Consider the following 64,474-nt stretch of genomic DNA (forward strand, 5'->3'; position numbering starts at 1 on the left):
ATGTCTGTTGGTTCATTTGAGGTCACGACTTTGAGCTTGTAAGGACAGTGATATAATTGGCAAATCTGGTGAGAATGGGAGAGTAACAACTAGATAAAATTGGAAGGATCAAGTTATTTGAGACCAAACAAGAGAATTGTTGGAAAAAATGAAAGCAAAAGTGAATTGCCTTCCACCATGAATGTGGTTTATTTCCAAATCCAATAATTTGCTTTATGTAATTTTTATCATATATAATTAAGCTGGCTGAGTAGCAGACCGGTTTGATGGTTTCTTCATGTTAGTCCAATCCCCTAGATGTGATGCTTTGCTTCTCAAGTAAACAAGTATCACACACACATCATGCTGGACTGTATGGTTTGGGTGGGAACGCCTGTTTTCTATGTATATGCTGATGCAGTTGAGCCTTTATAATATGCTATGATACAGTCTCTTACCAACCATTCAGCCCATATCTCTTAGAGCAATTTGAGAAAAGTATGTAGTCTGATCATGGTGCACTGATCTTCACAGCTGCTTCTTTTCTGCTTTTCTTGAAGCTTTGAAGTACTCCATGCACGTTGGGCTATGCTTGCATCTCTTGGAGTTTTGATTCCAGAGCTGCTAGACCATTTTGGTCTTGTCCACTTTGTAGAGCCTGTTTGGTGGAAAGTTGGCTATGCAAAGCTCAAGGCAAGTTGCTACTGTTCTAATCCTTTAAATGACTATTAACCATGTTAGTGAATAAGTTTAATATAAAAAATGACTGTTGAGGTCGAGCTCATGATAAAGCAAATGGAAACGTCCTTTTTGCATCATTTTGAATAATCGAGAGCAACTTAAGCTTTAAATGTGGTGCATTTTCTTTTTTAATGGATAATACAGCATACAGGGTCAATGAGGTGTCAATCGCGCACTATATATGTATGCTATTGTGTATACATAGATACTCATTTCTGCATGAGTACCTTCTCTTCTCGCTCTGTATTTCAGTGTAATCTGTATTGTCCAATCATTTGAAGTAAGTGTAGTTTATGTAGGCTGGTTAGGTTCACTTCCAAGTGAATATTTTTCTTATCAAGCCAATACATAAGCATGTTTTAAATGTATTTTGCAATCTATTGTTCAATAGTTGATTTTATCTCGTCCATCTTATCATGTTTTTGAAACGTAAGATTGACGCAATGAGTAGCAGATGAGTCCCAAGAATGATCTGTACTATGAAGCCAACAATCTGTCCATAGCTGTATAGTTTGCTGCATTGTCTGTGGTGAAGTCTACAATGTTCTCAGGTTCAATTTCTTTCAACAACGATATCAGATTACAGATATATGAAATAGAACATTAGTAGTCTTTTGGAGTATTTGGCAAATTAACAGACTTCAAGAACATAATACCTTTTAAGACAGTGTATAAGAAATTTATCAATGTTCTTGTCATTGTATCAATCCATCCTTCTATTATGATACTGCATCCTGCATTCATCCAACTTAATCTCAATTCATCATAATTTCTTACCTCTTTAACATGTAGCAACAATTTTGCCTCTCAGTTGATAATAACAAGACATTGTGTATCCAAGGTCTGTATAAATAATTGCATTTGCCATAACTTGAAAGTGAAATGAGTTGGCCATATTAAATGCACATGCGAATATGTGCATCATAGAACCATCACCCAACTGCATTATTTGCCTATTTTATCATATCATTGAGAGTCATAGCTATTTGAATGTCCGTTTAAGAACTAAAATAGTATAAAAAGCAAAAAGTCTTTTGATTTAGGCAGAAGCATTCAACCTGCTACTAGGTGCTTTACCACAAAACTTACCACCTGATCAATCTCTTCTCTTTCTATTGGAACTACCTCCTGCATGCATCACTCTGTTTCCTTTTGCCCTTGAACTACCCACTATCTGATTTTCACTAACATCAATGGGATAAAAGAGAGGAAGCTCCATGCCATCCTCAATGATCTCATCGTCCACTTCCCAAGGCTCAACATGGCTCATTTTTACTGCCAGCATGTCTTTTTCTAATGTTTTTTGCTTTTAGAGCATTAATCATGTCCATGCATTGCTTTGGCACAAATGATGGCAATTCTTTATCCAGGCATGAAGTCACATTGTCATGCATGTTGGTTAAATGGTGTTTTAGGTGAGAGGTTCATACTGAGAAGTCCTTTTACAATACCTATAAATAATTTTCAAGCAATCGTTTTCCTTCACCTGTGTGCACCGTTATCATGTGAATTTTTCAAGCCATATCTTCAAAAGTAGCGGTCGATTTTTATACATTTCAAACAGTAAAAATTGGAATCTCATTTTCTTCTATTGCAAATCAATCTCCCATGTGCAATTTTAGCTCCGAGTCAATACTTTCTTCCTCAAAATGGCAAAATCTTGCTAACACAACTTTTTTAAGAAAATCTAGGAGTTAGGTTTGAGAGTTTTTTTAATGTCCAATACTGAAATTTAGGGCTTCAGGCGTCTATTTCTTTCCTCTGCCTCTCCTGTACTGTACAGTAGGAGGTGTACAACACCGTGTCATATGATAGGGCCCTGTATCTATGATATCAATGTGACGTGCGGTGCACCCTTGTAGCTGGTGACAAGGGTATAATTGATCCTCCAAAAGTTATGATGTGTATCTTATGTGCAACACACTATTAGGTATATATGAGGTCCTTTCCTGACTTAACAAAAGAAGGGGCTTGAAATGAAAAGTTCCTTTTCATAATAAATCCATGTGACGGCCCATAAAATTTGAGTACATCCTGATAGGTTAGTAGCATCCAATTTGTAGCACAAATTCTACCTCCAAGCCTATCTCACTAGGAGATATATATGGGAGTGGCAGAAAAGTTGTGATGTATGGTGCCTGCTGAATTTAGCCTCCTATTAATCGTACCGAGCTTCAATCTCAAGTGTTGAGATGTAGGTATTTGCTGTATGCAGCACAGATTATTTGATTGACCTTTTGTCCTTGCTGATTGTTTCCTTCTAACTAGGCTATTTTTGTACCTATGAATATTTGTGTAGTAGTTGATCTGTTAAGTTCTTCCTTCTATGAGAGGTTCGTTATTGGGATATTGGATGCCAATTTCCAACTACTTGGAGCCAGGGAATCAGCTGGCAACACACACACAGAGAGAGAGAGAGGTCTTTGTTCCTCAATTGTTTTCTCAATCACTCTTTTGACTTTTCTCATGTTAGGCTAAAATATATATTCCTTCAAACAAATATATTTAAAGCTTACCTTTAAAGATTTTGTAGTCTTCTACACTTTTATTTTAGTAAATAAGTGATTAATGCCTCAATGGAATAATTTTCTTTCCCTTTTTTTCTTTTTTGCAGGGGGACACTCTAGACTACCTTGGGATTCCTGGCCTGCATATAGCTGGAGGTCAAGGAATCATCATTATTGCCATATGTCAAGCTCTTCTTATGGTGATTGACCTATTCTTGCAATTTTCCAGGACTGATTCAGCATTTCTATTTGTGGATCCGTAACCGCTGATGTGTTTCTCAGGTTGGGCCTGAGTATGCAAGGTATTGTGGCATAGAAGCTCTGGAACCTCTAGGCATCTATCTACCAGGGGATATCAATTATCCAGGTGGGGTTCTTTTTGATCCGCTGGGCCTCTCTGAGAATCCTACGAATTTCGAGGAATTAAAGGTGAAGGAGATTAAAAATGGACGCCTAGCAATGGTTGCATGGCTCGGATTTTTTCTTCAAGCAGCCGTTACAGGTAAAGGGCCAGTTGAAAACCTTCTGGACCACCTCTCTGATCCTCTTCACAACAACTTGTTTTCCTTAATCAACCGTTAGAAGCGAAAACGAAAAATTTGTTCATGTACATTGGAACTCTACCTATACATGTTTTTCTCTGTATACTACAATGATTAACCATACCATCAGTCATAGTAGAAACTATCTTCTCTGTTGTGCTTGTTTGTCTTAGAGACAATTGCTACCTTGTCTAGATTGTAGCATGAATGACACTAATTTCACACATGATGTAAATTGTATATTGAATCTGAATATAAAGGAAGGATCATCTACTGTCAGTACATTCTTGTTGTGTCATTCTTTGAAAGCTTCAATTCCAATCCGCCCCCTCAAGCTCAAGCCTTGTGGAAGACTTTGCTGCTTTCTTTTGCAACGCCAGAAGCAGCATTCCCCCTCTATGAACCCCCCGTTTGTTTGTCAAGATTAAGAAATGACGTTGCTGCATACTTTTGTTAATCGTTAAGTCAGGTCGAATGAGATCCCTGGTGTTCCTTTCGTTTCTAAATGGTAGTAACTGGCTTTCAGCTGGAACGAACAATATTTGAAGGCACAAGCTTGTAAATTGTTGAAAATTACAGCCGCTGGTGTCATGTAGCAGTTGTCGACAAACGCCTGAATGTTGAGATTCGGAAAGGCCCTTCGTGCCAACTTTTATTAGTTGTTAACTGTTGAACACGTAGGTAGGCTACATGACATGTCCGTTCTCATGCTTGTCATTGGTGAGCAGTTGTTAACAAAAGTCTAACCCATGTTAAAAGAAATTAAAAAAAGTGAATCATGTGAGAAATTTTCATTTGAAAATTTCGGTTCTTGTTGCATGGAGCAGAAGGGGAGATGAACAACGCAGCTGTTTATCATCCTTAGAGCAGGTGGCGGGACAAAAAAGTGGTTAAAGTAACTAACCAAATAGGTGGCGGTTTGTGGGAGGCGAAGTCAACCCTTTTTTTTCTATGCTCTCAAGGTTCAGGCCTCTTGCAGCCATTACCCATTCCGGACTGGATTTTGGGAATATATTTCAATGAATTTTATAGAAGGCTTACCTACGTCCCGTGAAAAATCAGCCATACTAATAGTGGTGGATCGTTTGTCTAAAGATGCTCAATTCGTAGCTCTAGCTCATCTATTTACCGCCAAGATGGTTGCTAAAGCATTTCATGATTGCATGGGAAAGCTTCACGGAAAGCCTCGGTCGATAGTCAGTGATAGAGACTCCCTATTTCTCAACTCATTTTGGAAAGAATGCTTCCAAATACAGGACACCAAACTTCAAATGTCCGCAGCTTACCATCCTCAGTTAGATGGTCAGACGAGATAGTAAACAAGAGTCTTGAAATTTACCTCCGTTGCTTCACGGGACAGCACTTGAAATTGTGTGCATAATATGCATACAACACGGGCTGACACTCCTCAAGGGGGATCACACCCTTCGAAGTTGTGTATGGGACCTCCCCACCTGACCTAAGGAGGCATCAGCCAGGCACAGCTAGCTAGAGAAGAACAAGTGGATGTACAGCTCATATGCAAGGACACAGTCCTCAAGCATTTAAAACAGCATCTCGCAGCAGCCAGAAATAAGATGGTAATCCAATACAATAGGAAGCACAGGGATTTACAGCTGCAAATAGGGGACTGAGTCTTCCTTTGACGTCCTCCCCATGGACTAGGTCCACCACTTAAAAAGAGAACTGCTAAACTAGCACCAAGGTTCGTTGGCCCTTATTAAATCAAGAGGAGAGTAGGGACAGTGGCTTATGAATTAAACCTACTGGAAGGGAGTTTGATTCACCCTATGTTCCACGTTTCCAAGTTAAAGTGTTGCTTCAGTCCTCCCACAATAAAAGAGAGAAATGCAGGCAGCCCCCATATTAGTTGTGCCAGCAGAGCTGTATCCTTATCAAAGGCTGGGCACGCCAGGGAAAAAATCCTCATGCCGAATGGCTCATCGAATCGAATACTTATGAAGATCTACCACCCACTTGGGAGGCCGCAGAGGAGATACAAACTCGATTCCCTGATTTCACACCTTGGACAAGATGTAATTGTAAGGGAGGACTGTTGTTATGTGTGGAGTTATTGAGTCCATAGAGTCAGGTCAGCAGAGGCAAGATCTGCCCTGCGTGAAGTCAGTTGGGAACTGGGTCGGGTGGATGGTAGGTCTCAATAAACCCACCCCATGTTATCAGATTGCAGTATATAAGGTCGTTAAGGGAGTTAACCCTAATTAGCAATATAATTACCAACCTTAAGGTGTGAAGGCTGGGCTTTCGCAAGAGTAGTGTGCGTGAGTAATTGCCCTCTATTAGCAGAACAGTAACTAACCACATGGGTGGCAATTTGTGAGAGGCCAAGTCAACCCCTTTTTTCTATGCTTCCAAGGTTTAGAACTGATTCGAGACCTAAGTGGTTCTAGGTTGCACCCTTCAACTCGAAACGTTATGCATGTTACTATTTTGTAGTTGAAAAAGTAGCATCAATGGGAATCAACATTCATACCAACCAGTTAACTAGTGAGAAAGGATCAAAGTACATTGGTTTTTCACAATGAAATGAGTATGACTATAATTGGAAAACATCGTGGAAATATTAATGACTTTCTGGTCTCAAAATCGTCCACGTCTGCAGGGAGGGAGCAACCAATAGTCATGATCACATCACACCGCACTGGTTGCTGACAATTATGATTTTTACCATATGAATGAAATCACTGATGGTGTGATTCTAAAAGACACTTTCTATCATAAGCGCTCCAAACCGTTCTTTGAAACAGTAACCAGCTTCTTGTATAAATCTAGTGTGGCAAAGTTGGGCGGATGTGCAACAAATGAAGCAACCAAATTTGGCTCCACAATTTGCACATGGTCATATGTGAGCTCTGAATTTTGGTCGGCGCATCTCAAAAGTTCAACTCATGTACTGAACTCAGTCTGGCCCGAAGCTCTTGCCAGCAGTCCAAGCCCGGCCCGTTTAGGTATCAGACTGGGCTCGACCATAAACTTCATACACATCGGGTGCCCGGTTCGATGTCTACTCTTATTTGAAAACTTTGACATTTCATTTTTTAATATCCCAAAAATATTTGATGATATATCAAGAGTTTTTAAGAAAGTCATCAGCGACACACAGAGTTTTTAAGGGAACCATTGGCGGACACACAAAGAGTTTTTAAGGAAGCCATCGGCGATGCACCAAAAGTTTGTATGTCAGTATATATATACATATATATATATATATATATAATAAAGAGAGAAAGAAAAAGAAAAAGATAATAAAAAAATGTGGGGAGATGAATTTTAAATATATATATTGCACCAAGTGGGCCCTCAACACTACTCGGGCCAGCAGCCCCATCTGATACCTGTCTGTTGTTACTTGAGGCGATCAAAACTTGCATCTCTTCCAACTTTCTGCATCTAACAACAAGTGTATCTCCCACATCCAATCTTTGAAACGGCATATGAACGAAATCTGGATCCTTCAAGCTAATGCAATTGAAAAATATTTATAGCCTTAAGTTTTATGATTGGCATCAACGTCTAGATGTTGATTATGGTTTTAACGCCTTTGGTGTTCTACGTGAAAGAAGAACATTACGTACGTTAGCCCAGACTTCTAGGAATATTTTGAAAGAAGAACATTACATACGTGAAAGTAATTAAATATATGTAATGTTCTGTGATGGGCAGGACATGTTGTATGTTCTATTTCGATGGACAAACCTCTTAACTTTCATGTAGAACACCAAAGGAGTTAAAACCGTAATGGTATGTTATGCCAATCATAAAACCTAAGGCTATAAATATTTTTCAATTGCATTAGCTTGAGGAATCCAGATTTTGTTCATATGCCATTGCAAAGATTGGATGTGGGCGATAGGCTTGTTGCTAGACGGAGAAAGTTGGAAAAGATGCACGTTTTGTTCGCCTCAGGTAAGGGTGGACAACATGATTGGTATCGGATGGGTAATTAGATACTTGGCCTATGATGGGTCAGGCTTGGGTTGAATATTTGACTTTCGGGTTGACCTGATAAAAAAAATTGTCAGGTTGGGCTGGCCCGAATAGAGTGTTGGGGGCCTGATCGCTGCAATATATATATATTTTTGAGATATTAAATAATAAAATGTCAAAGGTTTGAAATAAAGGTAGACATCAAACCAGACACCCGATGGGTATGAAGTTTATGGACGAGCCCGGTTTGATAACTAAATGGTTCGGGTCGCTAGCTATGTCACAATGGTACGAGTACCAGGTACTGGTATCGTAAATCTTGGTACGGGTACAACAACTATTATATATTATTAATATAATTAATTCAAAAATTTGAAAAAACCAAATGAAACCATAGATAATGGTCTCACCAGTCATAACAAAAAAACATAAAATGTCATAGATAATCTCATAAAACATACAATATTCTTTCCATGAATCCATAGATCAAAAAAACATAGAATGTTCCTTTCATCAATCCATGAAAAAGATGATGAGCAGGAAATTTTGCCAGAATGTGCCATCGATGTTGGGAAACTAGAATGAAGAACAAATCTCGCAACATTGAAGCATATCGGAAGTCGGGAACCCTAAAAATCAAAAGGGAAAAACACAAAAACTAACAAACGAAAAACCTGCCATCGCCCACTCACCATCCGTCACCGTTTTCCGTCCGTCGCCGGTTGCCGGCTGCCGTTCGTCACCGGTCTGCAGCTGCCCAAACGCCCACCGAAGACCTTCTGTTGAAAGTCGAGAGGGAGGAGGAGAGGGGCGTCGAAGGGTTTTTGGTTGTTTAAACGTTGTTTGGATCCAGTTCTGACCTGGATCCGGATTTGACGTACCGCCCCATACCGCCATGCCCGTTTTGCCATACCAGCATACCGGTACAGGTACACGATTCATTTTGGCATACCGCTGTGACATAGACTGCTGGCAAGAGCTTCGGGCCAGACTGAGCTCGGGTTTGTTAAGTCTTGGGCTGCTTTGGCCTGGCCTGGCCCGACTCAATGCCCAGCCTTAACCACACGAGAGTCATATAAAAGAGGAGGCAAGGCCAGTGTCAACTAACGGCTGTGCAAGGCAAGGTTGTAGAGGGAGAGGACCAGATTAGGCATGGAAAACAAAGAAGAGAGATCGGAGGAGAGAAAAGAGGTTGCCTTACTCTTTGCCGGAAAATTAAGGCGTATATATGTTAACGAGGGGGACATTGGGTGGATATACGTTAGCAGGGCATTGTAGTCATTCAATCTTTTTTAACTTGTGTTAAGTAGTCAGTATAAGCATCCACCACGTATGAGTGGATGTTACTTAGGCTTCTAATTGAGAACTCTTAAAAGTTAAGCATGTTCGTGTAATATTATAAAAAGAATGGGCATGGATTTGTAAAGTTTTATTTTCTGAATCTCTCTTCAGACGCTGACGTGTTCAATTTCAATTTGGCGGATGGAATTCAGCATCCAAGCATTTTTTGGGTCCTACGGCCGAGATGACGATGTGGCGGCCACGCCTTTCCCGCCTCCTCCCTCCTCGTTCCCTTCACAATCCAAGGTAGCCCGGAAAAGCCAGAAAACTCAGACGACAGGTTTCGTCAGCTTCTTCATTCCTGAATCCTGCTCGAATCCCTTTGTTTCAGGCACAGAACTCCTCCCGTGGTTGAAGTTCGTAGCATGGATCCTCGATTCGGTCCGAGGAGGCACGCCGATTTCCGGATTTGCAGCGTCTCTGGGTGAGATTTCTTTCCTTTCATTTCGCGAATCATTTTTCATGTTATATTAGGATATTTCGGACTTTGGGCTCACGGAGTATCAAGAATGCCGTTAATCTAGTGTCATATTGGTCTCTTTATCATATTTGATATTTTTCTTTTTCTGTTTGGGTATCTACAGTTTCAAAACGGAGGTGCTTGAGTTGCGGGCAAGGAATCCTTCTGTTTGTGTGTTGGTGATCCCGGGAAATCCAGGTTTCTGTCTTTTAGGATATTCAGCTGAGTGAATTTTGGAGTCAACTCTCTCTCTCTCTCTCTCTCTCTCTCTCTCTCTCTCTCTCTCTTTCTTTAATTTTTAGCCGAATAATGATCGGGATGTGATAATTATGAGGAAATTGATGGTTTTCAGAATGAGGTGGCTTTGATCTCTTTAATTTGATTTTCTTCGGTCGGTTACACTTCCGGACAATTTATAAACTTTGGCGGACTTGTTTGTTCAGGTGTTGTTTCCTTCTACAGGGATTTCGTTGAAGCAATCTACGAAATGCTTGATGAAAATGCTTCAGTCATAGGCGAGTCTCTAGCACATTTTCCTTTCTCATTTCTTCTTTTTCTTTTTCTGTTTCTCCTCCTCGTCCTGATTTATGTTTCTTTTCTCTATGTTAATTTGTGGTTTCTTTTCTGTGACTCTGCAAGCTACGAGCAGCGGTTGGACATATTGGCCATACTCAAAAGGTAGCGTGCAGTGGGTGTCAGCGTTCTTTTCTTGAGAAGAATCGATATGCATATGAAATGAAATGCTAATTCTTTCGGTCAGTTAAATTTACTTAAACAGAATAGCTTTTCGGTAAGCAGCTGGTTTTCGTACCATAAGGCATTAACTTGATGCTCTCAATGTGGTTCTGAGTAACGCGGTTTGGACAGAGCCGACGATTTCACTCAGCCGACTCATGAGTTAGACGACCACACCTAGTTGAGACGAGTTAAGAACATTAAATATCGTCTGTCATGATGTCTTCTGTCCTTATGTGTGGAGATAGGCGACAGGCAGCTCAACATTTATGGCTCACGGTTACATGACTAGCTAGATGCAATCTACTTGGTTGATGGGAATTTTTCCGTGATGCCTCGCTATCTGATATTGGCAAGTGGACGCCTTTTTTTTTTTTCTTTCTTTCTTTCTCTCTTCTTGGTCAAGTTTTCCAACAAAAGAGGTTGCTTCCAGTTTTATGCGCATCGCTTAGTCACTGAATCTTCTGAATCTGGACGTTCTTTTTACAGGTACTGTGGAGTTCCTTTAGTTTCAATCAATAACCAGTAAATGGTTTCTGGCCACCACCCATTTTCCACATTGTATTTGAATCTCTTCTTTTTTTCTTTATACTAAGTTGTCTCAATTATACTTTCCTATTCCTACGAGCCATCTAATACCTGAATTGTTTTATTATGCCTATTAATCAATCTTGCATAATATGGTGCATTTATCTTTCACGCTTTCTGCTGATAAAAGTACCTTAAGTGATCTATTCCCGATTGCAGAACTGGGAAAGAGGAAGGTTGTTTACGCTCCAGGATCAAATCAAACATAAGGTGTCCAGCTATTGACCAGTTTTGCTTATTTGGGTAGTCAAACGTGGCAGTTTCTGAGCAAGTATAATTACTGTCATATCCATTGTGTGGCAACGTCAAATTCTTTAGCTGATTGATTAGGAATAGATTGTGTGACACAGGATCTATTTATCTGAAGAACTTATCAGCTTGGGTGCATTGCAACTCATTTAATATTCTATATGCTATACAAGGGTTTCTGTTACTTTTTTTTTTCCTAGTTTCCATGGGATCATATTACTTCTCTGGTGAAGTTCTTCTTTTATTTTCTTATTCATCCTCTTCTCTTTGCCAGATAGACTTTGTAAATCAAGAGCTTCAAAGTACCAGAACTCCGATAGTGTTGGTACGTTTATGTTTGAAGTCTAAGAATGATTGCTCTTGTTGTCTAAATGCTTGATTTTTTTTTTTTTTGGTCTCGATAATTTTCTTAAATTTAACTATCTTGTTTACTGAGTGCCTTTTGGCTCTCTCTGATGATGGTGTTACTCTTCGAGCTGCTTGGTTTGTTCTTTGACTTGTATTAATGGATGATACTTTTTGGTTTTTGCTTTTGTTGAAGACCTATAGATTACATTTTGGTGCAGATAGCAAACTGATATTTTCTTAAGAAAAGTTGAACACGTGTTTTATCAAGGGTCAATAGTGTAAGAATCTTTGCTTATTCACGTCTCTCCGTCTAAAATCAGGTAGAATGAGAAGAAGAAATAGAAGAGAAGACAAATGAAGGAAGAGAGTCACACGCGTTAACAGCCGTGTGATCCTTAATCTATATTAAAGAATTAACCTAATCAGGTTATAACAAAATGTACACAAATTATATAACATTTACAGAAGTGCCACCGCCTAGTATGTTTAGGCGTGTGGATTAGAAAACAAGTGGATCGGGTCTGAATAGACCCGAGCCAACATACGCACAAAACTTAACAGCCCCCCTCAAGTTGTGCATGAGATTTGACCATGCATAACTTGTTCTTCAATTCCCAAAAGTGCTGCCCTGTGAGTCCTTTAGTAAAGATATCAGCTATCTGTTCACTGGTGGATATATAAGTAGGCAAAATCTCGGCTTCTTCAACCTTCTGACGGATGAAGTGTTGATCAATCTCTATGTGTTTGGTACGATGATGCAGAATGAGATTGAAGGCAATTTTTATTGCACTTTGATTGTCACATAGTAATGATGACTGGGCAATAGGAAGATTAAGCTCTCCAAGCAAATGTCGTAACCATGATGCTTCAGCTGTCCCTGCAGCCATTGCTCTGTACTCTGCCTCAGTGCTGGATCGTGTAACAGCACGCTGCTTTTTACTGCTCCAACAAATGAGATTAGAATCAAGAAAGACAGAAACCTGAAACTGATCGTCGATCATCGGGATCGCCTGCCCAGTCTGCATCAGTATATGTATATATGCTATGTCCAAGAGAAACATTTGAGCATTTTGTGTAGACTAGTCCATCTCCAAGAGAAGCTTTGAGATACCGCAATATCCGCTTAGCGGCATCCATATGTCATTCTGTGGGGGCATGCATGAACTGAAAAATCTGATTTACAGCATATACTATGTCTGGGCGAGTAAAAGTGAGGTATTGTAACATACCAACAATACTGCGATAGAATGTAGGATCGGAGTATGCTGCAGTTCCATCAGATGAAGTCAACTTAGTGTTTAGAACACTAGGAGTAGTTATGGGTTTGCAATTAGTCATGCCTGCCTTGTCCAAAACATCAAGGGTATACTTGTGCTGCGTAAGAGTCAATCTATCATTTGTCCTGTCAAGCTCAACACCAAAAAAATATCGTAATTCGCCGAGATCCTTCATCTTGAATTCTTGCTTCAACATATCTTTAACATAGGATATATGTGATGCCGAGTTCCTAGTGATAACAATATCATCAACATATATAAGCAACCAAGTGGTAGCTTCTCCGGAATGATAGATAAACAAAGAGTGATCGAGAGAGCTTCGGAGAAAACCAACTTGTTGTATATGATGAGAAAAACGATCGAACCATGATCTAGAAGCTTGCTTCAACCCATATAGAGATTTTTGTAATTTACAAACTCATTGTTGAGGATCATGAGTAGTATAGCCAGGAGGTTGCTCCATGTAAACCTCTTCCTTAAGAATCCCATGAAGGAATGCATTTTTAACATCTAACTGATAAAGAGGCCATCCATATGAGACTGCAAGAGAAATAACCACGCGTATTGTTCCCATCTTGATGACTGGACTGAATGTTTCATCATAATCTTCCCCATATTGCTGAGTGAACCCGCGTGCCACAAGACGCGCTTTATGTCGATCAATGCTACCATCTGGCTTATATTTCAGCTTGTAAACCCACTTGGAACCCACAACATTCTTATCATTTGGACGAGGAACAATCTGCCAAGTTTGACATTCATGCAAGGCTGTCATTTCCTCATTCATAGCTTCAACCCAACATTTTTCCTTACTCGCATGGTGATAAGATTTTGGTTCCACCTTTTTGTTGACTTCTGTCATAAACAACTGAAAATCCAAAGAAAAAGTATTATAGCTCACCCATCTATCAATAGGATGTCTCACGCGTTGTGACTGGCGTGGAACTGCGGGTGGATCTGTCGTAGGAACTGATCGCCTAGAATACACCAGGCCTGAGAACCGATTATATGTAGGTGGATCATTGGGCTGAGGAAATGGAGGCACGCTGTCCAAGGAGCTACTTATAGGTGTTTCGGGTTCATTAACAACTTGCTCCTTGTGTTCATTCAACTTTTCCGCCCCTTGTCTTAAGATTTCAGCATGTAACCAAGTATCATAAAACTCATTTTTGTCCTTGAGTGTCAGAGAAGTTGCCTTGGAGTCTTGTAACCTGCTTTCATAAAAAATAACATGCCGTGAAATATGTACACGCCCAGTTTTAGGGTTGTAACATCTATAACCCTTGTAATTTTCTGCATACCCTATAAATCTGCACAAAACAGCACGATCTTGAAATTTGTTTCCTAAGGAAACATCAACATGCACATAGCACACACATCCAAAAACACGTAAATCTTCATAACACGGCTGTTCTTGATGTAATAGAAAAAATGGAGATTTTCCATCAAGCAAAGCCAATGGCAGTCGATTTATAGCATGAACAGCTGTATGAAAAGCCTCGGTCCACAATGTCATAGGTAAGTCTGTGTCATGCATCATGCTAAGGGCGCTTTCAACAATATGCCTATGTTTCCTTTCAGCAATTCCGTTTTGCTGAGGTGTATGGGGGCATGAAGTTTGTCTAGTGATCCCATTATCTAGTAGATACTCAGTAAATTCACTAGAAATAAATTCACCACCACCATCACATTGAAAATGCACAATATTGCTGGAATATTTATTTTGAACCAAAGCATGAAATTGAGTGAACAGGCGGAAGACTTCTGATTTGTGTTTCATGAAATGAATCCAAGTATATCGGGAATATGAATCAATAAAAATAACATAATATCTACTCCCAGAAGAAGAAGGAATTGGAGCAGGCCCCCAAACATCGGAATGTATAGTGTCAAAAGCCTTTGAAGCTCTTTTATTTATTAATTGAAAAGGAAGGGCATGGCTCTTACAGATATGACAACTCGAGCACATGCTGGACTCACTGACTGAACTCAGACTGGACTTATCTAAGAGCCCGTCTGCAACAAGACTTCGAACAAAAGACTGACTACAATGAGCTAACCGACCATGCCAAATGGATGGCTTATTATATTCTGCGACATTGATTTCACTATGAATTGAAAAGGATTGATCTGAAGGGTGAGATTTTGACAACTTTGGAGCTTCTTCAAGAACATACATGTCGCCTTTGCGAGTGCCCTCAGCGAACGTCCTCTTGGTTCGAGCATCCTTGACATAAACAGAAGACGGTGTGAATTCAACAGAGGAGTGAGTATCATCAATCAGTTTGGACACTGAGATAATATTTTTCTTGACACTTGGAACAACAAGGACATTCTTTAATGGAATGGAAGAGGAACCCATAGATATTTGTGCATTTCCAATGTGCGATATTGTGTGATGGGAACCATCTCCCGTGACAACTGAGCCTTGATCTAAATAAGGGAAAACACTAGATAAAGTACTTGTGTCACCAGTAACATGGGCTGCTGCTCCAGAGTCCACATACCACTCTCCTTGCTCATTTTGCTTCAAGTGGAGCTTAGATAAGGCTGTCATAAGAAGTTGTTGCACCTCCGATGAAACATTTGATGTTGGATTTGAGCTAGATGAGGATGAAACTGACCCTACTGCTGCCTTGTTTTCACGCCTGACTTGATTATTTTTATTCTGAGGATTGTGCCAACATTCTGATTTCACATGTCCCCTCTTATTACAATAGAAGCAAGTCGGAACCCTTCTAGATGTGGCGGCAGTAGTATTCATGCCTGGTGGTGTCGGGAGAATCCCTCTTCCCATTCCTGCCTGAGGAGTCCAATGGCGAGTACGATTCCCTTGCAATGCATGTGTTCCTGTAATCAATACATTGTGGCTGTTGGGAGAAATCAAATTCTGTCGCTGCACACGACTAGCTTCGTGTTGAAATAACTTGGCTTTCATATCTTCAAAAGATGGAAGGACAGGTAAAACCTCCAAGGCTGTGCAAAAAATATCAAACTCTGTTCCCAGGCCACTCAAGGCTTGTTGCACTTTGTCTTTATCGCTGACAGGATGTCCAATGGCAGCAAATTGATCACTTACGTTTTTGATTTCATTCAGATATTCCAAAACTGTACGCGTCCCACGCTTGATATCTTGAAATTGTCTTCTTAATTGCAGAAACCGTGCTTCCGATACTTGAGAGTACGTTGTGGCAAGGGTAGACCACAATTCTAAAGTTGTTAAATCATTATCAATGCCTCTTAATACCTCCTCTGACAAGGTAGAAGTAATATATGCGACAAGTGACTGGTCGTGGGCCAGCCAAACATCATATTCAGGATTACTTGCCGTAAGAGTATCATATTCAATGCTAGTTTCACTTCCAGCCGAAGCCCCAGTAGCTTGATCTCCCACTACGGTCTTCTTCACTTCACGGTAAATATATTTTGGAGGTGAGTAGTGCCATCGATATGCCCATAGAGTCTATGACTTTTAATAAATGGAACAATTTGGCGTTTCCAAGTCAAATAGTTACTATGATTCAGTTTTTGGGAGATAAGTTGGGAGAGAAAGCTGGAGGATAGAAGAGAGGGCGTCGGCTGATCCATGACTGAAGAAAGATGATTAGGGCAGACAACCTGAGGCAGAAAACTGGGCAAATTGGGGCAGCAACAGAATTAGGGCAAAAACGAACCGAAATTAGGGCAAATTGATTAGGGCAAATCAATTTAGGGCAAACGATGAGAGTAAATCACACAAGATTCAAGGCAGAAACCGAAATGAGGGATATCCACGCCAGAAATGAGTACTTAGGGCAGATTAGGGATAATCACGTCAAACTGAAACCACTCACCGGAGGACGAGGTAACCTGGCTCTGATACCATGTAAGAATCTTTGCTTATTCACGTCTCTTCGTCTGAAATCAGGTAGAATGAGAAGAAGAAATAGAAGAGAAGACAAATGAAGGAAGAGAGTCACACGCATTAACAACCGTGTGATCCTTAATCTATATTAAAGAATTAACCTAATCAGGTTATAACAAAATGTACACAAATTATATAACATTTACAGAAGTGCCACCGCCTAGTATGTTTAGGCGTGTGGATTAGAAAACAAGTGGATCGGGTCTGAATAGACCCGAGCCTCCATACGCACAAAACTTAACAAATAGTGTGCAGCCTAACCTAAATATAGAGTGGTTCATTCCCCTTCTCCCTAGACCCTCACTTCACAATGCATCAAGGAAAACAGGAAGACCTTTTGCTACAAGCATCTGATGGCCTCTTTTAGTTCTTTGGATATTGTGAACAACCAGTACGAATTGCGCTCCCAAGTTTCAATCTTGTGGCTGCATCACTGGTTAGGGCCCTTAAGACATTTCCTTCTACAGGTTTGACCTAAGTCACACGGGTGCGCCAAATATGGTGGTGCACCTGTGTCAACTCGGGTGCGGGTGCGACCTGACACGGTGCTGCTGACCACATCCGTTCTTATTTTCTCTTGTTTTTTTTCCTTCTCCTATCTTTCCCTCTTCTCTCTCTCCTCTTCCATGTTATTGAATAAAATTTTGAATTTTGTATGAGATTAAGGTAACCTTGATAGAAAAAAGTTTTAATATAGACAAATAAAATTACTTACATATATATACATATATATATATATATGTCCTCACCACACCCGCATCTAATTTTTTTTGGATCTTGCCGCATCCCGCACCAGCAACCACACCCCGCACCCGTGTGACATAGGGTTTGACAAGAGCATGCTACTGGCTGAATGGTATAAAAGATGTTAAGCCTAACTAGTCAAGCAAATCATGGTAACCTTTTCTATGGCTTGAAGTGTTGAATGGAACTTTTTGGATTGGGTAATTTTAGTAGCCTCCACAATTTGATGATGAGTATTTACTCCTAGTTTCAATGGTGCAAGTTGCAACTTCTTTTGGTTACCAATGTGGGAGACTAATAGTGATGTACTTAGGTGATAAGTCCACTAACCCAGTACAATTTCTGGCATCTAAATTCTTTTCTTTTACCCTTTATTTTGCAGGTTGGTCACTCTATCGGTGCATACATATCATTACAAATTTTTAAGCAAATTTCTTCTCAGGTTAGTTGGCAATGTCAGTCACTTAGGCAAATCATTACTCCATATCCTTGTCATTAAAAGTTGTTCCTGTTGTCACATGCTGTAGGTTCAATTTACTATAGGCTTATATCCATTTTTAACTCTGAACAAGAAATCATTGCAACAGTCAATAATAAGGATCATTACGAGGTAAATTTCTTTTCTTTTAATGAAAGATTCTTGTTGTTCGTGTTGTATGAATTTGCTTATTCTTTTCTCTCCTTTTCATTTCTAAATGATTTTAGAAATAGAGCTTGATAATAGTTAAAGCTAGCACCATGGGCATCATATCAAAATTTTCAACTATATCTGGGTTGTTTATGAGTAAGACCTATAGTTAGTTAGTTGGGCCTATTTTTTCCATATAATCCGGGTTTCCTGTTGAATTTTGTACATGTTATTATCTGTTTGCACCTGACTAATCAACATTCTTATAGAGTACTAAGTGTACATTGAGTTTTTCTGTTTAATATTCTGTATATGTGTTTTTGGCCTTTTGGCTTAGATACATTGGTTCCCTTATTGAATTATGTGCATGATAATCTCTATTCGCACATCTATTTATTCACGTTAGTATATTGTCAAATGCATTGCACTGTAGCTAAAGATCTAATGCAAGAAGAATTAAGATTAACTAATCTTAATCCAACTGCACTCACAACTAAACTAATACTAAACTTGAACTAACTAAAAACTCAAGCAAAGATCAAACGAACAAGAACATAAGAAAACTAACAAACACTTCATTTCTTTCAACTTTTTGATTGTCTTTACAAAATGAACCATCGTCCCTTTATATAGAGAAAGGGATGGATTGTGGACCTGGATCCATTTATAAGTACTGAAAACCTAACTAGATCCAATTACAAGATTTGGTTATGCTTTCATCTTGCATCAGACTCCCCTAGTTGGAAAAGAGTCATCCTCGACGAGTTTAAATCTTTCATTCTGCCAAAATAGTTCTTCACCTTAGAGAGTTTGGACAAGGTTTGGATCTACTGAACAAAAGGTTCCACCACTCATATGTTAAAGTGGTGGTCTGCTCACTATCTTCTGATGATGATCAAGGTGGTGGCTTCGGCGGTGGCTTTAGAGAAGGAACCTGAGCTTGGACATGATTTATGGGCATCCCCAAATCAAATCCAGTCTTAAATGATGGAACGAACTGGTTTGGATCTAGATTCAAACCTTTATACCTGTGAATTGGGCGATACGGGTCCGAACTGGATCCAAAAACCGGTTCAGGTTGAACCGGTCCCAAAAGGGACCGACCCAAACCCTCGAGCGCCTCAAGCGGTAACTCGAGGAGCTGCTCGAGTTTCCCTCTTTCCGCCTCAAACAGAGGCGGAAGGGGCAAACCAGAGGGTGGAATCAGCGCACCTCGCCCAACCATCCCGTCTGAGGGCAGAAGGCGGAAAGGTGAAGGTTTCGCTCTGATACCAATTAATGCAAGAAGCATTATGATTAACTGATCTTAATCCAACTGCACTCACAACTAAACTAAAACTAAACTTGAACTAACTAAAAGCTCAAGCAAAGATCAAACGAACAAGAACATAAGAAAACTAACAAACACTTCATTTCTTTCAACTTTTTGACTGTCTTTACAAAATGAACCATCGTCCATATAGAGAAAGGGATGGATTGTGGACCTGGATCCATTTATAAGTACTGAAAATCTAACTAGATCCAATTACAAAATTTGGTTATGCTTTCATCTTGCATCAAGATCTCAGCCAAAAGTGACGTTTGCAAAGCATTCGTCTCCATGTCATGATAAAACCTATGAATGGCCATACAAATCATGCTTTTGATGAATTGGCAGGGTTTTTTATGCTTAAAAGGTTCAGACTGCTAATTTCAAATCTTTACAAAAACAGATATAAATTCTACAAAGTGAGAAAACATGATTAATCCTAGTTTTGATATATGGATATAACATTCTTGTACTTAGTTTAACAAAAATACACTCAGTACTGTTATATTTAGAACACATTCCATTTGAATGTACATGATAATTTTCATATATATTTGAAATGCTGGGTTAGGCAGACATCCAACTAGATTGCATGCAAGCAACATAGCATAGGTATCAAATGTTTGGCCTCCTTCAACTTGATGGTTTCAAGCGAATCCACATGACCCATAATTGAAGCTTTAGTTGACAAGAAAAATTGAATCTTAGAAAACCTCACGGAAGTAAGAAGAGAAAGGTGCATTTTGTGTGAATATATGTATATCCCTTTAAAAATCCTTATTTAATCATTAAAGGTGTCCAGATTTGTCCTTATATTAATAGTTTGTAGGAGATTATTTTAAGGGAAGTGCCAAACCATCATATTTATAGCATCTAAATGTGTGAATATATACTTCATAGTAACTGAGCCCCTGAAGAGCTACATTTTTCAGATCAGCTGTCCTATCGACTTTTTTGAGCACTACTGCTGCAGTATTGGGATTAATTCCAAGCTTTGCATCCAAGGTTCTCGTCAGAATAAGTATGGGCAAGCAATGGTCTACTACAGCTGTTGAAGCTACATGCAGTCATCTACTGCAAGTAAATTTCATTCTCTGCACAACTAATAGATGGAGAGTTGGTTGGTCATTCTTCATGTTGTCAATTGACAAGTGTCTCACCTACATTCAGCCAGACTTTTCCTGTGAATGCACGTGGTCGGTCAGTTTATGGAGGCTAGACATGATTAATCTATGCTATTAATAAGGTTCATTTTGTGTGCTGGAGGCTGTGCATTCTGAGTGATTATTTCTTCAGCTTATTTATTCTCTTATGATGTCAGGACACAATTTCAATACACATTGCCGCTTATTTATATGAATGATGATATAGTAAGAAACATTGTCCCTATTTGACACCAGTGTGGCAGTGTGGTGATATAAAACAAAGTGCCTTGATAGGATGGGCACAAATGGTGCTGTGATATGTTAAGATCACAAAATTATGATGTATGCCAATTAAAATTCTTTTCATTCAGAAGGAATTGTTCATTAAACATGGGATATGTTGCTTGTCTGCTGATGGATCATTAACCTTTGTTAAGCACTTAAGTTTTTGCAATTGCACTTCTACCATTTTCCTTAGATGCTATATATGGTTCTGTAGATGAAAGCATTAATTTTATTTTCATTTCAATATTGCTATTTTTTTACTAGTCTGTAATGCATTTCTAAAACCTACTCAAGTCTTGCATTTTCTTTTGGTACCCTCTTCTCTCGCTCCCCCATACACAAAACACACAATATATCTGATTTTTGGGTTATACAGTCTGGAAGTGATTTTTTACATGCACTCTGGCATTTTTAGGTTCTTCTTTTTCCTTATACATGAATTTGGGATATCCAAGAATGTATAAGGTAAAAAATTATGATTTTTGATGATTAAATCGGATTTTATGGGGTGATAAACCTAAGACCATTTGATTTTAAAACATCTATAAAAAACTGATTGACAGGTGAATTATCATGATTTTTTACTCCTATAGCTTTGAACATTTAGAATCCATCATATTGTTGGATTCATTGAAAATATCTCCAAAACATATGGAAGGTTATGTGTGTGTGTGTGTGTTAGTTTTGCATGTGTGTGATGAGTTTCTCTTAGCCTTGCAGTTCTAGCCTATTGTATAGCTGACATGCTTAAACTTGCATCAATTTGCAGTACAATGCAGTGCGAAATATGTGCTTTATGGCAATGACGGAATTTGAAAAGGTAGTGAAGGCAATTGCAGTTCCTTTATTTTTACGTTTCTAGGAATCACAACATTTAAATTCAAAGTATCTCTTCCATTTTCGCCCCTGGTGATGCAAGCAAGTAGACCATTGGTAACTAGCTTCTGGGTTAGTTAAATCTTATTTTGTGGACACAAACTTGTTCAATTGATGAATTTTAGCATAGTGGGATAACTAAATGGTTATTTTTTATTATGGCTGTTTTTATTCCTTATGGACTTTTCTGCCTGCTAGAAGTGTCTTCAATCATTTCTGGCTTTTTTGCCGAAAGAAGTCCATTGCACGTTAACTTTCCTTTCTTGGTTTTAAGTTAACAATCCATCTATCAATTCCTGTGTTCTATTGTTGTCTTCTCCATTTTCATCCCTACCATATGGTCTATTGACATATTTCTCTTCTTCATTTTCATGCTTATCTTATGTTCTATTTAACATATTTATTTCTATCTTGTGGTCTTTAAATCCAACCCTGCCTTGTATTTAAGAATTGCAAACTAGTTTTAAGGTTCATTTTCTTAAAAATGATTTTCCTTCTAATCAAATGATATAAATACAGTTGGGACTGGGAAGAAAAGAATGAATTGCTGGTGTTGAAAAGTACTTTTCATGTGGATGAAAGGATGGGTTTTTATTAGAAGTGCAAATGGATCTGTTAATCACAATAAGGCAGGGATGAATTTACGAAATCCAAAAATTAGGGATGAATTGAGAGAAAATCCCTTTTATTTATTTCTTCTGTTGTGTCCTTTATTTTTCAAGATTTTGGGCATGTTTGAAGGTTATTTGAAGATACACTTAGTGGGAGTGTCCTGAGAACAATCTGTTATGACTATGGTCTGAATCTAACAATTTGTTGCAGTCTGTTCCCAATTGAAAAGAACTTCCTCCAAGCAAGTTGAGCTTTCCATCTTGTTTATCCAGCAAATATTTTTCTTGCCTGCGTCGCTCCCACTGAACAAGAAGAAACTTGTACATGGACTGAATTTTGATGCCTGACAGAATCTGTCTTTTTAAGGATAGCGTTGACTGCTAACATGATCAATTAGGCATGGAATTAAAAAAGGAGGGAGTAAGTGAGATGATCTTTATATTTCTTCACTTTACTTAAATGAAGTTGCTGCACCTAGGAAGGTAAAACCCTGGCTTTTTGAGACCATTGATGACCTCCTATGTCTTTTGTTTTGCTTCCTGTTGTTGCAGCATGTGATGATGGGAATGAGTTGTATCAAGAAGCCCATGAACCAGAACTATAACTAGCTAAACAAAATTCTCTTCTTGAGTTTCTGCTTCCTAATTAAATCATGGTTACCAGTATATTTTATAAGGTTCTAATTTTATTTATAACCTGGTGGGTTTGAGAAATTATGTTATCTAGTCAACAGCTATCTGATGTCATGATGGTGGGATGCATTAATATGTATGTGTCGGTTTGATAAAATGCCTTATCTGTTAGTTTCTTTTGTCCGCAGCCCGTTTCTTGGTGCCGCTTTTTGCACTTTGTGAAGTCATAATATTATTTTCTTTTTCATCACCATCTGCGACATGGATTAGTTTTCAGAAGAAGGAGATTGGGAGTTCGTAAGAGAGAAGCAGGATCAAATTGCATTCTTATTTGGTACTGATGATCACTGGGGACCACTCTCATTGTTTGAAGAGGTATGTATTACAACGGGTATGATTTTCCAGTGTAGGCAGTTACATTGACAAGTTGGATTCGTTTAGGTAATATCTATAGGTGAACCAACCAAATTGCACGGGGATCCTCTGATCTATGTTTGGGCTTGGAAAGCTCCTTGCTGGATGAGAACTCATGTAGCTTTTACCCTTGTCATAGTAGAAGTTTTCAGTTTAGAAATTCTTTATGTTTGCTTCTTTCAATGGTTTAGTTGAATTTAGCTTTCATAAATCGTTACATAGATAATTAACCTCACCATGCAGATTCGTTCATCCTACAACTGGCAACCATTTGCCTCAATCTCCAGAAGCATTTAGAACGACTGCTTTACACACTGGGATACACTTTTTTGTTTTACTATTGGTAAATTTGGTCTTCACTTGAACAAAAATATGTGCAGACAAACCTTTCATTTCCGTGTAAACTAGAAAAAACATTTTCTAACATTTTAGTCTTCCCAGTTAGATATCGGTTCTGAGCCAAAAAAACAGTTTTCAAAGTTTCTAACAAACTCCTATCGACAGAAATTACTTGTTTAGGTTCTGCATTTTCTGGTCTCATCTTATTTTATTTCTCCTAGAGTATTGTATGGACTTTAGAAAAAAGAATTCGTTGGAATGATTAGAACCATCATTTCCTTGTTCATGTTATGGTTTTTGACTTCAAGTTCCACAAACCTCACTTGGTGCAATATTGTCTTTTCCAGAAACCAAATGCGAGTTCTCTCGTTTCTTTTTTCCCCATCAGAAATCAATCAATACGGAGTCATTTAATATTGATCTGCGGACAGTATTTTATGGTAGTCTTTTCAAAGTTCATAAGTAATCCCTATGTTGCCCTTATTTGCAGATCTCTGGACATGTTCCAAATGTTTCCTTGTCAATTGAAAGGGAGGGCCATAAGCATGCGTTTTGTTGTACAAAAGCTGGATCTGTATGGGCTGCTCAGTTCGTAGCAACCCGTGTCAAACACTAAGGAGATAGAGCTTGGCTTCAGGTAGTACGTAGTAATCTCATCCCTTGGTGCTCGATGTTCCGGCTGAGCGAGAGGCCGGCAACCCAGTGCCTGGATAAGTCATAAGAGCCCAGTGGCTGCCCCCATTCCTTCTTGCCTCCAACTTTCTGGGCTGCTTCTGTTCGATGTTAATGACGATATGTTTTACTCTACGTTCCTATTTCAAAAATATGGAGAGTATACAGATTGGTGGAAACTGTACCATATGATTCATGAGAACAGTAGAGATCTCCAATTAAATTATAATCTTCTTTTTTGGGTTGGCAAGCACGAAATGTTACTTTAGCTTTCACTGGGAAGCGATTGGGACATTTGCAAGTGAATTTTGCGTAAATGTTACAAGTTGTTAAGAGATCTTCATGATACAATAGGTTTTGTGTTTGGGATATGTCGTGTTCTAACTATCTTCGCCGATAAAAACCTTATGTGAGAAACCGTAAAAATGGAAGGCTTCGCGTATGAGAAGAAAAAGAAGAAGGCTTTGAGATAGCAAACAGTATGGATCTGGTGCAGCTAAAGATTTGAGTAAGGTGCATATGCTCTAGAAGGAGAAATTTATCAGTAAGGTGCATATGCTCTACAAGGAGAAATTTATCAGTAAGGTGCATATGCTCTACAAGGAGAAATTACCGTCATTTTTCATGAAAAAGAGAAGAAAGCCTGTGATGCTGTCGTGTGCTGCCGTATGTCATAAACACACACGCTCTCTCTCTCTCTAGTTGAATTCAAATTGAATTTTGAAAAATAAAGTAGAATCTGATTAAGTTTGAATTCGAGCAAAGATGAGCCCAACACAAAGCTGTACCATTTACATCATAAACCTATGGTCCAAATGCAGGGTCCCAATCTTCGAAAACATTTCGTGCTCACTAATCATTCGTTAGGAAGTGTACATTTCTTTTACTGTTCGGAGAAAATTTTTAATCTTCAAGCAAGCCAATTTTTTAAATATTAAACATTCACACTCATTTTTCATTTCTCACATTAAATAGTTTTTTTGGGCGGAACGTTTCCATCGTTATATCATAAATTGAATTGGAGCAGGAGATGACACCACTTTTTTCGCCGACGATCTTTATTGTCCTTCTATACGAGTTATTGTAAATGTCGTCAGGCCCTTGTGGGCAGTTGCCCATGTGGGCCTGCAGGTGGGCATAGGACCTGGTCTGGCCCTGCCCCCAGCCCGACCACCAAGCTCCAGGCTTACGTCTGGCCAATTCGACTCGAACCAATTTTTTCATATGCATTTAATCTATAAACATATATTTATAATAAAAAATATAATAAAAATAATTGTATACATATACAATTTTTCAGGTCTGACCCACAAAATTGTGGGCTAGCCCAGAGCTCTTTTTTACCTAACCCATGCTAAATACCCACAAAAAACTGTTATGTACCCGGCTCGATGTCCACTCTTAGTTTTTGAAAAAGAGGGTATCAATGTCTTTGTGTGTGGAGTTGTCCCTTACTAAATCCGGGTTTGGATCTTTTATGCCCTGAACGAGAAATTCTTGGCTCTGCCAATTAATGTCATATCTCATATATTAAGATCACCACGTATAAAGTTATATTAAAACAAAACAATAGAGGAAATTATGCATTTTAAAATGTTTGAATTCTTTTTTCTTTTTTTCTTTTTTAACATATGTTTTCTACAAGTTAAAATATAATGGGGATGCCACTTCAAAACACCTAAAGCAAACCTAGTATTACGGGGAGATGGAATGGAATTAAGCATGATTAAATTTTTTTAGTTTTTCATTATTTTTATTTAATAAAATATATTATTATTATTAAAAATATATTTATATTCAAAATTTTTATTTATATTTAAAAAATATTTTTTTATTTTAATCAAGTCGGGCCCAAACTCAGGTTTCGTGCGTCGGACCAACCTGGGCCGACTCTTATCAGGTCAGGCCGGGCTGGGTCGAGTCAGTTCGGCCGGCCCCATGCTTAGATTGAGTCAGACCCACGTACGGAGCTCATTTTGTCAAAGCTTAAAAGATATAGTCTCAGATAAACTTGGTTCACTGTGCTGTGATCAAAATTTTTTAACTACGTAATGGCAATAGTAAAAGATTCGGCTCTCGTGCGGTAAAATACTACTCTTCCTTACTCATACATGAACAAAAAAAATATGATGTAAACTGAAGGCAGTACACTGCGGACGCGTTATTCTGCGTGCGCCTCTATGATTGCCTGCAGTGAAGATCAGATATCTATGGGCCTTTTCAAATGCCCTATGGATCTACGAGATTCCACCAGCTTCTGCTGGATCAATTAAACGACCATAGATTTATATAAAACATGCAAAAATACAGAAAATGGAAAGGAAATGTTCATATTTTCTCGCTGTTCGGATGGGTTTTCATGTGCCAATAGTGATGAAATTGTTTATTTTAAAATCCTTATCAAACTTGGAAATATGCATAAACACGGATCTTTTTTGTATAGTTCGACATATTTTGTACCATATGAAATGTGTCCGCATGGTCAGATTTGTGAAGAACAGTACACGAGGACCAAGAGGACAAAGCGGAGCCCCCACGTAAAAATAAATATAAGCACCGGCTGCGGGTCATATACATGGACGGTGGATCTCATTGAGAATTTGGAACTTCAACGGTCGTCAACTCATAATTGTTAAGAAATTGGCTACGAGATAAGTTTGGCCCGACTCGCCGCAACTCACACCTGACTCATCCGGGCTTGGCTCCAACTCACCCAATTAGTTATAGTGGTTCACATTATGGTAATTTAAAAAAACGACCGAGTCAACTCGCTCACTTTGATTATCTACCGTTCCGAGTCCGAGTCACGAATTTGCCAATTATGCATCCGCTACTCCACCTAACACTCAGGTGGGTGGGAGGCATGCAGACAAAGGAGGGAGGGGATCGCTGCCTTCCCACAAACCCCAGCTTTTCTTTCCCACAGCCTCAACACCTCATCGTCTCGTCATAATGAACCCATAATATATGCACATATTATGTGTTCACTATGCATATTCACATAATCGGTCACTTTTAAAGAGAGACAAAAGGAGAAAGGCAAATTAAACTGCGAATATTGGTAAGATAGTTTATCATGAAATACTTCTTAAAGAAGGAAATAAATGAGTTTCCTTAATAGAGAACCTTTTCTGCTTTTTTCATGGTATTTCAATATCTTCAAAATAAAGTTTCGCTTTTTTTTTTTCAACTTATTCTCTGTCTTTTGATCCCATGAAAATTAATGACCCAGGTGATTCCCATTAGGTCTAGCATGTGAATGGTTGGTAGTTGAACTCTACAACTTAATATATATATATATACACACATGTATGGTTTGGTTTAGATCTGTTCTCCACTTCACAGATCACATAAGACGGATCATAACTCGTGAAAATTCAAGCCCAACTGCTATTCGCTTGAGGGGGTGTGGTGGGGGTGAAATGTGACATCATATCATATGAAATGTGACAAAAAAAAGTATATAATATGACAGAAGCACGGTCCGCATGCTTCTCCATGCACGTCTAACCTGTCATTGCGCGGTCCGCGCATGCTAATGCTGACGTATTTGCATGCATTACCGTCTTTGATGTTGAGGATTCATCGCTAATAGCTTTTTTTTTTTTTTTTTTTTTTTTTTTTTTTTTTTTTTAATGGATGACGGAAAATACAGTTTTTCTGGGACCATTGAACATGCTGAAAGCAACCAGAGTCCCTCAGGCTTTGTTCATGGAGCGGCTTCACGTTTCCTGTCTTCCTAATTTTCAAAGCCAAACCTCCACTTTTCCCTCAACCATTACGATTAAGAAACTATACTGGCAAATTTAGAATAAAAAACCAGTATTGGCCTTACTTGAGAAATGGTTTTAAAAATTGTAGGTTTTCTTTCAAAACTTAAGAGGGCATTTCGTAACAGAAACATTGTGTCTTTTGGTAAGCAATGTTCTATGAATGCGCCATGATCTATTCTAAAGAATATGTAGTTTCTATTACGAAATGCTTTTTAATTGTACAATTATGATGTTTGAGGGGTATAACATAGTTGGTTAGACCGACTGATTGGTAGAAGTACGATTGATTGTTAGTTCAATTTCGGTAGGCATTATTTTTCTATACTACAAATGATGCATGAAGAACACTCTAGTTGATGGGTATATCGCCCTGGACCACAAGGCAGGGGGAGGGACTTTAATTTTGAGATATCTCTCATGTTTTTTGTGTAAAGAAACTTAAAGTTCAAAGAGAAAAACATATTTTTTCTATATATAAACAAATTCTTTTGAAATTTAAAAAAAAAGTTGGTGCCCACACCTTTTTGTGTGTGTGTGTGTGCTTGTCAAACCTTATTTGTACATTGAAAAAAGAAAAGAAAAAGTTATTTCCCTATGTTTTTGACCATCAAAATTGCTCCACACAAGTCGGAGCATGGAAAACCATTAAGAGGTCCTTTGATAAATAGGAACACATGTACTTTTCATGAATTTAACTTAAAAATTAAAAATTAAAGCAGATTTGTTGACGTCTAATTTTAATGTTTCATGAATCTATTCTGATCTTTACAATAAATTTATACAACACTCACATAGTATTCCAACTACCAAGCTACCTTTAAAGGATCAAATTTGACATGTGGTTGAGAACAGCTTCAACCGACAATTGACGTGTCTAGCTTTTACCTCAATAGCCCTTTTAGATAGAGGGCATCTCATTTTGCCCTCACTAAACTTAGTAAGCCTCTGTTATTATGTACTATAGAGACAGAAAGTGCCCTTACATCCAAGAAATGGATTTGGGAGGCTTGAAAATTAGGAATTTTAGTTGAATATGGGAAATAGCTACATGAGAATGAACGGATTATTATGGAAAGAACTCTTGCTACAGTATGTGTGAGATATATATATATCTTGTTACCTACCTACCATTCAATAAAATATTAAGTGACTCCGATTTTTTTTTTTTTTTTTTGACTATATATGATGTGCACGGGCTACCTCTTGGTCTATGTCTCTTCTTTCAAACAAATTGCAGCCGATTTATAAAACTTGAATTGCCATTAGATATTTTATGTCCTTGATTTCATGACGCTATGTTCCCTTTCCCTTTTCTTCTCTTTTTAAAGTAAGTGAGAAGCACGCTAGACTTGACCTCTCTCTCATTGCTCCAAATTCCACCCTCAGGGGAAGCACGAAAGTATTTTCTCTACCGTCAGCCCCATGTATCTTTATTCCATCTCCCGGTTTTCATCAATATTTCGATTTTATAAATTGGAAATGACCTCATGGATGAGAGCAACTAGGGTTGAATCCTCATGACATTTTTTGCAAGCGCCGCACGTAAACATTAGTTACTTGTGCAAATTTAAAATAAAGATCAAGTACTTCATAAAAATATGGTTCATTGGTCCGTTTATATTTATATATACGATACAAAATTGTATTGAGTTCATCAACAAAGGCACTAGGGGAGTCGGCAACTTTGGCTGGTGGGCACTAATTCAATAACTTTAATATTTTAAAAGAGACCAAACGAAATTCAGGCCTATTAAAAATTATTATTAACGTGCTTTTATGCAATCTAACTTTGTACATATGATCTTAAAAGTGATTGGATGAGAAAACAAGTATTAGGTTAACCATTTTTATTTTAATTATGCTTTTTAATAATAAAAAATGAACACCACTCTTATAGCATCCAAATTTTGATAATAAAAAAAAAAATCAGATTTTCTTCCAAAATAACTTGAATTAAAACATTATTTGAATTTTTGGTTATGAACATGTTAGGTTGTTCACATTTTGTTTACAATATTTTTTAAACACAAATTTAAGAGTGAATAGTTTTAATCTCTTACTTTAGTGGTCACTCGGGTATTGACCAATTTCTTTCTCTATCTTCCTTTTATTATATATATATATATGTAAATATATATAAGATTATTATTTTTGTTAACGGGTGGAAAGCTGTAGATTGTAAAAATGGTTCAAAAATAGTAGACACAACAATCCTATAAAAATTCAAAGCGGAAAGATCAATTTATATATATATAGTAAGTACGAGTGCGATATAACGTTTGATAAGATATAATTATCAGAAGATGTGACGCATTTTCAAAGCAGATGATATTTAAGAGAGTTGTCTCTCGGTCGATAGGTACACATGGTGATGGGACAACCGCTCCTGAAAATATCATCTGACAAAAAAAGCCCGCGATAGTTTCAATCCGTGGGCGACCTCTGTTTTCGGGACTCAGAAAACAACAAATCGCTACGATAAAAAAGAGGTATATTCGCTTTAATATTCGGACCTGCTCCCCTTCCCTTTTTTCCTTTTCGCCCACCGCTCTATTGCCCGTTGGGTTGTGGGGACGAAGTTTGATGCACCAAGAATCAGGAATTGTCACCAAACTACTTCCTCCTTCAATATGCAGGCTGATGCCTGCTTTCTAAGCAACACACCTTCATCTCTTGACTCTCAGGTGAAATTGCACATACGCCTTTATATATATATATATATATTACTTGTTCAAGCCAAAATATGTGATATTGACCTTTTCAAAATGAACTTAACCATGCAATTCAATGAGCTAATTTTAAAGAGGAGGTGTTACTTACAACTTGGGGGAACTTCACAAATGCGGAGTATATATTAATCTTGTAGTATCCGCGCACATTAAATTAATGCCAAAACATTGGTGCGTATCAATTGTTTATTTCATAGTGTGTTTAGTATGAAGTAGAAAATGTGCAAAAAGCAATGCAACCGTGTTCACTACAACTATTGTATAAACCGTGTTCATTGGTAGGGTGCTAATGAATCATCTTGGTCGTTGATCTTTTTTTTTTTTAAATGCATAGTTGAAAGAAAAAAAACAAAGAACAAAATTTACCAATTAATGTTAGATGACCGGTATGCTGACGTCCCTTTCAACTTTCAAGTCTCAATCAGGCAACAAAAAGAAGAATCAACCGCATACATAGTTGATACTTATTGCATTTGCCATACAACACAAGACAAGCTTATACTGTTTATTTTTCAGTTATAAATTAATCCCAAACAAAACATCCAAAGCATTCAATAGCCCAATAAATAAGAATAAGAAAGAGCTCATGCAAACATATAAGAACCCGCTTTTCCTTTTGTCGATCCATGTGTTCTTCTGCATTGAGATTACTGGACCGCCAGGCGGCGCTACCATACCAAGATCCGAAATATATGCAGTCGACTGCACGTAACTGTCTAGGCAACCTTGCCTACTCCAAAAAAAAAAATTGTAGAATTTTATATTAGATTATAACACAGGAAAATTTGTAATTATAATTCTACATAATGTTTGGAAGATACAATATGATAAGTATGGTGAGTTTGAAAGAAACAAAAAAAATATGATAAATTTTAAAACTTAAAATAAAAAATAATAACACAAACATCAAAAAAATAATTAAATTTACAACAAATAAGAGATAAATAATAAAAAAAACTGTTTGATGTTAAAAAAACTGAAAAAATGAAAAAAGTAAAAAAAAAAAACGCATTAAAAACATGTTTTCTTCGTTTTTATGTTTTTTAAAAAAACGTTTTTCTAAGTTTTAAATAAAAAAGTAAAAAAATCACATTAGAAACATGTTTTTTTTTTTTTAATGTTTTTCTACAAAACGTGTTTTAAAATTTTAAATGGTCATTTAATTTACTTTTTTTATTTTTTCAAAAAAAACACGTTTTCTGTGATTATGTTGGTAATCGTCTGCCCCAAAGAACAAATGATTTTTGCTATATCAGCAATTCTAGAAATAACGTTCAAATTTTAGTTAAGAATAACTAGTTAAATTTTATAGATGCACTACCATTACCAAAGTTAAAATTTTTTATCAGTTAAACACAAGTTTTATTTTTTTTTGTATAAAACAAATATATATTTTTCAAATGTAGATACAAATTTTATTAGAAGAGGTAGGACCGAAGAAAGGACAAAGACAAAGAAGAGCGGTTTTATCGAATCGCCGCAACTACGAACAGATCCAAATTTAGAATTGCAACACCTGTTAAGGCATCTGCCCGATAAAGCCGAGCAGCCACCGTCCGTCACCAACGCAACGCACGCAATCCAATGTCCAAATGGTATTTTAGAACCAAATAATAAAAAAAAACCAAAAACCTTTCAAGCACATCGATTTTTTCCTTTTTCTCTCGAACCGTCGAACACTTATTAATTAATCAAAAAAAATGGTCGATGATCTTTAAAAAAAAGCTTCCATAGGGCATAACTGAAGAAGGAAAAGATTAAGCACGTAGATGGAAATATCGAGAATATGAAGGAGCTTAAATAAAAAAAGGGGCCGCCTTCAATGATTCGGAGAGGGATAAGGACGAAGCTTGGGGCGCCACGCACCCAAACCAACGCGTGGCCATCTCCGTGGGTTCGGTCGCAGTTCGTTGGGCGCCTCGCCCCATAGATCCACTTCCCCCTCTCTCTCTTCATTTCATTTTTTTAATTTTAATGGAAAACAAAATAAAATAAAATAAAAGTAGTAAAAGCCCGTTGGTTGGGTAGGTGACGACGCCGAGGGGGGGTTTTCCTTTTTATTTTATTTTTTTATTTTATGTTTTCTGTTTTGGGGTTTGCCCTCCCGTGGTTTTTTTTATGAGCGCCCCCTTTCTTATTGTTCCCCGCCTGCTCCCTTCTCTTTCATCGCAGGGGGACACTCACAGTCACAGTGTGGGTTGGGGTGCGTCGCCGAAAGGAGTGAAGAAAGGAGAGTGTTAGTGTTCCGCAAGAGAGGAGACGGATGGATTTCGGAATCCCCAGGGAGCTTTCAGATCTGCAGAAGCAGCGTCTGCTCTATCAGCCCGAGCTCCCTCCTTGCCTCCAGGTTTGCCCTCCCTCTCTCTGTGGGTTTGCGAACTTTGCGAGTTTGGTGTTAGGCTTTCTGGCGCGTCTTTGATGCTTGGTTTTTTTTTTTTTTCTGGGATCGGAGATTCGTTTCTTGATTTTTCTCTTGATTTTGGTGAGAGTATGTTCGAAAAGCGTTGCGGATTCGTCGATCAGGTTCCCGTTTCGGGATTTCTAGTGGGGTTCTGCGCGCACGTTGCTGTGGCTGAGAGTTCCTTGGATCGCAGTGAGGTTTTAAGTTTTTCTGTGAAGGCGCTCGTAAAAATGAGGTTTTTGAGATGGGATGCTCTCTGTGCTGCTGGATCTTTCCGTTTTTCTGCATTTGGAGTCTTTTGGATTGTGATTTGGGACGCTTAAAGGAAACACGAGATTCTTCTAAAGAGCAATAATTTTGTTGTGCTTTTTTTTTTGTTCGTGCTTTGATGTTAATCCATGTCATGTTTTTCGTGATTGTTTTTTCTCAGAACCAATAGTTTTTAAGCATTGTTTTCGGATATCATCGGGAAAGAAACATTGGATCTTGCTTGCTTACAAAGTGTCGTCCGGAAGGATTTTTCTCTCATCGCTAAAACGATTTTGCTGCGACTACTAATGGATTTTTCTTTTTTTTTTGGAAAAAGAATTCCAGAAACAGTTTCATAGCCTCTATGCTACTATCTTCATGCAGGGAAATACCTGTTTAGTTACTGTCTAGACCTTGCGTGTGCTTGGTTGCAGGCCTGCGTCTGTTGTGTATGGCGCCGAATAATTTCAAAATATGATGCCATCTTTGAAGGAATAAACATGGAGGCGGTTTCACATATCTCGCAAATGTCACCGATTGTATCGTCCAATATAGCTTGTGTAATGGGTCGCTTTTTTTTTTTTCGAGGTTTCAACTGCAAAAGACTTTATTAAATTCTTTGTTGATTTTAATTCTCTATTTTCTAAAAATTATTTCCGCGAAAGCATCTTTGGATTCAGATCACTTATATTCCATTTTCCCGACTATTCTTTCATCTCTTTTCCAGATTTGTGGCAGAATTCTGCCCATAATTAATTATTATTTGTTGAGCTTTTCCTTGTTAAAGGTTTGGTGTATATTTATGAACTTGTGTTAACCCATTGTCTGATAATCGTTGTCTACAGGGAACTGAAGTTAGGGTTGAGTTTGGCGATTCTACCACTGCTGGAGACACATCTGCTGCTAGTGCAGTTAGTCGCTACTTTCCTCTTACGTATGGACAGCCGTTGGTTCATTTCTTAAGGGCGACGGCGAAGGTCCCTGATGCTCATATCATTACGGAGCATCCTGCAATTAGGTAAAATCTTCTTGGAGGCGGAAATTTCCAAGGCATCCGGAATTCATAATGAGTAGCATATTATTGAATCTGCGTTTGCTTATGTTTGTGAAATAGATATATATTTTTTTAAATTTTTTATTTTTGGTCAACTTTCCTCATATTTCTTCCCCATTTACGTCGCGGAGTTGTATATACAATTTGTTTGTGTTTGACCTTCAGTTGTATAATATTTGTACGACCTGTGGACATGGTTGAGATGACATTTGGCTCCTTTCTTTATTGCAGGGTCGGGGTTGTCTTTTCTGGACGACAATCTCCAGGAGGACACAATGTAATTTGGGGTCTTTATGATGCGCTTAAGTTGCATAACCCACAAAATGTCTTGCTGGGTTTCGTGGGTAAGTTTTTTTCTTTTCTGTCTTCCCGAGCTTCTTCCACAGCACAGATATTAACGATGTTTTGAAAATATCGGGTTTTTATCTTCAAAAGGAACAAAGTACTTTATCAGGAAAATATCACTATGTTTGCAAACTTGTAAAAAAGTATCGTAATCATGTTGGATATTTGGAAAAATTCCCTTGTTTATATATATTTTCAGTGTATATTTTCCACTTTTTGTTTCTTTTTGATTTTTGACAACCATTTTGAATGTTCTTCAAAATTTTTAGTAAAGTTAGTATAAAACTACAATCATTAAGATTTTCTACTATTCTTTAGGATTTTTAGAATTTTCCTAAAATTAGTAAAGTTAGGATTTCCTAAAATTTTCCGTAGATACAACAATTTTATTAAAAAAAACCTTCCAAGAAGAACCTGTCCAAGGAACCCCGGGAACAGTTTCTGTAAGTATTGTTTTTCTAATACTGGATTCTTATACATCAACGTTTTCATAGTTTATTTTTAGTTCAGGGACCAATTTGTTTCATGCTCATACTTGGACAATGCATACTGAAGCCCTTTTCATTTTGGGCACTTTCTAACAGGTGGTACGGAAGGTTTGTTTGCTCAGAGGACTCTGGAAATCACAGAAGATGTATTGTCCAGCTACAAAAACCAAGGTCTTACTTTAGTTGCATATTTCTTGTGCACAGTATGCTTGATTTCAGGGACAATCTATTGATGCCATGTCCTTTTATGTCTTCTTCCTTTTCCTGTTTTGGGATTGTTTTGAGAAAGGGGTTCATTACAACTATTTCTTCTTCACTTGGACTTTATACCTGCTGGAGTTCTTATTTAAATAACTTTTCAAGTAATGGAAGAACTATTCCAGGGAGGCATGCATTCTCGATTTTTTCTTCTTCCCTTGGGCCTTGACCTCTGTTGTAAGTTTTGTAAAAACCCAATGGCTTGCATGGACTAGCTTGAATGCTATTGGACTGTAATTTTCATTAAAGGTATCAGAAGTATATTTCTTCATAGCCACTTGATTGAAGTTTCTGAAACAAGGATTCCGAAAACAGGGCAATTTCAAGGCATCCTAATGGTGGATCACATATCGCATTTGGGAAAGTTCTTGGCATTTATGAAACCTATTTTGCCGATCAATATGAGGAACTATTGAAGTTCATATTTTCTAAGTTGGAGAAATCCACACGTTGCTGCCATCAAGTGAGGCAGACTATTGGAAAATAGCTGAACGGGAAGGCTGCAGTTGAAGGCGGCATTTGCACACCTTTTTAGATCTCTTATTCCTTTGGTGTTCCATAGATGTCCTGCTTCTCCTTTCTGATGCAAAACCATTCAATCAAGTCCTCATTTTGCAATGTCATATGGCCGTTAGGGATGAATGGTAGCTGTTCCACTAACGTTTGCCTCTGCTGCGACCATTTTGGACGCCTAATGTAGTTTTCTATCATCTCAACTTGCTTTTTCTTGGATTAATTACCAAAAAGTATGTGCCATTCATGTGGTGTCAAAGGTATTTTCCCGCAGGGTGTAAGAGAGTAGATGATATAAAAAGTCTTAGCTATTTTTGGGTGAAAATGAAGCCAAACATAAGACTTAAAAAGTCAGGCTACTAAAGCCTAGGAACATGTGCCATGCCGTGTCTTCAGTGATGGATCTAAAATCTCCCTCAGTATTTGAATGCTTTTGCTTTGCTGTTGAATGAAACATCATAGGGTTTATCTTTGATACCTTCCTTTTTTGCATCATCTGCATGTGCAGGTGGCTTTGACATGCTAGGACGGTCTGTTGATCAAATAAGGACAACTGAGCAAGTGAATGCTGCACTGACAACATGCCAAAATTTGAAGTTGGATGGGCTTGTTATTATTGGAGGTAAAATATTCATCGGCAGATGGTCTGCAGTTTGAGGAATCAGGTGACTTTGTGGATTAATGGTTTTTTTATTTGAAGGTGTGACTTCCAACTCCGATGCTGCTACACTTGCTGAGACATTTGCTGATGCAAAATGTCCTACAAAGGTAGCTATGTGAAAGATTTTATTTTTTTCATTGTTTGGGAAACCTTGAACTGTTGTCTGTAATTTGTGGTATCTTGTGCGAGAGATTAGTCATTGGATCTGTAACTAATGGGCAACTCTGATTTCATTCTTTTGTTGTTCAGGTAGTGGGAGTTCCTGTTAGTTTGTATGGTGACTTGAAGAATCAATTTGTGGAGGCAAATGTTGGTTTTGATACAATCTGCAAGGTAAGCAGTGGGTAAATTTGTAGGCAGCTATTACTGATATTTGGTTGCTCCATGTTTTAACTTTTGTGAACAACAAAGAAAACAGGTGTTTGACTTTTTTCTTCAACTTCTGGACTGAAAAAATATGGTTTACATTATCATATGTTTTTGAAATGATCAGTTTTGTGCTTAATAGGTGAAGCCTGTTTTGGCTGGACACCTGTTAAAGACCCTGTTTGAATGCCTTGAGTCAAATTTGTTATTAAATTCCTATTGAATGAGAAAAATTCACACTGTGGTAGCTTCTTTTTGTCCTAAATTGCAAAAGCTTTTCAGTTTTTGTCTTGAGGACTTTATAATTTGGTTTCTGTTGTAATATATCTTGGTAATATATCTCTAGGTTTGGATTTACAGGCGGTAGCTTATCCAATTTTTTACTTTCTTTCCCCCATGTACAGGTTAACTCTCAGCTAATCAGTAATGTCTGTACAGATGCACTTTCTGCTGAGAAGGTAACTGTTTTCGTCCATCATTGCTGCGTGCCATGAACTTGTACACCGTGCTGCTCTTTTGTCGTTTTCTCTCATGCCTTTCCCTTCTAGGCTTATTGCTGAAGTTTTCATCATGCCTAATAGGGTATTAAAAATTTTGAGGCTAAAAAGGGTAGCCATGTACGAAGGAAATCTGTGAGATATCTGGCAACTTTATCTGGACAATATGGATAAAACTTCTGGAAATAGCATTCTGAAATTCAGTATATGTTTTTTTTTTAATATCTTTTGCAAGTTGACGAGAAAAATTTCTGAGAAGTGGATTTCATTATTAAGAGATCGATATTTTATTTGTACTCTTAGGATTTTCTTTCCCTAATTTTTATGTAGCTATATTATTCTGGAGTTCGTCAATTGTGTCTGTAGAGACTCCGAACAACATGGTTTCTAGTATCAATTTCATGAAACTGTCGCAGCACGAGTCCTGTACTAATGGCAACGTACTGAAATGTAAATTATGTCTGAAACCTTTACTGTGTTTCAGGCCATTCGGCTTGGAATGTCAAATCCACCTTAGAACGGAGGAGAGGATTAAATAATAAAAAGAAAAAAAAAACTTGGACTGCAGAATCTTTGGCGAATAGTAAATCAAATGTTTTCTCTGCTTTAACACACTGTGTTTTACTGTTCTCATTATATTCGGATCCTGAACAATGTTTTCCTCATTTTTTATTTGTTGTTAAATATATGACCATAATCTTAATTCAAATCTATGGATCAATTTATGAGTGCCTTATTTTTTCCTCTTCTCTTTCTTTTGGGTGTTGGTCAGTCTCCTAAAGTTTCCTCATGGTTGTATTTTTTACGGCAGTGGGATATCTATTATCCATATGTAACTCTGTCTCCTAATTGTTCAATTACCTAAATATTTATAACTTTGAGTCATTTATCCATATGCAACTTTGTCTCTTAATGGTCTGTCTACCTAAATATTTATGATTTTGAGTCACTAGTTCAATGGTTATGATCGAAAAGTGCATTTTTTTTTTGTACTACAGAAGGGTATTTTGTGTTCTAACATTCTTTTTCACAATCTCATCTCATGAACTCTTTTCTTTTTCAGTACTACTATTTCATCCGAGTTATGGGCAGGAGGGTATCCCATGTTGCCCTGGAGTGTGCTCTCCAATCGCATCCAAACATGGTCTGCTTTCTTTCACAAGGACTTCCGTTTTCCTACTTCAGTCTTTTCTTTCCTCTTGATCTCATAAATTGTTTGTTATTAGGTCATCCTTGGTGAAGAGGTAGCTGCAACAAAACTCACTCTTTTTGATCTGACGAAGCAAATTTGTGATGCCATTCAAGCCAGGGCTGAGAAAGGTCCATTTAACTGATTATGTTTTTTCTGAAAAGTACAGGCTTAATCTGTTATTACTATTTCTCTGACCATTTTGGTCTCAACTCTGGAGCAGATAAGTACCATGGTGTCATCCTTCTGCCAGAAGGTCTTATTGAAAGTATTCCAGAAGTGTATGCTCTCTTGCAGGTAAGCAGTCCAAAATATTCAATTTACTAGTCTTTTTGTATATCGTTGTGGTCTGTGGGCTCAACTGCAGTTTTAACATCTTTATGTTTTATTTGTGGAAAAGCATTCCTTTATCATTTACCATTTTTATTTTCTCTACCTTATCATACTTTACATCCTCTAGGAAATTCACGGTCTGCAAGGCCAAGGTGTTTCGGTGGACAATATTTCTTCACAACTTTCTCCATGGGCATCTGCTTTATTTGAATTTTTGCCGCCATTTATCAGAAGACAGGTACCTCTACTAAGCTGTTCATATTTGAGATTGTGCTTGGTTTTTACCCTTTCTGTTGTCATCTAACTGTGATCATTTTTCTAATTTTTCAGCTGCTGCTTCAACGTGAATCAGATGACTCTGCGCAGTTATCTCAGGTGAAAAGTGTGAAAAGTTGTCTACTTGTACAATAGACCTTCTTTTAGGATTGCATTCCTGATTCCTTGGTTTCAACCTGTGGTTAGATTGAAACTGAGAAACTTTTAGCCCAGCTGGTGGAAACAGAAATCAACAGGCGACTGGTATGGCTTCACCTAAGCGAGTGTTTTTTCTGTCAACTATAGAAGTACTGGAGGGTGTACTGATGCTTTTCTATTTTCAGAAAGAAGGAACTTACAAGGGGAAGAAGTTCAATGCCATATGCCATTTCTTTGGTTACCAAGCTCGTGGCGCATTGCCATCAAAATTTGACTGTGACTATGCTTATGTACGAACTATCATCCCATTGGGCAAATTGGTGTTACCCCAACTACCTCTTCTTTCTTTGGTTGTAATGCCAGGCCTTTCTGTTTCTGCAGGTCCTTGGGCATATATGCTACCACATTCTTTCAGCTCGTTTGAATGGCTACATGGCTACCATAACCAATCTAAAGAATCCTTCTAATAAGTGGAGATGTGGCGCCACTCCTATAACTGTATGTTCTTATGGTCTTCATCTAGGAAACTTGCTGTTTCGTAGGGCCATTATTCTTGAGCAGTTGTCGAACTCTTTTTTCCATTTGTTGGGTTTACCTTAGTCTTCCCCCTCTTGCCTTATGTGTGATGTCAGGCAATGTTGACTGTGAAACGTTGGTCGAGAGGTCCTGGTGTTGCATCCATTGGAAAGCCTGCAATCCATGTCACACCTGTGGATCTGAAGGGGAAAGCATATGAGTACGTCTTTAACCGCTCTTTGTTTGTATTGGTTTCAGTTCATTCTAACTGCCCTTTTGTTTGGCTGTTGAATCTGCGCATCCTTTTTGCTCTCTATGTTGCTAATTAAACGTTATTTTTATGAACCTGGAAAAAATTGCCGCCTTGTGAGCATAGCGATAGGTATGGGTATCCTTGCCTTGGCCAAGGATCTTCTAGTTGTCGTTGTCAATGCTAGAAGTAGCTGCGAATGGCTTTACTTTTCAGGGCAAATTCTAGGTTTAGATCCCGATGAGCTTAATCAGTGGCTTTGTTGACTACTGGTATTCGTTGCACTTCACTCTTAATGTTGTCAATGCCATGCGCTGGAGGTCCGCTGGTTTCGAAAGTAATTGAAAAAACGGGATTGGGTGCATCCGGCCTGCCCTCTATTGCTTATTCCTCTGTCCACAAATTCGAACATTTATTTTTCTGATTTTATCTTCTAAATGACTAGCGTCCTGTTGGTTGGGCTGATTTTTTGCTCGTCCAATTCTAGATTGGTGCTAAAAGGGTACTTGTCTTTTTCCTGTTTCTTCTTTTTGGTTCTCTCTCAGGTGGCTGAGGCAAAATGCAGCAATGTTCTTGATGGACGACATCTATAGGAACCCAGGCCCCCTCCAATATGAAGGCCCAGGAGCAGATGTCAGGACTGTGACTCTTGCTGTGGAAGATCAGGACTACATGGGTCGTATCAAGAAATTGCAGGAGTATCTAGAGAAGGTCTGCTTGCTTGCCATAATCTATTTCTCTAGTAACCTGTTGTTATGTGCCTGTAGCTTGTTCGTCGAAAATACTTCATAATATCACATGATTTTCGAGGCTGATAAAATGCTGAAAAAGACACATCTTGAAAATGTAGTTCATCCTGCTATTACAACATTCTTTTTGTCCATGTTTCAATTGTCATGCATATAAATAATAACGGCATCGTTAGCAGACTTCCCGATCTGAGTCATGAGTCGTCCGAGTCAGTTAGGATCGCCCATTTAATGGGTCAGGAGTCAGGGTCTACCGAGTCGGCTGGGACCCATCATTTTATTAATTACATGTTTTTTTTTCGTGAGTAGCTAAATATTGAAGTTTGTTATTTTTTAAATTGTAAAATCTCTCAATATTACATGCTATTCAATTTTCAGTTGATGAAAAAAAAAACAAAGTGCACTTGCCTTCGACTTAACACAGCCAAGTAACAGAGTCAACTCCAAGTCACGAGTCTCTTCTGTCTCTCTACTGATTCTATTTTGGTTTGGTGTCTTGTTCTTTTCCAGGTGAAGACAATAGTGAAGCCAGGCTGCTCACAGGATGTTCTGAAGGCTGCTCTCAGTGCCATGGCTTCCGTTACAGATATACTCTCCGTCATGTCAACCCCTACTTACAGCACACAACTGCTCTGAGGTCTTGATCCGGAACAGCGTCTTGGACAACTGAAGTCTACAGTGACTTCTTCTGCAGCGCCCTCTCTCTCTCTCTCTATCTCCCCACCCCTGAGTTGTGATGAGTAGATCTTTTGTCATAAATGGCTGCCTCTGTGGGCCACTGAATTTTGTGATGGTTCCAATGACCATGGGTCTTGTTGAACTTTCTACTTTCCGTGGTATTTGCTGTAAGCCTCTTTGTTTATCAATTTTGACTGTGTTTTATGGTTCTATAAAAGGTTAGCTGGTGTAAGCTACCGTTCTTCATTCTCGGCGTGTTTCCAACCGAAGGGCTTTGACTGGTTAGTGTCGATGCTGTTTTCTTAGCCCATCACTTTCCGATTTTTCTCCGTTTCATGTAAGCGGATCGGTTTTGGGTATTTTCTAAAAAACGCCTTTCGGTTTGCGAAAATAAAAGAAGACGGCATTATTTTCGAATTATTTTTACTCTCTCTCTCTCTCCTGAATTCAAACAGGCCGTCAAAGGGCAGGTCTATCGGTCGAGACCTTACAAAAAATTACAACGCAGTCCCGCTGAAGTGCCCCCGTCTCACAGGGAATTATCTATCAGGTGTTTTGAAGCTTGGTTACTGTATTGAATCTGATCCCACTTATTAAGAGATTGCAGAATAGTTCCAGAGGAATTGGACGACGCCCAAACGCAACACTGACCTTGACAATAGACTGATTTAGCAAACCAAACAATTGATTAACTGATGAGTGCAGATAAGGCGGTGGTTTCTTCATGATCTTTTGTCATAAATGTTGCCTCTTCTACAAACCTGATCACAAAAACCATGGGTTTCGGCATTCGATCTGTCTTGCCGGCTAAGTTTGTCCCCAACATAAGTATCAGGATTAAAGGGCCTCCAGACAGGGGTGGAGGCAAGTGTGGGCAATTGCCCACACAAGGCCACAAAAAATGGTTGTTCTATATTGAATTGCATAACCATTTTTTGAATTGACATACTAGTGCCTCGTAAAAATCTAAGATTATATAACTAGTGTCCCTTTGTTGAAATTTTCTAGCTCTGCCCCTGCTTCAGGATCTAACATGATAAAAATATTACGTAGTTCTTTTGTTTTATAATTGCCCTTTCTGGTATGTTGATTTTTAAGTTGTGAGGCAAATAATGCAGATATTCATTGATTTCATTGATCTGGTTAATTTACTCATGACATGGCCAAACATAGAGAGTTTTAAAGGTACATTTGCTTTCATTAGTTCCCTAGTGGTTAGCTTTAGAATAAGTGGACCTTTCAAACTGATTTACATATCATTCCCATGCTTGAAATTCTTCATAGAGATTTTGTAATTTGTGTGCATTGTTACAACAAGCTATTAATAATTTCTCAACTTCTTGATTTCTTAAGACAACTCTTCCTTATGCAACATAGTTTCTATTGTATGTTCTCTTTCTATATCGTTGTGTAAGCATATATATTTGTATACTATTGAACTCGGCAAGTATGATAATGCTTGTTTTAGATTTGGGCTATTGTAGCCTGCTGAAAGTGTGCACATGAGATCTGGCTGTTGCAACAATCTCTTCTTGGTAAGCATGTTTAAATTATTAATAAACAAACAGGTTATTGAGAGAGAGAGAGAGAGAGAGAGAGAGAGAGAGAATTTTTCCTTCTTTCTTTCAAAACTGGCATATGACTTTCCTCTACATTTGCTTCTGCTTCTCATATTCTCTATGCTCAATTACTAAACTATATGAACTTTTTACTGCTTGTATGGTGGTTTTTAGGTTCCCACGTTTCATTGAAACTCTTAGTGAGGTTGGTTAAACTTCTTTTTCTTTCTTTTTTTCTCTCTCTCTATTCGATCTGGTTTTGGGACCATTTTAGTAGCAAGTGAATGAATCACGAAACATGTGCTTTTACAAATTTATTTTTGATAATGTGGCATTTCCTTTGATAAAGGATTTGCCTCTCTTTTATGTTGTGGCATAGCAAGTTGAAAAGTCGTGAACATGAAAGGAACTTTTTTCTTGACAAGAATTAATAGGTTTTTATTTTTTTTAAGCAAATTGAAAGAGCAATTCAAAACGAAAAATCCTAAAAGTAGAATCATAGTGATTGTACATTTGAAGATTTCACTTTCATTGTTTATTTATAACCATGAATTATGGTTACCTTGACATGCTAGAAAGCATTTCCTGTCTAATGTTACTAGAAGAACTCAGTCAAGTACCTCTTGTTATTTTTCTTTTCTAGTGTTGCACCTAAAAAATTGTATAATTTGATTGACACTAGCTTATTGCATGTTTGTTTTGGTATGCTTAAACATGTTGGTTTAAGCAGAGTTTATTTCATTCTGGACAGTCATTTTCTTAAATGTTTATAAGGCACAGAGTTTTCATTCGACTCTTTTTAAGAAAAAATGTCAACATAATTATCTAAATTTCTTCTTTCTTCTCAAACCACAGGTATGCTAACAAAATCTATGAATTCCTACTTTTGGTTTATATATTTTTTATTTATTGCTATCAAATATCCGATGCATGCATGACATGTTCATTATTGCTAGTATATTTTTTTTCTTAAATCAAAATGAATAATCAAGATGACCTTATATTGCAATATTGTCAAGTATGTTAATATGCCAAGAAAGTATTGAAGTGTTGCTGCTTTAATCAAGTAACTCATCATGATTTAAAAAAAAATCAAAATGTATTAAGAAAGCATTAAAGTGTTGCTGTTTAATCAAATAATTTATGACGAATAAAAAAAAAGTTAAGATGCATATGGTTCGTTCTTTATATGATCTACCATAAACTTGTTTATTTGTGCCACATATATATAGAAACAACTTGTTTCCAATTTAACGGACATTAACAGAATAATATTTTATTCTAAAGAAGGGAATACTCGCACCGCTACAACTATCATTAACGTCACTACCACCCTTCATCATCTTTTTCAACAAAAAAAATGAAGGTGTACTAAGGAAACGTTGAAGGATTTTATTATTTTTCTTGCTAGGATAGTTATTTTATGGATATACACTCTTAAATAACACTAATTTAGTGTCAAGTATGTGCTTACTTGATTCAAAGCAATATCACGTGTTTTTTAATGTTTCTGACCAATTAGTTAACGTGTTTTTGTATTTTTATATGTATTTTTGAGAAGCAGGCTTAGACTTACTGCAATAGATGAATCTTGACAACTTTTTCCCTTGTAAAATTGATTTATAGTTTATGTCTATCATTGAAAATTAGATTCCCTCTTGCCAGTTCAATGTAACCTTTCTTAAATGTTTAGAGAAAATTATTAAAATCCTTTTATAAAGAAAAAAATTAAGAACTTTATTAATAACTAAGGCTATGCCATTAGCAATTATGTTAATGCAACAAAATTATGCTTTATTCACCCAAAACATAATTTATAATTAAAAAAATTGTCATTAATAGTGAACAAAATTATGTAACAACCAATCAAGTGCAGAACCAATTAATAAGTTTTATTATGTGATTTTGGCCATTGCTAAAATTTAAAATGTTTATTGCCAGAGCCATTGATAATAGGCAACACTTTTAGCAACTTAAATTAAGCGATGGATTTGATCATCACAAGAACTCTGATGTGCGCTCTCTTATTGACCATGCGTTGTCATGAAAATAACATGATTCTTTAAATGGTATTGGCGGCCATTATAAACCATTATAAACGATTAAAATATGCTATCCTAAACCAAGATAAATAGTAAAATTGACTTTAACAATAGTTTTCTTCAATAATCAATTAAATTGAAAGGTTGAGAGTAAGTGAAAATGCCGATCACATGACAATTAAGCTCTTATATAAAGAATTATTTGATTGGAAACTCCTATAATGTAAATTATTTGTAATGAGATAGTTTGCACAACATAGGCATTTCCATGACAGTCTTCTTTAGCAATTGACTCTCAAATGCAACAATAATGCTTATGGAGGGTGACATCCAAAGGTTCCCTAACAAATGTTTTAGAAGTTCTAACGCAACCATGCTGCACTCACAAATTTTCACAAAATTTGTTAAGAAAGAATCAAGGAAATGCAATAAAAAAAAAGCTGTATAGAATCAATAGAACAAATACATAAAGGAACATCTCCTATATCTATAAATCATGCCACACAAAGATGGTTCCACTTCCTAGTCGAATTAATAGGGATAAGGACAGTTAGAAGCTTTTATGTCATCCCCATTTGAGCAAATGCTAGAAACTTTAAACTAATTTTGTCTTCCCCAAACAGAGGGACAAAAGGCCTTAGCATTGGACTCTCTTACTCTTTTCTTTGACTTCATCTTCTGTCTCCAAGGGCCACGACCTTGTAGAACATCCATTCTTATAATTTTAAATTGATTCAAAAGATATGATATGAAATCCCTTCCACCTTTTCTAATCCTTCCCCTCTATTGACAGTCATAAAGGCAAGTCCCCACAGTGTTTTGTTTTTTGTTTCAAGAATCACGGACACATTAATTTCTTAGGTCATCCCAAAAGAGGCCATACATCTTTACCAATTTTATCCTTTTTGTCATGAACTCAAGTGTTCTTACATTGACATAAACACCACAAGACTGTCGATAAAATAAGAAGCCAATACTTTTTAATCTACTTGGCTTTAAATTTTTGTGCCCTAACCACTACTCCCATAACTCCATGACCCTATCTCCTAACTTCACATTCACATAAAAGAAGGTACTTGCATGATACCACATGCTTCTAGCAACATCACACAAAATGAATAAATAGTTATGTTTCTGATTCTCTCTCACAGATGACTTAATAATTAACCATACTGATTCCATATTTCTGCAACCTATCCTACATGAGTATTTGTTTTGTAGTACCTGATAGCTACACCATTTAATGCACAAAATTGCATCAACTTTTCATAATTCACCCAAGTCAATATTAACTCAGTCATTTACTTTGATATGGTTGTCAATTATCATTTTTGTTATACATTTTACCTTATGTTAAGCATATATTAAGCCTGAAGAATTCACTTGCATGGAGTTCACTACATGCAGCAACCAAGGTGAACTTATACTAATTGTAATCCACTTGCATTTTATTTAGTATATTTTTATAGAAATGTACAAAAAAATTCATATAAAATCCATCTTTTCATCTTTAAGAAGATATGTCAGCAAACCCAACCGAATTCTTTGCCTGGAACTTTATGGCATCACCATCACCTATTATTTAATTGACTAAATGGCCTAAGCTTGGGCATCAGACCCAGGTACCCGGTACTTGGCCTGCTGGGGCTCGGGCCTGAAAAAATAGGCCCGATGGGCCTGACTTGACTCGATTATTTTTATATTATTTTTATTTAATAAAAATATACATTTTATTATTAAAAAATATATTTTATATTCAAACAATTAAGTTTATATTAAAAAATATTTTTCATTTTAACCGAGCCAGGCCTAGACTCGGGGTTTGGGTATCGAGCCGAACCCGAGCCCGACTCTTATCAGGTCGGGCTGCCCCAAGGCCCAGCCTAAAATAACCCATCTCTTCCCAGAACAAATCATACTTTCCAAGCCCATGAGTTTGAAGTGAATGCCTTAAAATACTATAAACTCATAGCTGAGCATTCCTTTCTCATTAACCTGGCCCATAGAGCATCATTCAACCTAGCATAACATGATAGGAATGTCATTTGTAGCATGTTTACACTCAACATATTACACATGCCAACTCTCCCCATCATTGGATGCAAATGAATACCAACTTAATAAATGCACATTTTTAACATCACCCTCCTCTCCCTATACAAAAATTATAACATAACCTAGACAACATGCAAAACACTACATTTGGGAACTTACAGGCGGCCATCCATAAATTAAGTACTTGTTAAGTAACATCATTAATAAGGCCGATTTTTTCAGCATAAGACACCGAGGGTGATGATGAACTGCCGACGGATGGAAGCGGCCCGCCTGGCCGAGGGAAGTAGCGAGGATGGAAGGAGCCGACCCGCCTGGCTGACGTTGGAAGTGAGAACAGAGAATTCACGGGCTGCCTAGATGGTGATGTGGAGATGTAGGCCGGGGCACAGCTCTAGTGAGTGGAGCGCCCACGGAGGTTGTCCACTTGGAGGGAGCCTATCTACCGGACTCCAAGGGAAGGGGGCTAAGCTCGGAGTGAAGGACAGAGCATAGTGGAGGACTGGGTGTGGTCTAGGCTAACCCGAGGTAGGTGCGCGGGTTAGGACAGGTTTGGGTAAGCTAGGGGTTGACTAGGTTACTCCGGACGTGGCTTGGTCAAAGTCAACCGAGGCTTGGAAGTTGGGTTAAGAGCTCATGGTCATGAGGAGGAGTTAAGAGGGTGCAAGGTTACGAGGGGAGTTATGGTTGGACTCGAGACTAGGAACAAAGTCAAGGCTAGAGGATGAGGGAGTTAAGGCGGGTGGTTAATACTAAATTCGGGAATGGAAGGGGGAGTTAAGGCCTAGCTAGGGACTCGGTGAGGAGTTATGGAAGGGCTCAGAGGAGGAGGAGGAGTTAAGGCTCGGGTAAGAATACGGGATAGATTGAGGGGGATTACAAGAGAAAGGGGAGATGAAGGCGATGTGAGTAATGACTTACCTTTTAATGCGCCTTTGGAACTCGAAGGGCTTGGGCCCCACGATGACGACACATGGCAAGATGGGCGGTTGAAGATGAAGGCTTGGTGGTGCCTAGGGAGCTTGAAAGGCGTGGGCCTTAGGATGTTGACACGTGACGTGATGAAGGGTGGAGGTGATGGGCTGGAGCGTTGAACACCTTGTGAAGTAGCGGGGGGAGGTTAATGCGCTCTGAGACCCCGCAAGTGATTAATGCTTCCCCGAAAGACGAAGCGACCCTTCTCGCCAAGGCCGTTTGGGAATCCAGTGAGCGGTGGTTGGTATGGCGCCGGGAAAGTAGCAGCGGCAAGGATTCCGGCCGTGCAACTTGCGATTCCGGCCGTTCCTCCTTGGTCGCCGTTCGTGAGCGGATTTGGACGCGACTTAGCCCAATGTTACTAGCTTGACTGGGCGATTCTTGCTGGGCTGCTGAAATGATCACAGCCCCTCTCCACACTCGTGGTCACCTTTGGATGGAGTTTAGGATGATGGTGCTGCTGAGGAATTTCTGGGCGTCGGGTCGCCAAGAGGTTACCTAAACCTCACCGGCCGTCTACTGGCAAGAGTTGGGCAGCTCTCGACTCACTTCCGCGCACTTCTTAGCTTTGGTTCACCAAGAGGATACCTAATCCTCACCGGCCGTCTACCGGTAAGAGTCAGGTAGCCCTCGGGTTTACCTCCACATGAGCTAGCTAAGCCGAGCTTAGCTACGACTTTTCCGGCAATAATCTCATTGGTTCGCAAGAGAAGAGCCGCCTACTAGAGCGGAAGTCAATGGGCTTGCTTGGACCGGACGTTGGCTCACCTTTCTGATTACTTTCTTCCCGATGTGCCCGGGAAGAAGGCGATCTACTAGGGTGAACTTTCACAAGGTCTTCTACGGAGAACAATGGGTAGAACTGGGAAGAGTTCTGGTACCTACCTTCTGTTCACTGCCGGCCGGATTGTCGTTGCCTATGGAATTACCCAATCAGTTGTCTCGGTCGGTTGCGTCGCCTTCTCGAATTCTCCTCCGGCCTCTAGATTCTAGATGCCTTCTGTGGTTGAACACGAATGCACCGTGGGGAGAAGGTGAGATTTCAGGGTACTTACGCGTAAGAGCACGTCAACAATGGTGGTTTTCCGGCCGCGACCAGTCGCGTCAGCTACCTCTTCTTTTTCTTAACCAGAGCCACAGGTTGAGAGCTTCTACACGCCTACACGGTGGGGAGTCACACTACTCGGGTGGAGGGGAGAGAGACAACGCCTACTCGCAAATAAGATTTCATTCAAATGACAAAAGGATACAAAGTTACAACTTGGACGAGTATATATAACCCGCGCGTCCTGGTTCACACCAACCTAACTCGAGACGGATATACACAATGACTGAAATAAATAGAAACGACTCGAGACACTTAATTCTAGACGCGCCTAATCTTGCAATCCTAAAGACGGACTAAAACAAGACTTGACGCTAGAATTGACTCGATTCTACACTCTCCTAGACGAACTCAGGCTGGACTCGGCTCGACTGACTCTTCAAAGTATGTGGCTTGCTGTTCGGGTTGCTCTGTACTTGCCGAATGTGAATCCCAACTGACCCTGTCGTTGATGACTGTCCTACTGCCCGTTCCCACTGCATGTAGCCCTCCACGACCGCCTTACGTCATAGCTCTGTGATGGATAGAAGGTTGCATGTAGCTGCTACACTTAGGTGTCCAGCTGACCATGCGTTGCGCTTGGTGCTCTGCTTCCTTGGCCTTGACATGCCCCAACGGTCTCACTGCTGTCTCCCGACGGGTTCCTCTCTGATAGGGGTGGGTATCGGGCCGGGACGGCCCGACCCGTTTAGACCCGGCCCGTCGAGCCCAAACGTGGGCCTGGGCCCGGCCAGATACCGGGCTAGGTCCACCATACCAAGGCCCAGCCCGACCCGTTTTGCCGGGCCCTCGGGCCGGGTCGGGCCTTGGTATGATTGAAAAAAAGACGATTTTTTTCATGTTAGGGATCTGTCTCACATGTAAGAAAAAGTAGATAGTATTAAACAAGAAATCTAAAACAAGATATGGAAAAAGACCACGGTTGTTTTAGGTAAGAAACAATGCATTGGGTCTTAAAACTTTGTGCATATCTTGATGTGAACTTGAGCTCTTTTGAACCTGTTGAAGCTTTGCTCAATTCCTGAATCAGTTGCATGTTTTTCCTGGGGAGTTCAAATTATCTATAAGAACAGAAGAATATTTTCTTAAAAAAACGAAGGATAATGGTAGCTCAGATAAAGGCTTTGCATATAATTGCCATTACTTGTGTAGAGAGGAATGACAATAACGTTCAGAAAAATCTATTCCAAGCTCAACGAAAGAATAAAATTTGCAGCAGACCTTACGTAGGCTTGGAGATCTAGAAGAGGATGAGGTGGACCTTGCACGTCTAGGAGGTCCTCTCCAGTCTCTTGGCCTGCCTCCGGTTGTATTATACATGAGAAGAAAGTCAGCAACAGTATGTGAATGAATCAAAACAAACCCATCTTACTGCACCAGACGTGTACATCATTCAAACCATCATGACATTACATCGTATCAATTTTTGCACAAAATCTGTCCCTCTCTCTCTCGTGTTAAAGATCCTTTACAAATGTGAAGAACTATATAATATTTACTGAACAAACCCATGATATGATCAACTGTCATAATGACAAATACTTTTGAACATAGTTTAAGTTTGACATGAACTTCAAGATTCTGCACAAGATATTATACAAAGATGCCACACCCATATCTGAGAGCAACAAAAAAATGCAAAGAAATGATAACATCAGTAGAGAATTCATGGTTGTAGCTTGAAATGTCCATCTACAATTTAACATGAAAAAGAAATGTTAATAAAAATTAACATGTGCTTGTCAACATAGAATACAAAACATTAATTACAAAAATTACCATAATAAGTATGCACTCGATTAACATTCCTCGCCATAATGGTGCTCTGCATCATGAGAACTGTAACAAAGACACTTATTAGTTTAAGCACACTATTAAGTTAATATGTATAAACTATGAAGCATGAACAACTTACCTTTCACACAAGTTGCTTGCATCACGAATCCAACTTTGTGTGCAAATTAATGACTCTACATTTTCAGGAGTAGTTGAACATCGATAATCATTAATAATTCTTCCTGAAGTACTGAATGCAGATTCTGAAGCAACTGTAGATACATGAATAGCTAACACATCTCGAGTCATCCTTGCTAGAATTTTGTATTTGCTTTCATTTGCCTTCCACCAAGATAATATGTTGAACTCTACAGTAGGTGATATTTCTTCCATTGGATCAAGCAAATATTTGTCTAGATCTGTGTGAACCACTACAGGAGATACAAAGTTGACATATGCTTTAAACCCATATCTAGACACACTTTTATACTCTTCCATTGCAATCATGGTACTAGTGGATGCATTGGCCCTTCCCATATTACACGTGTCACTATCTTCATACATATTTCTGTACTCAGCATACAATTCATGAAGAGTACTCTCTATAATTCCATATTTCACTATTGCATCAGGTTTATTTAAATTGCCAAGCAAATACTTCAAGTATGACAACTTGAACCTAAGATCCAAAATAGCTGCAATTGCAAAGAGAATATTGTAGCCCTTAAAGTATTTGTCAAAATTTTCTTGCATTTTGCATGACAATGCCCTTATATGTTCATTTGATGCTCCATGATGCCTATACAAATGATAATAAATTGATACGATTTCTTCAAAAACTAGATTAACTGTTACTTGTTTGGTGGTAGAGAATAAATTTGTTGCATTGTAGAAGACCTTTAAGAACTGACATAAATCTGATGCATGAGACCACTCATCTTCAGAAGACAAACATGTATAACTATGATCACACGATGCCAAATGTTGAAAGACATCTTTGAATAATAATGCATCTCTCAACATTATAAATGTAGAATTCCATCGAGTAGGAACATCATAGTTTAAACATTTTTTTTCATCCAAACCCATTGTCTTTACACATTTTTTGAAACCATGTAGTCGTTTTGGTGATCCCCTTATATATTTGACACTGTCACGAACTTTTGAAATTGTATCGTTCATATCATTCATACCATCTTTAACTATCAGATTTATGATATGTGCACCACAACGAATATGAAAGTACTCCCCTCTCAATGGAAATGAAATATTATTTTTCCTTTCTACGGTTCTTCTCAACAAACTTATTCTATTATCATTTGTTGAACAATTATCAGTAGTGACAGAAAACAACTTCAAATGAATTCCCCACTTAGTAGTAATGCACTCTAATAAAATATCACATATACAAATTGCATTATGTAGTGGAGGCACATGTATAAAATTAAGTATGTGAGAGTGCAATTGCCAATCTGTATCAATATAAGAGGCTGTCAAGCATAAGTACCCTAATGTCTGTTGTGAGGACCACATATCAAACGTCAATGATATCCATTGCACTTGGTTATTTATAAGTTCTTGATATCTCTTTTTTTCAGTCAAGAACATTGACTGTACCTCTTTTGTAAGTGTTCTCCTAGAAATTGGCACAAACCTTGGATTGCAAAGCTTTAGAAGATCGTTAAGATATTCATATTCTGCAATACTGAAAGGAAGTGCATGCATTATTGTCAACTTAGCCAAACCTTTTCTTATACTGTCCATATCAAGTTTGTGTAGACTTAAATTTGAGGCTCTAGATTCACCAACTCCAAATGACAACGTTTTTTGTTTTCCATCAAATATTTGTTTTCTGACACATGTATATCTATGTCGTTTCAAGTGACTCGTACCACTGCTACTTTGTGCAGTAAATCGTTCACCACAATGTTTGCATTTCTCCCACTCTTTTCCATTAAATTGTACTAATTTGAAGTCATTTCATACTATCGAAGTTCTTTTTCTCTTGGATTGAACGTCTTTTTCAGTACATGTAAAAGATTCATCTTCCTCTACATCTGCCATCAGATGATAATCTTCATCCCTAATGTTAGATGACATGACTTACTATTTGAATGATATCTGAACAACCTAAACATAGAGTCATAGGGAAACCAATTACAAAAATTCTCATAAGAGGGATTCACTAAAACATAGAATTGCAATGGGCAAACAACAAAGCAGTAAATCGTTCAAGAAAACCAGCACAACACGAATTTTAGGTTCTTAATATCGTGTACACAATGCATCAACAGTCCATAGTCCATGTAGAATGTAAGATCTTTCAGTTAATGAGTTTCCCGTATCAGTTATAGTGAACAAAATAATTTTAAAGCCAACATTTTTCTACCATGGTCCAAACATAACATACAGGCAGAACAACACTTAAGGATCAAACCTTCATATGAACTTGAAGAACCTATGTAAAAGAATGAGACTCAAGCCTTGTGGAAAAAATTACCTCTCCCTTAAGAAATATAGAAGAACGTAACCCTTAAGAAATATAGAAGAATGTGGTGGTTTCTTGCAGAATCTCGATATCGCTTTGCAAGTCCAAAATCAATGATATAGACCTGGAAGGAAAAAACATACATAAAAATTATGCAAAAGTAAAATAATGTGAAACAGAGCTGTCACCCACCATAACAATACTTCCTTGTTCTACCTCAGTATGACGAAAATCAATGTTTAGCTAAGATGGATCCTCAATGGAGATAAGATGCGGCCATTCAAACTTCATAAAACTGCCAAACAATACAAATTTCATACACAAAAGAGTGAATAAGATATAATATTTACATGAAAAGGAGACAAAAACCATATGAACAAATAGGCAAATCAGAAATCACATGCAACGTACCCTTTGCTACTTTTCAGGAAAAAGGCTCCTCCCACGTTGCAAGAAATCCCAACACCACTTGTGTTTAGCTTACGTTCATAAAATTTAAAAAACTTGACCTGTTCTCAATCAAAACGAACATTTTTTTAGAATTGAAGCTCAATGAGACATATACATATTTAAAGATTCTCATTGAAGCTAAATGCCAAAAAGTATAGTCAATTTCTAATGGTTTATTCATACAAGAATGAGCACCAGGTTCTCCACTGTGCAACAATCAACCACAAAACCACAAAAGGATTATCTGCTTATATTCTGCACCATCCATATGAAGCTAACTATTACATCAGCACATCTCTAAGAATGTGAGACTAACAGCTGGATCCAAGCAAAAATATCAATCACCAACTTGTCTTTAAAAATGAAATCAACAAAACCCTCAAACCACATGATAATAACTTCTTTCTCCTTTAGTTACCCTTGACTAGTTTTCTATTTACTATTCCTTTCTACATTAAGGAACAAATGACAACTGAAAAAAATGAACCATATCTAACAAGATTCAGTTTATCTACAAAAGACAAGGACTGCAATGCTATAAGCAAAGACAGACTGTAGAAAGGCTTCCCTAGTGAAAAATATGCATAGAAAACAATTAAGCTACAACAAGAAGAACAGCCAAAAAATCATAGAATTGAAATAATCCTAGTCAAAGATGATGCTACAAGGAGTAAACCCATAAAAGAACTCTCACCAGAAGAATTCGCAGGTTATGTTCTACAATTCTCTGGCTATCATGGAAACCATGCCCCTTCCATTGCATCTAATAATGATAAGACAAAGGCCAAAGTTGCTAATGGAGTACTATAACTATGTAACTGAAAGCACGCGTCCAAACAAACCCCACCTATGTAACCCAAGGAACCGAGGTTCTAACTCAACAACATTATCAGAAATTTCCATTATTTTTAGAAACACCAAAAAGAAGAAAAATAAAGGAAAACCAAAAATACACGAAAATTTTGTGATACTTTGACCCAAAAAAAGAAAAGACAAAATGAAAATATCATGCCTTTCATTTATCACATTATTTTTGTTTTCTAAAGTTAAACTCAGAAATGCCTTTCATTTGTCAAGACATTTTTGAGGCATGAAATATACAATGCAGCGGCGAGATCCAACGACATCCAACTATCCAAGAGGCAAGAATCAAGATCTGGGGAAAGAAAATGTGGGTTGTGATAATTTATGTATGAATACAGTATTGCAGAACCTACGTCAAGAAAACACATTGATTTCTTTATCGGTGGCCCAGTGATGGAGCAGAGACAGTGACAGTGGCAGAGACTGGCTGGGTATCAGGTATGGACTGTGGAAACGGTGGCGGGCACACGGTCTCTCCAACTCTCACTCTCCCTGTCTCTGCGGCGCAGGCAGTGGCTCTGCGAATCTGCTAGACTCTGTCACTCTGCCCCGGGCCTCCCTCAATGGAAAATGTGAAAGTGTGAAACAAAGGGAGCCGCGCAGGAGGAACATGACCTAAGTTCCTAACGGGCCACCGGGCCAGGCCGGGCCGGGCTGTAGAAGTGATAACCAGGCCCGGCCTGTTAAGATCTCGGGCCGAGCCGGGCTCGCTCAAGTTCGGCCCGATAACAAAATTCCTTGACCCAGACCCGGCCCGTACCGTGCCGGGCTGGCCCGACGCCCAGGCCTACTCTCTGCACTATACTCCAAGCGGCAACACTAAGGTTGCGCCTGGTTGGTATTGCTCGTTCGGGCCTGTGCTGGTAGCTTGGTGCTCTACCTTGAGACATCAGACATGACTTAACCAAGACGGCTGCTCCTAAGCACTGGAATGACCTTTCCAGGACAGCCTCCTTCTATCTTCTCGACCAAGGCTGAGGTTTCTTTTCCTCGGGCAGCGTCATTCCTCGGCCGCAAGTCTTATTGCAGCCTCCTTGCTCTCAGTCCGGTCTTGCTCTACCGAACCTCTCAGGATGACAATGACCTGGTGTGGGCCATCTTCCTTTGGCTGCCGACCCTCTATGGCCATGCGTTGGGCTGCTGCCTCCCTCAGCTGCAGCTCTTCTTGCTCTGCCACTAGCTTCAGCCTCTTTCCGCTGTGGCTAAGGGCCTCGTTGCGCTCCTTTGGTGCAATTCCAACTGGCCTCGGCCACTCTATCGATGGCACTCGGCTGGGGTCAGAGTTGACTCGCAACAGTCCACCCTCCTTACATAGATCTTGACCCTAAGTTCTTGCTATATTCTCCTGGAGGTAAGACCGAAGCTCCTACTCTTCCTTCAATGGTCCTTCTTCATCATAGTTTGGCTCATAGTCTCTCGGTAAGAGTTCGACAGAAGTCTTACCTTGAGAAAACACCTTCCTAGGCCCTCTGGAGTAGACTTGAGTTATTCTCTTAGCTGGCCTAGTTATTAGCAACACCATTTGTTCCTCTCCCGACTTGAGACCGTAGTCTCGAAGAAGTTTTCCTAACAGTGTCCCTCGATGTCCTTTCCGTTATTTGGGGTTAACGTAGCCCTCAGCCCCTTGTTGCTCCCTTCTTCTGCTGGGCGCCAATACTATACGTGCCTATGTCTCTGCGGTTCACCTTCCTTGTATTAGTCGGTTTAACCCTTGAGCCAGTGCTCTCTGTCCTTGATCAAGTGCCCATAGCGTTGGGTTTTCTCTTACAAGGCCCTTGTATAGACGGGGCATGGGGCTCTTTGCTCATGCCCACCTCCGAAGCATTAGTCTCTTCTTCGGCTTGGGTAGCTCCACCCTCCTTAGACTTTGCCATAGGTGTTGTGAGGATAGGCGCCAATCGCCCTCTTTTCTCACCGCCTAAGGGTATTCTCTTGCTCGTCGTGCCTGTTGACGAGTTTCGGCCCCGTTTGGCCTCTTGTAAAAAGTCTGAACTTGTGGTCAGCTAGAAGCATGCTGTTCTTCTAGGGAATCAGGTTCGGGTTCCATCCAGGGTGTTGGGAATAGCTTGGGTGGACTTAGCCTTTTGGCTAGCGCCCTGTAAGGAAGTAGGTCATCTTCTAAGCTCGAGCTCTTTTCCTTGCCGATCTCTCCCAATGCTTGCCTCGGTAGGGTGTCCTTTCTGCTTCTTGCCGCAGCTCTCTCGGGTGATTGACTATATCCACCCTCCTTTGCAAGTTGCCTAAGGGCTGCGGGCCCTTGCATTGATGAGGCCTCTGACGCCTCTTTCCCAACTTCGTCCATGAGTTGATCTGAGCTCTGGCATGCGAGATTGACTTCTCGTATCCAATCGGCTGAAGTCCATGATTCCGCCGAGCTGGTTTGCTCAAGGACTGTTGGTCTGTCCATCATGATGAGGGCAGCTGTCAATTCCCTGTGGCTCGGGCTGGTGCTTCTTGGGCAGTTGGCAAAATCTGCCGATACGCCCGTGCATTTCCCATCCTTCTCACCTTGTCGGTCGCATCTTGCTGAGAGAAACTTGCGATTGCCTGGGCGTTCTCTGCGGCTCCGTACTGTGGGTGTTCTGCCAGGGTGTTGCTATAAGCACGTCGGTAAGCTCTACCATTCCTGGTCTTCCTTGGCTTGTACACCTTTGTTGGTTGCAGCTGCGAGCTTGCTTCAGGGCTGTTCCTTGTAGGCACAGCTGGGGGGTTGCTCACAGGCTGGTTGGCATATGCTCGTTGATAGGCCCGAACATTTCCAGTCTTCTTGGGCCTGTTTCTTTCAAGCGGTTGCGCCCTAGCCTTAATCTCAAGGCTGCTCATGTTGGGTTCACCAGAAGGAACCACTATCGGTTGGTTGGAGTATGCGCATCGGCAGACTGTGGCATCTCCAATCTTCCTGGGCCTGACTACAGGTTCCGGTTGGGATCGAATCCCTTGCTCCCATGATCTGTGTGCTATCGGGAGTGAGGCGCCACGTTCCTCATGTTGCTGGCTATTGTGGCGAGGTGGCTCAACCCTCATTGCTTGCGCCTGATTGGCGGGGCTGTCACGCTTCTCCACTGCGTGGACTTACATGCTTCTACTACCTGCAGGGCTCGGTTGAGAGGGTTCCACTGCTAGGGTATAATGGTACTCTCAGTTCCCAGCCTTGATTGCCTCTCTTGGGAGGATGTACACGGTCTCTTGCGGCTGCACCATTCGTCACGCTACTCCGAGCTTTCCCACTTGGGCGATGTTGGTGATGCATAAGACTTGGCTTTGCGGGTTCATCCATACCTGGAAATGGTATTCTTCTAGCCCTAAGCCTTGGATGAGCATCTCGCACTCGGAACTTGACCCCCCTAGTTTGTATCTCCATCGAGACCCTTGTACGACTTCTGATCCTTGCCACAAGATTCATTTGTATGTGAACTGGCCCTCCTTGAAAGCATAGAAGACAACGTCCCACTCTGGTTGGTTGGGACTTGACCTCCGGTGGTCACGAGGGCTGCTCGCCCTGTTGGTGCCGGTACTGCTGTAGTGGTTCTCGTAACAACATGCACCTAAAGTGTTTCCCGGCGTGTTGTAGTGATTAAATTCATGTCGCTCAACCGCTCTAGACTGCGAGTTTGCGACACTGGAGGGGGAGGATTATCATCCTCACTGTGAGAAGACCGCTCCTCTTCTTCGCCTTCTTGCTCTGTCTCCTCTTCCTCGGTAGACTCTTCTTCGAACTCCTCAACCGGCTCTTCGCCCGAATCTTCACTCGGGTTGGATGACAAATCTAAGTCACCATCCTCCTGCTGGTTGTACTCGTCCTAAGCTTCTGAATCTTCATTCGGGTACGGGTTGTAGACCTCGTTGTTTGAGTAGTCCTCATTTGGCCCATATGACTCATATCCTTCCGAGTATTGACTATGGGATGACTCGTTGTGCGAGTTCTCACTATTCCATGGAGACATGGCTGGAATTCTTCAACTAAATTCAAAAGCAACTAAAAGAAAAACTGTCGGCTGAATTTTCCAAGCGGGCTCTGATACCAACTGTCGAGTTGGTAACAGTCGATTGAGATCAGTTACTCTAATGCTCACCCTACTGAATTCAAATGCAACTAAAAAGAAAAACTGAAGCAATCGGCTGTGCCTCCCAACACGGCTCTGATACCAACTGTCGAGGACCGAAACCCAGAGCTAGTGAAACCACTACCCTAAGCCGAATCCTCTACCGAAGACCTCTCGGGGGAGCCTAAAATCGAAAACTAACTAAGCAACTCCTATTACAAAAATAACTACGTCGAACAGGACCTCGGCTTGACACTAACAATAAGCAAAACAAAACTAAAACAAACACTAACCTATTGTCGTGGACTAACGGCACACTCTGGTGGAAGAGGGTGGAATGGCTCGGTCCGCCTGACCGAGGGTGATGATGAACTATGGAAGCGACCCGCGTGGCCGTGGTCGGCGATGATGCGAGAGGGCTCGGCCCGCCTAACCGAGGGAAGGAGGTGAGCGCAGAAGCTGCGGAAGATGGAGCTCGGCAACAACTGCTGTGATGTTGCGGAGGAACCGCCGAGGGTGATGCGATGGCCTATGGTGCTCAGCCCGCCTGGCCGACATTGGAAGTGAGAGCACAGAACTACAAGCTGTTTAGATGGTGATGTGGAGATGTAGGTCGGGGCATGGTGCTAGTGAGTGGACCGCCCACAGTGGTTGTCCACCTGGACGGAGCCTATCTACCGGACTCCAAGGAAAGGGGGCTAAGCTCGGAGTGAAGGACAAAGCTTAGTGGAGGAATGGTTGTGTTCTGGGCTAACCCGAGGTAGGTGCGCGGGTTTGGACAGGTTTGAGTAAGCTAGGGGTTGACTACATTACTTCGGACTTGGCCTTGGTCAAAGTCAACCGAGGCTTGGAAGTTGGGTTAAGAGCTCGTGGTCACGAGGAGGAGTTAAGAGGGTGCGACTATGTCACCGTGGTACGTTAAAACTGTCAGCTTACCTGTACCGGTACGCCAGTACATTCTGGTACGTTTGGATCTAGTTCCAGATTGGAACTAGATCCAAACCATATTCCCAACCAAAAAATACCTGACCGTTCATTGCGCTCCCTTCGTCTCGATTTTGTAAGTAGCGGTAGCAGGCTTTGGGCAGCGACAGAATAAACACGTTCGAATCAGTACTTGGTTTCTGCAGTCGTAAAAACTTGTTACAAGGCAGTGGAACTTCTTGAAAGTCTTCTTCCCTAATTCCTTCCCATTTATGAGATTGGCTTCTATCAAGCACCATACAACAAACCTCCCTAAACTAGCAAAATAGCATCGTCTAAATTTGAGGCCCTTTACAATTCAAGCAACTGGCACCATCTATTTAATTAGTTTCTTTTCACTTTGGAGTTGGTTTGAGAAGCCATTCTTCTTTCTCTCTTGTTTTTTCGTCTCGATTTTTGTCGAAAACATATACAAAAATTCTAGAAGCTTGTGCATGTATTGCCCTCATATGCAAATTCTGGATGATATCATTTGTTTTTTTCAATTTTTTATTTTTTTCATTAAAAAAATCATATTATCATAGTAAAAGTTTTCCCGCACCGTACCAAGATTTGCAAAAACGCCGTACCCATACCCATTTTCCCATACCCATACCCAGGTGACATAGGGGTGCGAGGTTACGAGGGGAGTTATGGTTGGACTCGAGACTAGGGACAGAGTCAAGGCTAGGGCTTAGACTCAAGAGGGATTGCAAGACTACGAGGAATGAATTAGAGCTAGTCTCGGTAAGGGATGAGGGAGTTAAGGCAGGTGGTTAAGGCTAAACTCGGGAATGGAAGAGGGAGTTAAGGCCTAGCTAGGGACTCAGTGAGGATTTATGGAGGGGCTCAGATGAGGAGGAGTTAAGGCTCGGGTAAGAATACGGGATGGATTGAGGGGGATTACGAGAGAGAGGGGAGATGAAGGCGAGGTGAGTAATGACTTACCTTTTAATGTGCCTTTGGAACTTGGAGGGCTTGGGCACCACGATGACGACACGTGGCAAGATGGGCGGTTGAAGATGAAGGCTTGATGGCACCTAGGGAGCTTGAAGGGCGTGGGCCCTAGGATGTTGACACGTGGCGTAAGGAAGGGTGGAGGTGATGGGCTGGAGCATTGAACACCTTGGGAAGTAGTGTGGGGAGGTTAATGCGCTCCGAGACCCCGCAAGTGATTAATGCTTCCCCGAAAGACGAAGCAACCCTTCTCACCAAGGCCGTTTGGGAAGCCAGTGAGCGGCGGTTGGGATGCCGCCGGGATAGTAGCAGCGGCGAGGATTCCGGCCGTGTGACTTGCGATTCCGGCCGTTCCTCTTTGGTCACCGTCCATGAGCGGATTTGAACGCGACTCAGCCCAATGTTACTAGCTTGACTGGGCGATTCTTGCTAGGCTGCTGAAATGATCGCAGCCCCTCTCCACACTCGTGGTCACCTTCGGATGAAGTTTAGGATGAAGGCACCGCCGACAAATGCCTCCTTTTCAACCCACAAACAAGTTTTCCACCTTCCTAACCAAAATTTCACAGTGGTTTACATTGAGTTTACCTTCAAAGAAAGAAACTCCATGGTAAATTATTGGCAGTTGGGCTGAATTCCAACTCAAACTATTCAGTCAAAAGTCTGCACTATCTATGTGCCATATGAAAAGGGATTGCTGAAGATGTTTTCATGTTAATATGTAGCCCTACCTTTTGACTAAACTCATAAACCTATTTCCCATTCATAATTGATTATTGATTTGCTTTGCAAAATAAAGTGATGAACAAAAAGTACTAGAATTCATAATACTATATTTTATGAATCTCAACAGTCTTATTCTTTCATGAATTTTTTTCCACCTTAATCTTCTTGAATCTCAACCACTAAAATAAAAAGGTATCAAGTCATTGGGTTCCCTTAACTTAGAACCCTTATGCTGTCAAAATACCTTTTCTTCATGCCCATTAGTGACCAAAATGATGCAAAATAAACTTAGCACATTATTCAATTCACCCATCAACTATTGAAACCCCAGTATATAAGGGCAAATTTAAGACATTTTCACTTTATTTTAGCATATGACTTTGTAATGCCTAATTTTAATAGAAAAAAAGGATCATGTACAATAAAGGCTCACTGTTTCATATGAACAATATAAGCAATTAGTCCACACATCCTTTCTACCACAATATTGCCAAATCACCTTGTAAAGGCAATTACACAATGCTATAAGCGAAAACTCTTTTATATTATTGGTTACTTGAACCTTTGAACTAATACAATATGAATTTTGTTGACTTTTTAAACATTTTTTTTCACATTTAGGGGACATTTGAGTGCCATAGACATCCCTCTGCAGATAGACATCCATGGATCTCTATCCATGGATGGAACTCCCTTTGGACAAAAATCTATGCTTAAAAAAAAAAAACAGTTATATGTGATTTGCATAGACAGATATCCATGGTAAACTATGTTTGATAGAGGATGGACAAGATTTCGTTGACAAAAAAAAAAACCATTGTTTCCTACCAATAACAATAATAAAAGAAAAATTATAAGCAATTTTGCCTCAAATTAAAGAAATCACACATTGCCTCTGTAGCATCCTGTCCCATCACATTCCAGAAATGTTGTTAAAAACCCACTAGACCCTATTGTTTTTCAATTCAAAGACTATCTTTTTATAGATATCATTCATGAAGTAGTCACAAAAGTTGCTCATTATCTTCTACTAAATTTTCATTCCTCCCATTACATTGTCTAGAAGCCTCACTGAATTATCTTCATCATTGAAAAACTCTTTAGAGTGATTACTGCATGAGATATGGATGACTTCCTCACATTTCACAATTATCAAACCGCTTCGTTTTACAATATTCTTGTCACCTGTCTATGATTCACAAAAGATTGATGAAAGGTAGTATTTCTATCACCATCTCTAAGCCTCTTTACCTATGACTTTTGCTTCCTAAATTCATTATCTTCTTTTATTGCCTTTTTTAACTCCTTTCTTAACCATAGCTCATACAACTAGTTTAATATCTACATGATCCCTCATATTTCTGAATCATATGCAAATACTCTCTAGTAGCTTTCATCCTCCCTTCTATACACCCAAAACACTATTTATTTCAATTTGACAAATTATTAAGGGTATGCTCCAATTTTTGAAGGATCTTTACCATAAAATAACCTCTCACTAGTACATTCTGGTTGTCTTTAACTACCTCTATACAATTTTCATGCAATATCCAATAGGTAAAATTTGAACAGACATCTCACAAATTTTCTTCCTACCTAATTTTCGACCAACATCAATAAGACACTAATCCATAATGGTGTGTGGCAGGGTCTTAAAGTTAAATCTATAGTTACCACTCCACCACCAGTCTATCCCAATTGAAATCCAATCAATTCTACAATTGATATTAGCTTCTCTCCAACTAAGGTGTTTCCACATTCAGCTAGTGTTTGGATTGTCAACCACATTGAGTTTGCATTCACTAATAAAATGATTGAAGTCTCTACATGAGGGCCAGATTTGGATATGTACTTGTTTTCATCCCATAAGCCTCTTATCAATCAAAATCACTCATAAATACATAAGGCACAAACAAAGACCTAAAACACTGTTAAAAAAATTTATGAAGCTCTTTTTAATAACATATTCTTATAAAGATAAACTCCAACTTCAACAAACACAAATCATGTTGCATTTGCATTATTCTGTTAACCATAATATGTCCCACGAGACAATCTTAATATATACCCTTGTAAGTTCCCATTAACATATAACAATTCTTGCCTTCAATTTTTTTGTAGTGAAGTTGACAATATAACTCTATTTTCTATGCCATAAATATAATTGATCAAACCAACAAGCTTTTATCATAGTATCTATTAAGAACATAAGATAGGGCGAGTAGGTTTGCATTAAATAATCAATCTCTTTGTGAGTCATAAACTAAACTAAACTAAACACCTTATGTTCTAGGTGATCAATTTCATTTCAACCCCAAATCAAGCATATCTTCTCCTGAGCTAAATTTCCTCACAGACTTCTTTCTTCGACACATCCACAAATATCCTCTTGCATTTTTTGACATCTCTTTTATGTAATCATGTGAATCTTTAATAATGATAGTGGTATCAATTTCGATTTGTGGCCTATTAGATTCAAACTAAAAGACTCCATCATGCACCTCTATTTCTTTTGTTTTACATTTAATAGCGTTAAATCGTTTAGAATGTGAAAGTTGATGCACCTCTTTTTATAAGTCCGAAAGTATGGATCCGAATGGGCTCCCACTTTCCTTCGGCCATGCTTTACTTAGGCTAACTCCTTCACTCATCTTATCATATCCTTATGCATTCTCCTCCTCTTTATTATCCATTTCTCTCAACTCCACCCCCTTCCAACGATAAAAAAATCCA

General features: G+C 39.1%; 3 protein-coding genes across 6 annotated transcripts in view; all 3 read left to right on the forward strand.

Moving 5' to 3' along the window:
• The window catches only part of LOC116253790 (chlorophyll a-b binding protein 7, chloroplastic), an 18,841-nt gene extending 14,788 nt beyond the window's left edge, over positions 1 to 4,053 (forward strand). Inside the window, exons 4-6 of the mRNA XM_031628749.2 lie at positions 540 to 672; positions 3,335 to 3,427; positions 3,510 to 4,053. Of these exons, the coding sequence (XP_031484609.1) occupies positions 540 to 672; positions 3,335 to 3,427; positions 3,510 to 3,809 (526 nt within the window). The 3' untranslated portion in view covers positions 3,810 to 4,053. The remainder of the gene's footprint in view (positions 1 to 539; positions 673 to 3,334; positions 3,428 to 3,509) is intronic.
• A 5,116-nt stretch (positions 4,054 to 9,169) lies between these two features.
• On the forward strand, positions 9,170 to 24,612 carry LOC116253756 (uncharacterized). 4 transcript variants are annotated; one of them, XR_004172546.2, is made up of 13 exons: positions 9,170 to 9,304; positions 9,390 to 9,482; positions 9,643 to 9,716; positions 9,962 to 10,033; positions 10,168 to 10,196; positions 11,001 to 11,051; positions 11,365 to 11,415; positions 17,746 to 17,805; positions 17,891 to 17,973; positions 20,233 to 20,380; positions 21,500 to 21,550; positions 23,128 to 23,225; positions 24,094 to 24,232. XR_004172546.2 is itself a non-coding variant. In XM_031628744.2 (13 exons), the coding sequence occupies exons 1-13, from the start codon at positions 9,243 to 9,245 to the stop codon at positions 24,217 to 24,219; spliced, it is 1,005 nt and encodes a 334-aa protein (XP_031484604.1). In that variant the 5' UTR covers positions 9,170 to 9,242; the 3' UTR covers positions 24,220 to 24,612. The 4 variants fall into 4 exon arrangements, 3 of the variants coding, with proteins under 3 accessions (XP_031484604.1, XP_031484607.1, XP_031484608.1); XM_031628744.2 differs by having other exon boundaries at positions 23,121 to 23,225; positions 24,094 to 24,612; XM_031628747.2 differs by lacking the exon at positions 11,001 to 11,051 and having other exon boundaries at positions 23,121 to 23,225; positions 24,094 to 24,612.
• An 8,285-nt stretch (positions 24,613 to 32,897) lies between these two features.
• On the forward strand, positions 32,898 to 41,984 carry LOC116245800 (pyrophosphate--fructose 6-phosphate 1-phosphotransferase subunit alpha). Its single transcript, XM_031617358.2, has 19 exons — positions 32,898 to 33,124; positions 34,273 to 34,445; positions 34,713 to 34,825; positions 35,411 to 35,485; positions 36,594 to 36,707; positions 36,786 to 36,853; positions 36,996 to 37,079; positions 37,517 to 37,570; positions 38,673 to 38,753; positions 38,836 to 38,929; positions 39,022 to 39,095; positions 39,259 to 39,369; positions 39,462 to 39,506; positions 39,594 to 39,650; positions 39,731 to 39,835; positions 39,927 to 40,043; positions 40,178 to 40,281; positions 40,857 to 41,022; positions 41,571 to 41,984. Exons 1-19 carry the CDS (start codon positions 33,041 to 33,043, stop codon positions 41,694 to 41,696), a joined length of 1,845 nt encoding a protein of 614 aa, XP_031473218.1. The 5' UTR covers positions 32,898 to 33,040; the 3' UTR covers positions 41,697 to 41,984.
• The last annotated feature ends 22,490 nt before the right edge of the window (positions 41,985 to 64,474 follow it).

This window comes from Nymphaea colorata, chromosome 1, assembly GCF_008831285.2.
Source record: "Nymphaea colorata isolate Beijing-Zhang1983 chromosome 1, ASM883128v2, whole genome shotgun sequence".
In the NCBI taxonomy this organism is placed as follows: Eukaryota; Viridiplantae; Streptophyta; class Magnoliopsida; order Nymphaeales; family Nymphaeaceae; genus Nymphaea; species Nymphaea colorata.

Excerpts from the sequence above, each read along its gene's own strand:
- LOC116253756 (XM_031628744.2), top strand. The coding sequence starts at position 9,243 with ATGACGATGTGGCGGCCACGCCTTTCCCGCCTCCTCCCTCCTCGTTCC. Across the intron at positions 10,197-11,000 it reads ATATTGGCCATACTCAAAAG|AACTGGGAAAGAGGAAGGTT; the intron begins GTAGCGTGCAGT and ends TCCCGATTGCAG. Across the intron at positions 21,551-23,120 it reads CAATGACGGAATTTGAAAAG|TTTTCAGAAGAAGGAGATTG; the intron begins GTAGTGAAGGCA and ends GACATGGATTAG.
- LOC116245800 (XM_031617358.2), top strand. The coding sequence starts at position 33,041 with ATGGATTTCGGAATCCCCAGGGAGCTTTCAGATCTGCAGAAGCAGCGT. Across the intron at positions 39,096-39,258 it reads AAGTGTATGCTCTCTTGCAG|GAAATTCACGGTCTGCAAGG; the intron begins GTAAGCAGTCCA and ends TACATCCTCTAG. Across the intron at positions 39,370-39,461 it reads CGCCATTTATCAGAAGACAG|CTGCTGCTTCAACGTGAATC; the intron begins GTACCTCTACTA and ends CTAATTTTTCAG.